This window comes from Malus sylvestris, chromosome 8, assembly GCF_916048215.2.
Source record: "Malus sylvestris chromosome 8, drMalSylv7.2, whole genome shotgun sequence".
Lineage (NCBI taxonomy): Eukaryota > Viridiplantae > Streptophyta > Magnoliopsida > Rosales > Rosaceae > Malus > Malus sylvestris.
Window position 1 is genome coordinate 14,077,930 of NC_062267.1, and position 72,089 is coordinate 14,150,018.

At 37.5% G+C, this 72,089-nt stretch overlaps 3 protein-coding genes and 1 pseudogene across 5 annotated transcripts in view; 1 reads left to right on the forward strand and 3 right to left on the reverse strand.

Moving 5' to 3' along the window:
* LOC126631828 (DEAD-box ATP-dependent RNA helicase 15-like) overlaps window positions 1-2,078 on the reverse strand; it is a 5,305-nt gene extending 3,227 nt beyond the window's left edge. The window contains exons 1-7 of one of the 3 annotated variants that reach the window (XM_050301986.1): window positions 1,991-2,078; window positions 1,866-1,907; window positions 1,651-1,763; window positions 1,336-1,436; window positions 771-943; window positions 435-666; window positions 216-334 (exon numbers count right to left, since the gene is read on the reverse strand). In XM_050301986.1, coding sequence (XP_050157943.1) covers window positions 216-334; window positions 435-666; window positions 771-943; window positions 1,336-1,436; window positions 1,651-1,763; window positions 1,866-1,907; window positions 1,991-2,056 — 846 coding nt within the window. In that variant the 5' untranslated portion in view covers window positions 2,057-2,078. Of the gene's footprint in view, window positions 1-215; window positions 335-434; window positions 667-770; window positions 944-1,335; window positions 1,437-1,650; window positions 1,767-1,865 lie in introns of all 3 variants that reach the window. The other 2 variants (XM_050301985.1, XM_050301987.1) reach the window with 2 other exon arrangements.
* Window positions 2,079-31,727: 29,649 nt separating this feature from the next.
* LOC126631390 (uncharacterized) lies at window positions 31,728-33,181 on the reverse strand. The gene is made up of 3 exons (XM_050301534.1): window positions 33,175-33,181; window positions 32,790-33,133; window positions 31,728-32,611 (listed from the first exon to the last, which is right to left on the reverse strand). The coding sequence occupies exons 1-3, from the start codon at window positions 33,179-33,181 to the stop codon at window positions 32,102-32,104; spliced, it is 861 nt and encodes a 286-aa protein (XP_050157491.1). The 3' UTR covers window positions 31,728-32,101.
* Window positions 33,182-53,913: 20,732 nt separating this feature from the next.
* Window positions 53,914-55,360, reverse strand: LOC126631017 (ethylene-responsive transcription factor SHINE 2-like). The gene is made up of 2 exons (XM_050301174.1): window positions 55,101-55,360; window positions 53,914-54,888 (listed from the first exon to the last, which is right to left on the reverse strand). Exons 1-2 carry the CDS (start codon window positions 55,178-55,180, stop codon window positions 54,312-54,314), a joined length of 657 nt encoding a protein of 218 aa, XP_050157131.1. The 5' UTR covers window positions 55,181-55,360; the 3' UTR covers window positions 53,914-54,311.
* A 960-nt stretch (window positions 55,361-56,320) lies between these two features.
* LOC126631391 (phospholipase D alpha 1-like) overlaps window positions 56,321-72,089 on the forward strand; it is a 23,512-nt pseudogene continuing 7,743 nt past the window's right edge.

Sequence of the window (72,089 nt, forward strand, 5' to 3'; positions counted from 1 at the left end):
CTTACTTTTGCTTTTATATTCCAGATGAACACCCTTGTCAAGCCGCAAATTCCAAATAAACGGCTGACTGTCGTGGTATCCATATAAACAAGATGCCAACGGTAAGTACGTCATGCAACCACCGGATTCGACTTAATTACAAAATCTCTCGGAGAATGTGGGATTATGAAAAAAGAGACTTCAAAATTGAAGTAGATTCGGCCATGGGACATTACATCTTGCATAAATTTCTTGCAAACCGGGCGGATGTCTTTGCTGAGTGTTGCGGAAAACATCATCACTTGCTTATCATGAGGCGTCATCTTGAAGATCTCCTGCACATCTCTCCGCATGTCTGCATTGAGTAGAAGCAAATATTAAGATGTGGGTTCACTAATGAGAGATACATGAAAAACAAAGCACAACCATAAATTCATAATAGGTAAAATCCATACCAAGTGATTCAAGCATCTTGTCACATTCATCAAGAATAAAATGCCTCACGTTTTTCAACGACAGGTCTTTATCTCTTGCCAGTGCTAGTATTCTTCCAGGAGTTCCGACAACAATGTGCGGGCATTCGTTTTTCAGTAAATCTTTGTGAAGTTTGATACTGACACCACCATAGAAGACAGCAACCTTGAGATCAGGCAGGTACGTACTGAACCTCTCAAATTCATGACAAATCTACACAGAATTCAATAGCTCATTAGTATATATAAACATGAATAGAAGCCAAAAGTTCAATGACACATTACTATCATAAGAAAAAATTCAGATCCCAAATGCACCTGGTATGCTAATTCTCTAGTATGGCAAAGGACAAGTGCAGATACTTGGCCTGCAACAGGGTCAATCTGTTGTAAAGTTGATAGAACAAACACAGCAGTTTTTCCCATCCCAGATTTAGCCTGACATATAACATCCATCCCCAGGATAGCTTGAGGAATACATTCATGTTGCACTGATGACCAAAGAAAACCGCATCGAAGGAACCATTGGTAAGTAAAACATAACGTCTCCAATCTTTTTATGAAAGTCTAAACTCTAATAGTTCTCTGAATTCAAGATTATGATAGTAGGACAAATTACCTGGAAAAAATACATCAAACTGAATTAGAACTAAGCACAGAACGGAAAGAAAAGATCTACTGAACTAGTGTATAGCAATTCAAGATGTTCAAAAATTCACCGACAAAGAAATAGATTGATAAAAATAACATAATGGAAATTCACATATACTTGTATGACCAAAACATAATCATAAATTTCACTGATAAAATAAAAAAATCTACATAACATGGTTTGACTTCCGCAAGAAAATAACAATCAAAAAGTTTAAGTTCAAGAGCTTGCCTTCAGAAGGATGCTCAAATCCAGAGTCGACAATAGCACGAAGAAGTTCAGGCTTCAAAAGGAAATCTCTGAACCCTGAACTGTGAATTCCAACATAACCCCTGCACAAAAGCAATAACAAACGTAACAAATTAGACCTAAATAATGTTAAATTGCAATCAGAATACTACTTTGTAGTCTGAATTACAGCAACCATATGCAAACAACAGGTAATACGCAATTCGCAGAAGGAAAAGGTTGAATTTTTAATTCCGATAATACCAAACAACGAACTAAAAGAAAATAGGAAAGCAAATCCATAGAATAAAAACTCACTTTTTGGGGGCTTCTCCGTTGACTTTAGCTGCGGAGTCGGGTGCCTTCTCCTCCTCTTCTTCGTAATCGACGAGCTCCTCGTCGTAGACGTCGTCCCTAGTTTCGCCCATGTTCTGCTGAGAGATAGGGACCTCCAATTAGGGGTTTTCGAAGCTCAAGTCGCAAATTAGGGCTTTGAAATTTGAATCGGAGCAATTAGGGTTTTGGAGTTATACCTGAGGTCGAATTAAGAGTGAAAGTATGGATTTTTGAAGATTCTGCAACTGAAAATGTTAGTTGAAAACGCGAATTTTGAAATTTTTGTAGTTAGAGAGAGACGAGAGAGAGAGAGGGACGAGACCTCGACGAAAGAGGAGAGCAGGAGAGAGTGTGAGAGATAGGGTTGCAGTAACCGGGAGGCGGACATATATACGTAACCACGCCCCGAAATTGCCCTTCGTGTCTGTCAATAATTGCAACAAGATTTTCTCAAAAAGAATCTTCTTTTGCTACTGTTATCTTCTTTATTTGCAAGTGAGATAAGGCTGGGCAAACGGATCCTGGACCCGCGGGTCGGGACGGGTACAGGATGGGTACAGGTCTGTTCTTAATTTTGTAAAAACAGATCGGGGTGGGGCGGGCCGGGCAATTGAAGTTTTCGATTCGGGCCGGTTCCAAAAGTATAGGAACCGCGGGTACCTGGACCAGCCCGTTTGTGTTACAATGGACGGACGAGATTTAAGATATCATCCCTAGCCAATCTCAACCGTTGCTTTCAACCCTAGCCAATTCCACCTCCCGAGTTCCAGAAGCACCTTCAGACTTTCAGGGCTGGTTTGGTATTGCTGTGCTTTGAAAAAAAACTGCTGTGAGAATAAGCGGCTGTGCTGTGAGAATAAGTGGCTGTGAAAACAATCAGCAGAGTGTTTGGTAAACTTTTTTGTAAAAGTGCTTTTGAAAAAAAAAAGCAGTCTGATAGTGGGTCTTTTCATTAAAGGAGCACTGTAGCTCCATGTGCTTTGAAAAAAAGCCAGTTTTCCAAAGCTACAAATAGCAGCTTCAGCTTTTTCCTTTGATTTCAGCTTATTCTCACAGCAGCTTCCAAAATAAGCTCTTTTTTTTCAGTTTACCAAACACCTAAAACCCTCACAGCTTTTTTTCATAAGTGCTTTTTTTTTAAGCACCTCACTCCCAAACCACCCCTCAGTCTCTCGGATTCTCAGACTCTCCCTCGACTTGCAGTGCTCACCGCCGTCGGGACCAACACAACAGCACCACCAACTCTGCCGTCGCGAAAGGGAGGTTCCTCAGCATCGAAGCCATCCAGACCGTGCAGGCATTGAAGAGGGCGCAGAAAGATCAGAGCATTTTGGGCCAAGTTTTCGATTCCAAGTTCCGGCGGTTGTTGAAGCTTGATATGATGGCTGTCCTCCGCGACCTCCTCCGCCAGAACGAGTGCATCTTGGCCCTCAAGGTTTGCTCTTGCAGTCTTACTTTCAGTTCATGTTTGTTTTCGATTCGTTTTTCCATGAATTTACCTTGAATGTCGAATTGGGTAGTCTTCAATTTCAACCAGTTGCATAATTTTGATGCAAAAAAGCTATCTTTTTGTTTTTGTTTTCTTTAATTTTGATCATATTTACATAGAATCCCAATAAACCAGTCCGACTTTGTGTTCCAAAACTCATTTTCTCTCCCTACTTTCCAGCTTTGTGATCAGTATAATGGTTTGCATGCTAGAAATGGTGTGATTGCTTTAGTTCCCTATGGTGTGATTGCTTTAATTTTGATCATATTTACATAGAAATGCTAGAACTGGTGTGATTGCTTTAGAAATGGTGTCATATTCACATAAGACTTATGCTGCACAGTTTGGTTAGCTAGACGGATTTGATAACAGTAGCAGAGCAAGTGCTGGACAAACTAAAAGTAAGGGTGCAACAGTCGGATGCTCGAACTGAGAATTAGAGAACTGGAAGATCGTTCAAACGTATTGAAGACCATGGCTAAGGCGAAGGAAGTGCCTGCTATTACTAATGTCTGTAAGTGTTTGCATTGTGTAGATCAGTCTACGAAAAATATTCCTCTTTTGATTTTTTTCAGATGGAGTGTTTTCTTTAAGAAATTATTTAAGATGGCACATAAAAGCTTAACTGCTAAGAACCCTCTTACGATTTTTAGATGGAGTGTTTTCTTTAAGAAATTATTTCAGATGGAGTGTTTTTTTTCAGATGGATTTTTAGGCCTTTTTTTTTTAAGTATCTATGTGTTTTTAAGTTTATTTGGTTTTGTGTGTAAGAATGTTTATGACTCTCTTACGATTGCAGAGCTAAGATGAAATAAGTCTATACTGAAATTGAATAAGAGAAGAATAGGAAGCCTTGCAATTGTTGCTGTAATTTGAGTTTGAGATGTTTCATTTCTGTGTAGAATTTTGAATAACATGGTTAGAAATTGGAATTATGTAAATTTTATTGTTTCTGAATTACGACTTAGTTTTTTAATAACACGGGTGGTTTTTGAATTTCAGATGATTTCTTTCTGTAATTTGAGATGATTTCTCTTACGATTTCATTGTTGCTGTAATTTGAGTTTGAGATGATTCATTTCTGTATTACGACTTAGTTTTTTAATAACACGGGTGGTTTTTGAATAACAGTTTTACAACTTGGTTTTCTGAAATGCCAATTACAGCACTGGAATATGTGCAGTTTTTTCAAACTGCAATCTGTGCAGCAAACATTTTTAAACAGCAACAAAAAAAAAAAAGGACCCGTGTACCCGGACCGAACCGGCCCGTTTCAACCGGGCCGGGTAAGGTCCGGTTCTTATTTTCAGAATTGTAATGCCCGGCCCGGCCCGCCCCGTCTCCTTTAATTTCGGGTCCGGTCCGGTCCCTTCAAAAATGGGCCCGGCCCGGCCCGTGCCCAGCCCTAAAGTGAGAGATATTAGATTATATTCTTATCAAATATGAATTTGAATCATCATTATTAAGCTAGCCCACCTTCATCCCCTTTAGTATAGATAATTTCAGATGTTAAAAAAAATCTTCTATTTCAAACATATTTTTCTTTATTTCTCTCGTGGGAGGAATTTTCTTGTACACTTACAAGTGGTAGAGTTGGTAGTTGCATTTTTTTTTTTTAATTATGTGCAGGAGAAAAAAAAAATTTACAAGACTCACATGAGATGAATATTACCCTCTATTAAAATTATTGTGATTCTTAAACTAAACACAAAAATAAAAAAGTATGTAATGCACCTATTACAATCCGTAATACATAATTGAAAAATCCAAGTTTTAGATTGATTTGAGAGAAATTGATCTAATACTAATTTGTTTTTATCTTTAATAATGATTTATGATTTTCTCGATCCAAACAAGTAAATAGCTGAGGAGTTTAGATAGAGGCCAATAATGTCATTGTACGAAGACTTGACCTTAAACCATGTACCACCACTTCCGGAACCCCTATTGGGCTTTTTACTTGTCAGTTGTAACCTATCTCTAAAATTGCACCCAATTTCCAGCCTTTCAAGCCAATAACTCCAAACGATCCCTTCAAGATGAGACCCTCTTGTCCTAGTTTCCACTTTGTTGGATGATCTCCGTGTCGACAGCTTTTAGCTTCCAGCCACATCATCCTCAACTCAAATAAGGATTCTTGAATTAGTTGATGCCCCTGAGTTACGCCACTTACATGATTGCATTCTTTTCCCTCAAAAGGGTGAAACGAAGCTTCGCAGACACTTCACTTTGGTAACGTATCCCATGTCCGATATTTTTGAGATATGATATTTGTTGGATACTTTCGAATACTCGTCGTTTACGTATTATGGTCAATGGATACACTTTGATTTGATAGATATACGTATCCCACATTTAGGATCCTTTTCCACTTTTAAATAAGAAATTAAAAGGAAAAAATTACTAAGAGACGAAACTTTAATTGATATCTTATGAATATGAAGAGCTAACATCTAATTGAAACTATGGATACAACTCTCACACTTCTTCTATATATAAAGGGAATTAGATTTATGAACTTGAGTTTGGATGATGAAATCAAATTCTTGTGTTACCAAAATATGTTCTAAATTATATATTTTTATCTTGTGGACCAGGAATGCCCGACTTATCAATTTATCCGGTAAACTACTTGGGGCTTATGTAGCCCATGCTGAATTAATCATATTATGGGCCGGAGTAATGAACCTATTTGAAGTGGCTCATTTCGTACCAAAGAAGCCTATGTATGAACAAGGATTAACTTTACTTCCTCACCTAGCTACTCTAGGTTGGGGGTAGGCCTTGGGCTTTGGCAGTATTTATCATGCACTTCTAGGACCCGAGACTCTTGAAGAATCTTTTCCATTCTTTAGTTATGTATGGAAAGAAATAAAATGACTACAATTTTGGGTATTCACTTAATCTTGTTAGGTATAGGTGTTTTTTTTCTAGTATTCAAGGCTCTTTATTTTGGGGGTGTATATGATACCTGGGCTCTAAGCGGGGGAGATGTGAGAAAAATTACCAACTTCACCCTTAGCCCAAGTATTGTATTTGGTTATTTACTAAAATCCCTCTTTGGCCGAGAAGGGTGGATCATTAGTGTAGACAATTTGGAAGATATAATTGGTGGGCATGTATGGTTAGGTTCCATTTGTATACTTGGTGGAATCTAGCATATCTTAACCAAACCCTTTGCATGGGCTCGCTGTGTTTCTCACGTTTTCAATAAAACCTTCTTATAAAAGGATTTTAACAATATTTTCAATGATGTTAGTAGATGGTATTCGAACTGTTCTTTTTTTATTCATGTTAGCATTTCGTATAGAGGATATTATGTCAGCAATAATGTCTTTACTCATGATAAACTAAGGGGGCGTTTGTTTACCCTTCTTAGCCTTCACTGGATTGGATTGTAGTCTTGTGTTTGGTGGCTTGCTGGACTAACATTAATGGCACTAGGTGGGACTCACTTTCACAAACGGCTTCACTAGCCGGTCTTAGCGAGAGACCCCAACACCTACGGGTTTAGCTAAGACCTTCCATCATCCTTTCTCGCCTTCGTCCACTCTCGCTACATCCTTTATCGCCTTTGTCTGCTTCACTGCCCTAGGTTTATCGACCTCGATTTTCTACGGCATGGGCTTCAATGAAAGCTGGAACTTGGAAGATAAAAATTTTTTTACGACTGGGTTCATCCATCTTAGTCTCCAATTTTTTACGACATAGACCTCGACCTCGATTTCGACAACTGTTTCATCCATCTTTGTCTTCAATTTTCGACGGCATCGACCTCAACCTCAATTTTCGATGGTTGGGTTCATCCATCTCGTCTTCCTCCACCCACCCCTTGTCGTCTGCAACTCCAATCCCTGCCCACGCCTATACCTAGCCCCACCCACCCATGTTGTTTGCAACTTCGATCCCCACCCATGGAAGAACAAGTGAAGTTGGATGGGAAAAGAGGCAAAGGGAAGAGAGAGAGGGATTTGAAAGGAAAAACTAAGGGAAGAGAGAGAATGAGCTGAACAGGAAAACTCACCATGGCTGCCATTGAATTGGCGATGCTAAGCTTAAGAAGGAAGGGTTGGGGTTTTTTGGGGGAAGGCAAGTCTCCATTTGTTGTGATTTTAATTCGAATAGTCTGTGCAACATAGGGAGCAAATGAGCGAATAAACTTGGATACACAGAGGAAAAGGGAGAAAGACGGCAGGGGAAAAAAAAAGAGGTTAGCTAGAAAGAATAATTCTAGAAAATAAGAAAAAGATAAATTAATAATAGAATATTAATAAATATATATTAAGTAAATAATAAAATATTATAGATATAGATTAAATAATATAATATTAGAATCCTACTTCTTTGTCCGATACTGCACCAAACGCTTCACTAAATCAGTCCAATTTAGTCTAGTCTAAGCCAGTCCAGCTTAGTCCTTAAAGTTAGTCCAGTCCGAGATAGTCCGATGCAACAAACGCACCCTAAGATTTTTGTTTCCCCTGAATTTTGATATAATCAACATGCTCTTTTTCTTTTTCTTTTTTTTTTTGAATTTTTTAATATTTATGAATTATTAAAGATATATATGTGATAAATAAACAATTTACTAATTAATTATATCAATTTCATCAAATACTATATTAAGGTCTTCCCTATAATACTTCAAGTGCTAATGAAACTATTTTAGTGAAATTTAACTGTCTTAATTCCTGGGCGATCGCGCTGAAAATTCGGGTTCCTTTTGGATTTCCTTCTTGATCAATAACAACCGTAGCTTTGTCATCATATCGTATTATCACACTGTTGTCGCGTTTGAGTTCTTTACAAGTACGTACAATGACAGCTCGAACCACTTCTGATCTTTCTAGAGGTGTATTTGGTACTACTTCCTTGACTACATCAACAATAATATCACCAATATGAGCATATCGTCGATTACTAGCTCCTATGATTTGAATACACATCAATTCTCGGGGCCACAAAGTTCCATTACTATTAATGGGTAGCTCCGCGATTTCTTATGGGCACAGGCATCCCAGGTAATTCCGTGTTATGGTTCTTCATTATCTATATACGACCTTTTTTTCCTAGGTGCTTATTTTGTGTAGGCTTTTAGTTTAATGTTTATATTCAGCGGGCATGGTTATTGGCAAGAACTTATTGAATCCATCGTTTGGGCCCATAATAAATTAAAAGTTGCTCCTGCTACTCAGTCCAAAGCCTTGAGTATTGTCCAAGAATGTGCTATAGGAGTAACTCATTACCTTCTGGGTGGAATTGCCACAACATGGGCGTTCTTCTTAGCAAGAATTATTGTAGTAGGATAATAGCTAGGAGGATTTGAAAGGCATTATGGCATTAAGATTTCCAAGGTTTAGCCAAGGCTTAGCTTAGGGCCCCACTACTCGTTGTATTTGGTTTGGTATTGCTATCGCACATGACTTTGAGAGTCATGATGATATTACTAAGGAACGTCTTTATCAGAGTATTTTTGCTTCTCATTTCAGGCAATTGGCAATAATTTTTCTGTGGATCAAATCGGGGGATCGAATTGATTATAGAAACGTGAGTTTAATTAGTCAATTTATTAGTGAACAAGGAAAAATATTATTTAGACGGGTAATTGAATGAAATAATATAAAATAAATGTAGATAACAAGTAATAGACCCCAAAGTCAATGATATTACGGGTAATTTAGACATCCAAAAATACCAATTTTGCCAAGTCATACTTAGTTATGGATATTGCTTAGTTGGAGCCTAGTCATTGGGTTTTTATTAGAAAATTTTACAATTGTAGGTTTTCGTTAATGAAAATTAAATTCAAAGGGGCATACTCATATTTTCAATAAATGGAATCATTATCTCTTGTTATGGTCCTTTATCACAAATCAAACCTTAAAAATCAAACCCATCATTTCCTTTTACTTATAAAAATAAAAAATTTGCCTCACACTCTAATCTGATTTGCTTCACGGTACAATGCAGAGATTCGAGAGCTATTCCTATCTCATTCTCGAAATTTCTAATTTCATATTTTTTTTCATTCCAAATTCCAAATTCATTCAACTTTAAAAAAAAATTACAAATTTATTGAATAAGAACAATAAGATTTGTAAATCTCTACTATTGCCTATAATTTTTATCCGTTTCTACTCTATTCTACCTCTTACTTTAGTGTTAGGATTTTTAATTTTTTTTTTCTTGATTCTCCCTGTTGAGTTTAATAATTCTTTCAATAGTATATATAACAGGATTATCATGCTATTGTTTCAAAATGTGAAAACTTGTCGAGGATAAATATGATTACATTGGATACATATTACAATATTTTGGTTAGTGATTTTATAGATACTACCCTTTTTTCTTTTACACTTTGCAAGGCTCCTCCTCACAAGAATTCCTGGCTCCACCACTTGTTATGGTTGTACTATTAAGGATGCTGGTCATGAGCTTCTTTAGTTTACCGTTGTTCCTAGTTGAAGATGGTATGATGTGGACTCCAAAATTTTATATTTGCATACTCATACAATATCTCTAGCAACATGAAATGCATTTACAATTGTTTTGTATTCTAGCAACTTGAGTTGTCAATGTGAAGTTTACTGGAAAATGGATTTCATTTTTTTTTTTCCACAAGATAACTATTCTGTTACTTAATCCGTTCATATAAAGGTTATATAAATAAAATGTGCAGAATTATGACGTATTGCCTAAAAGTTTATATAAAGGTTATATAAATAAATTGTATTCTTTTGTTCGATTTTACACTATTTTATTTCGGTCCCAAAGTTTTTCATGGATATTTCTTACTGTCATTATGTTTATACCACAGCATATTATAAATTTCGTTGTGAAAAACATGGTGAATGAGAACCTAGGGGTTATATGCAATTCACATGTGGTTCATGCTGACCATAGTGATTATGGGGCCATGGGTGAGAACTACCTTTAACTAGCTGAGTGTGCAGCATTTGCGGTCGATTTTCCGAAAACTGGAAAGACTCTTGCCTTGCCAGCACATCTAAAGCCAAAGATGTAACCAGATTTCATGGGGAAAGTGGAACACCAGACGTATAAGTCAACTAAAGTTTTGGGGCGACTATGTCGCCACATTAGAGATGCTTATGACGAAGAAGTGGCAACCTCTTCGGAGCTGAATTATGCTCCCGGTGACCTCCCATATGATATGGATCTGGAGATTCCTGGAGCTACTGAATTTTATAGCTGGTGCTTGGGAGAAAAAGTGCTCTTATGATGGCCAGCCGAAGGGTCTAATGGGGCAATACAAAGTTAAGAGAGACGAAGAGATTGTTATTGAGCATGTTTGGTCCATCCCCAAATCCAACAGCAAGAAGCAAGGGGAGCTGGAGTTGTTGAAGCAATCTTAGGCCTCGTTTGGCAGCTCAAATTGTACTGATTATTTCAAATGAGAGAGCACGCGAGAGACAAAGGGAGCGCGATGCGAGGACGGAGAGAGCGAGAGTCGACCAAACAATACCGCATTGTTGGAGTGAACAGTAATCGGGTATTTACCGTATAAAATAGGTGGGGCTGGATTATTTAATTTGGTGACTATTTAATACAAAAAAACAAACACCAAACACTTGGGTTCGTATTATTAGTTCTATCCGGTGAGTTATACGGCGTACCAAACTGTTAAGCATGTTAAACAGATAAGATCTCACAAAGAAGACAACTTGTAGAAGAAGATACATAGAGAAAAGAGAGGGAAAAATTGTATTTAATCTTCGTATATTACTTAATGAGAAAGTTATTACATGTAGGAGTATTTATAGTTCCTCTCACAATCTTAACAAACTATGCAACAGAACATGTAATCTTATTACAAGTGTCAACATCTCAACCATTCATTCTATTCATTTCATATATTCTAACATCCCCCCTCAATGTCATGTTTGGATAAACCTAACATGAGATTAAAACAATGTGTACAAAACAAAGGAGCACTTAAGCCCTTTGTTAGAATATTAGCATATTGTTCCCTAGAATTCACAAACTGCACAAGGAGCTTCTTCTTAGCAATTCTTTCTCGAACAAAGTGAACATCCACTTCTATGTGTTTTGTTCGCTGATGTTACACTGGATTGAGAGACAATGCAATGGTAGAAAGATTGTCACAAAACAATGTGGGAGAAACTGATATGGGAACTTACAAAAAAGATAGTAGTTGTTGGATCCAATCCAATTTTGCAGCAGTTGTGGACAATGCCATGTACTCGGCTTCTGTTGATGATCTGGAGACAGTTTGTTGTTTCTTTGAACTCCAGGATATTGGATTTGATCCCAGAAAGACCACAAAGCCAGTGGTAGAACGTCTATCATTCGGATCCCCAGCCCAATATGCATCACTATATGCAGCAAGATTCAAATCACCCTTAGAGTAAGACATACCAACCTTCATTGTCCCTTTTAAGTATCGTAAGATACGCTTGATTGCAATAAAATGAAAGATCATGGGTTCTTGCATGAATTGACACACCTAATGCACAAAAAATGCAATATCAGGTCGTGTAAAAGTGAGATACTGAAGAGCACCTATCACACTTCTGTATAAAGTTGGATTGTTGTATAATTCTCCATCATTCTTAAGCAACCTGTTATGTGGTAGACATGGAGTATCACATGACTTTGAATCAAGCATCTCAGTTTTCTGCAACAAATCCTGTATGTATTTTGTTTAAGATAAGAAAAAAACCATGAGAAGTCCTTGCAATCTGAATTCCTAGAAAGTAATGCAAATCACCAAGGTCATTGAGATCAAATTTAGAAGTGAGAGAGTCAATAACTTGTTGAATAGCATCAGGACTGCTGCTTGTGATGATAATATCATCCATATATAGGAGCAATATCACAATATTAGAACCTGCTGTCTTGACAAATAATGAGGAGTTAGAGTATGTATCTTTGAACCCTATAGATGGAAAGAAAGCAGTAAATCTCTCATTCCAAGCTCGAGGAGCTTGCTTAAGACCATACAAGGATTTGTGTAGTTTACAAACCATTTCAGGATGATTTGGATCAAGGAATCCTGGAGGTTGGGCCATATAAACTTCCTCTTGAAGAATGTCATGTAAAAAGGCATTTTGCCATATAAACTTCCTCTTGAAGAATGTCATGTAAAAAGGCATTTTTTTACATGCCTTAAAGGCCAATCAAACTCAGCAGCTAAGGACAGAATGAGTCTCATTATTGCTGGTTTCACCACTGGGTTGAAAGTTTCTCCATAATCCAAGCCAGGTTCTTGACTAAAACCTTGTGCCACATGTCTAGCTTTATGTCTAGCTATAGATCCATCTGCATGCTTCTTTATCTTAAAAATCCATTTTCAACCAACCAAGTTCTTGTGTGCTGGTACAGGCACTAAACTGCATGTTCCTTGTTTAGATAAAGCACTTAATTCTTCCTTCATAGCATTCATCCAAACAGGAACCTTAAGTGTAACTTATAAGTGGATGGTTTAGTAAGATTCAAATCAATACCTCTAGAGTCTTCCACAGTAGTGAGGAGGATCTTCTTCTTAACAATGCCACTCTTACTCCTTGTTTGCATTGGGTGCAAATTCAAGGATGGTACTGAAGAAATTAATTGAAGACTTTCAGGTCTAAAGTTAAGGTCTATAAGGATGTGGGAAGATAAGTGTGCATCATTAGAGACATTTGGAGGAGAAGGAAATGGATCTGAGGCAAGGTTTAAAGGATTAGAGTTTGGGATAGGTGATGTAGGAGAAGGAGAACCAATTTCAGCAAGTAAAAGTATGGGAAACTCTTGATGTGTAGAGACAGGGGTACTTGGTATTGAGGAAACAAGTTCATTGTCAAAATTAACAAATGGCTAAGGTAAAGAAATGGAAGATTGTGTATGTGTCATATCAGTTTGTTTAGCTGCTATCAATAAAGATATATATATATATATATATATATATATATATATATGGAAACTCTTCATTGAACATCACATGTCTTGATATATAAAACTTGTGATTTGTGACTGCATAGTATATATAACCCTTATACTTGGATGCATAGCCTAAGAAGACACATTTCGTGGTTTTAGGTTGCAATTTGGAACTGTTGTAGGGTTTAAGTAAAGGAAAACATGCATATCCAAAGATATTTAAGTGAGATATCAAAGGAATTGCATCAAATAGAATTTCAAAAAGAGATTGGTTCTATAACACAGGGGATGACATATTATTAATCAAATAATTTGTAGTTTGAATAGCAAATGACCAGAATTGAGATGGTAATTGAGATGATTGCAACAAAGTTACTGTGGTTTCAACAAGGTGCCTATGTTTTCGTTATGCTAATCCATTCTGTTCAGGGGCGTAGGGACATGAAATTTTGATGTATAATACCCTTGATTTTGAGAAAGGATTGAAACCTATTGCTCACATATTCCCCACCCCCATCACTTTGTAATGTTTTAAGTGATGCAGAAAATTGAGTAAGTATAAAAGAATGAAAAGCACAAAAGATATAAAAAATATCTGATTTATTCATTAATGGAAAGATCTAACAGTATTGTGTACACTCATCAATGAAAGTGACATAGTATTTAAAACCATCTAACGAAACACAAGGTGCTGGTCCCCATATATCATTATGCAGTACATCAAAAGGTTTTGTAGCTTTATTGACACTTCTAGAATGGCAGTTTACAAAACTTGCCTTCTAAGCAGCTTTGACACATCACAGGTAAATTGTCATGACTACAGGGTATATTTTCTTTTTTATGTATTAAATAAACAATAGGATTTGATGGATGACCTAGTCGGCTATGCCAAATAGTAGAGTTAACTAGCTGACCAAGCAAAGCTGAGGGTTGAAGTTGAAATGAGTTGACAGTAGATAAGGATTTAATTGGGTAGAGACCATTACTGCACACTCCTTTGTATAGCATCCTCCCTATGGCATTGTCCTGAATCCAGAAATTGAAAGCATCAAAGATCAGTCAACAATTATTATCTAAACAGATTATATGAACAGATAATAGATTTTGAGATAACTTGGGAACATATAGAACTGAATTGAGTTTAAGTGGTTGCAATGGAGTTCTTATAACAGTGTTACCAATGTGAGAAATGTTCAGACCTTCACCATTTGCAGTATGTACCATCTCATTCGAAGGATAAAGAGTGGCCAAAGAGAGATTACCAAACTCAGATGTCATATGATTATTGGCACCCGAGTCAGTCAACCACACTTAAGTATTAGAGTGATGAGAGGATATGCTAGGAACACTCTGTGAAGACTGAGAAAGAACAGTGTTCATTGCTTGCATAGGATATTGAGAGGATGATTGACCAACATGCATTGGGAATTGCTACTGAAACTATGGTTGAAACTGAGGTACTTTGTCTTTGTGAAAACAGTACTAAGTAGTATGATTTGATTTGCCACAAATGAAACACTTAGGTTTATCTCGAGGGACATTATTGCAATATGGAGCATTATGACCATATTGATGGCATAACTGACATGAAAGATAAGGGCCAGGATATCCACCATATGCAGGCATAGGAAATTGACCATGAAGACCAGGAGTAGGAACCGACAAAACATGAGTTTGAGTAGGCATATTTGGTCTAGAGTAGGCGTACTTATTACCCTGATAAAGCTTGCCCTTTCCTTTGTTTTTGTTATTATTATAAAGCTTGAAAGCATAGCTGGATTAACCAGAATTGTTCCCTTGGTAATTCCTAGAATTAGTCCCTTGATAGCTGCCAGAATTATTCCCTTGATAAGTGTACCATGGTAATGATTACCCTGATAATTGTTGCCTTGATAGTTGGTGCCCTAAGATGAACTTGCTTGAAAAGAAGGACCTTTATCATTGGCATCAACCAACATAGCAGACATGAATGGTATAGTAAAATTAGTTTCAAGAATAGCCTCATCAGCAAGCAATTATGCTCGAAACTCTTTGAGAGAAATAACATTTTCTCGTCCTCGAATTACGCATCTGAAAGTGTTATACTTAGATTGTAAGCCATTGAGTGCTAAGATAACAATATCTTCATCCTTAAATTTCACTCCTACAACAGATAAGTAGTCTCTTGATTCTTTAATTTTCTGAAGGTACTGTGATACAATGCTAGTACCTTTCTTGATGTTCTGTGAATCAGACTTCAACTGAAACACACTAGTCTTGGATACAGTCGAGAAATGTTCCTTCAACCTTGTCCACAAATCTTTAGAACAAGAACTACCAATTACACACGAAACAGCAATAAGGGACAAAGTACTAGTAATCAATTGCATAATAACCCTATCATACATTTTCCACACTTTATACTCATCAGTTTCAAGATTGCACGGAGAATTATCAGATTTGACATTAGAATTCGCAGAAACAGATGGTGAAAACGAGTAAGACATGGGTTTGAGCCATTAACAAAGCCCATAATTCCATATCCTTCCAACAATAATTCCATTTGAAAATGTCAATTCAAGTAATTTGCTTCATCCAATTTCACATTCACATATGAAGAAACAGAAGAAATTAAAGCAGTAATTAAAGACTGTAAAATCTAAAGTTGCGATGCAGTTACCATTTTTGTAGAAGAAAAAGAATTCTTGACTGGAGCAATCAAACAAACATCTGGTGTGCAGCAAAGAAACTGATGAAGAAGACGAAGGGTGGTCAGTCGTAGAACCACATAAACCCTAATTCTTGAAGATCGCAGAAGAAATCAGAAAGTCGCCAGAGAAATAACAACTCAAAGGAACTAAAAGGATCAAACAACTTCAATGAGGGAAGCTCCTCGATTGGGGACTTGCAAGATCTAAGCTATTGAGTAATCACGAAACTTCTAAGTACCGAAGTGTGGTATCATTTTCACTTGACTTATCTGTCTCATATGTAGATGTGGCATCTTATCTGGAAATACTTTTCTTCCATCCAAGGGTGGTATCTTTAACCGATGAAGATGCACAAGGTAATGTATCAATTTCACTTGAAGCTTACTTATAGTTTCGGGCTTGGTCAAGTGCAATACAAACCCTATAGTAGGAGTCTCCCAAGTCGCTAGGAGATTTGCCGAATGAGGTAACATACAAGGAAAACAATCAGACTTCCAAGTAAGCAACCTGGATCGGAGGTTCGACTTCGGCTTCCGGTTGATTGTTTTCATTCTCCTTGTGTCGTAAACAGCAACAAAGATAAGGAGAAGCAAATGGAGAAGAGATGATATGAGATACTTTTGCTTTTGAAGAAGTAACTTTCCACAGGCTTATTCTTGAACTGAGCTGGAGGGTTTTCTGGTTTCCTCCAGAGTATAAGGCCGACTCAAGAATTTGAGGGTCAAAATAAGTCCATCAAATCTAGAGTACGTTCGACCCTGATGATATAGGATACTTTTGTTGTTGACAAAGTATTGGATGTATCGACACGTGTTCTGTTATGCTTGTCTCCACATGTTTCCTTGTATCCTTCTCACATGCCTTATATGTTCCTCAGGCAGATGTGGTATCTTTTCTGGAAGCATAAGATGTTGAAGATGAGTACTCGAGAGCAATGCCAGGTAAATAGTCAGGCAAGGGGTTTCAGGCAGTCAGTTCCTAACTAGAAGCTTGATTCCAAGTGCTGATTGATTGCTTTCTTTCTCCTTGTCATGCAGGTAAGAACAAGGCCAAAGGAAAAGACAAGGAAAAAGCATGATATGAGATACTCTTGCTTTTAACCCTGATAATATGAGATACTCTTGCTCTGGTGTGGCTTGTTTGCAGAGGTATTATCGGGAGGAAAAAAAGTTGAGTATTTCGAAAGACTCTGCTGAGAGTGCCCTCTCGGATGTGAAGAAAAGTTGAACATTTTTTTTTATTTGCAGGTCTGCCTGGCTGTGGAAGATGAAGGTCGACATATATAGGAATTGTCCCAACATCGAGTGGTAACGCTGTTCCTTTACCCTTCTCGGTCATAGCAATGTAGTGGGAGCTGTAAGATTCACATGTTTTAACTTTGTCAGAGCACTTTGAAAAAGTGGTATGTGGTATCTAGAAAGCTGATGTTGCGTGTGAAGATTGCAGACAAGCTTTATCCAAGGAAATCTAGCTCTCGAAGTTCGGAGAGCGGTGCCTCTTTGGTTTTTGAACAAGCAATCCTGTCGAGGATCTGGCTCTCGAGATTCGAAGAACGATGCCTCTTCAATTTTTGAGAAAGCAACCATGTTGGGAGTCTGGCTCTTGAGATTCATAGATTGGTGCCTCTTCGATTTTTGAGCAAGTAATCCTGTTGGGAGTATGGCTCACAAGATTCGGAGAGATGTGCCTCTTCAATTTTTGAGCAAGTAATCTTGTTAGGAGTCTGGCTCTAGAGATTCGGAGGGCGGTGCCTCTTCGATTTTTGAGCAAATAATCCTGTTAGGAGTCTGATTCTCGAGATTCGGGGAACGGTGGCTCTTCGATTTTTGAGCAAGTAATCCGGTTGGGAGTGTTTTCTCGATGTGAGTAAAGGTTGGGGATTTTTGCCAGTCTGCCTTGCCACAGAGCACGGAGGTTGACACACACATGGACTTTCCAGTTATCAAGCAGTGGTGTTGTTCCTTTACCCTCGTGGGTAATGGTAGGGTAGCTGAATCTTCAAAATTTATGTGTCTAAACTTTGTCAGAGATCTTTGACAAAGTTATCTGTGGAACCTGAGGAGCTGCTATTGCATGTGGAAAATGGTGCCTCTTCGATTTTTAAACCAACGACCATGTTACCCTTTCTTTTATAAGGGCACCAATTGTATGCAAGAAGTACATTCAGAGAATTATTGCTTGTAGGAATTTTCCCCTGACTTCAGAGATTTATTGCACCTCATTTCTCCTTCATCATTTCTGAGAATGTCTGGCCCATCCGACCGTCGTTTTGACTTGAACTTTGGTGAAGAGGCAGCCGTGCCTTCTCAAGACAACATATGGCGCCCATCATTCTTATCCCCTACTGGTCCTCTTACCGTTGGGGACTCTGTGATGAAGAACGATATGACCGCTGTGGTGGTGGCCAGGAACCTTTTCACTCCCAAAGATAACATACCACTTCCCAAAGATAGTGTGAAGCTTTTGAGAATTTGTAGTTGTCCTCTATTGATGAAGCTTTGTTGAATTTCTAATTTTTTTTTTGGGAAACTAGAAATTTGAAAATGTGGGAGAGACAACATATACAAATTTTGCTTCCACACTGTTGAGCAAGAGATTGTGATGCAAGCCACACTTTGTAGTAGTCAAAGGTTTGGATGAACCATATAAATTGAATTTGCTTCAAAGGTTTGAGAATTGTAGTTGTCTTCCATTGATGAAGTTCTTGTTGGCACCATAAATTGGTTTTGCTTCATACTATCTTGATCAAGAGTGTGTGAAGCTTTTGAGAATTATGGTTGCCCTCCATTGATAAAGCTCTTGTTGGCACCATAAATTGGTTTTGCTTCACACTTTCTTGATCAAGAGTGTGTGAAGCTTTTGAGAATTTTGGTTGAACTCCTTTGATGAAGCTTTTGTTGGCACCAAAAATTGGTTTTGCTTCACACTGTCTTGATTAAGAGTGTGTGAAGCTTTTGAGAATTGTGATTGCCCTCCATTGATGAAGCTCTTGTTGGCACAATAAATTGGTTTTGCTTTACACTGTCTTGATCAAGAGTGTGTGAAGCTTTTGAGAATTGTTAGCTTGCAATAATACTTTGTTAGTGACTATAACTCTTGTTGGGCATAAGTGCTCCCCTAGTTGAGTTGTCAAGCTTGAGGGTTTTATATTATTTGTGAATGCTAGGAGTTCACATGTACAAGTTGTATCACTCATCTTCTGGTAGGTGGAATGAATGGTGAGTTGCTTTCATCACTTGGTTGGTGGTACGAAGGTGTGTTCCTTCATCACCTTTCATCACATTTCATCACCTGGTTGGTGGCACGAGGATGAGTTCCTTCTTCACGTGGTTGGTGGCATGAATGGCAAGTTGCTAAATGATATTAGAGTAAGGGTTGTACATTTCATCACCTGGTTGGTGGCATGAATGAGAGTAGGGGTGAAGGAAGATTTTGTGCAAACATGTTCATTTAAGCAACATCTATAAGCATGCAATTAACAATTAAAGGCGGAATCATGCTTGCATGCACTTAAAAACAAAACATTAACCAAGAAATTCAAAGCCTAGTAGATTGGTGAACCATTAATCAACTCAAAACAAAGTGAGTTGAGATTTATACCTTTGTAGATTCCTCTTTGCTTAAGCAAAGGCTAATCACCCAAAGAGAGGGCCTTCATTCCTTGCATCTTAAATCTATGGATTTGGATGGATGAAAAGGTTTCTCCAAGTTCCCAAAATTGAGAACCTCTAAGTCTCTTCACCAAGGTTAGATTGGAGAAGAAATGAGTGACCTTGGAGTAGTGGGATTGCTAGATGCACCCTCCAAGGGGCCGGCCTCTTTAGAGAGAAATGGAGAGACATGTTCTCTCCAATTTTCTCCAAAACAAACCCTAAATGAATTTTGGCTATAAAGTCATATTTATACCTTTATTCATTTGAGTGGCAAACTTGTAAATAAGTCCAAGTTCACTACCCTTAACAATATGGCCGGCCTTAGGGTGTATTTGGGTTGTTTGGGCCTTTGTGAATATTTAGACATTAAGTTGTCATACAACTTAAGTCAATGGGCTTGACGTTCGAAGCCCATTGGGCCTTAAGGTCCAAAAAACTATCCCGAGGTCTTTAACGAACTTATTCGTTTGATTAATTAACATATTAATTAATCTTTGCCATAAATAATTAAACCATTTAATTATTCTTACTCATCTCCATTGTTTCTTCAATCTTCACCTTACACGGTGTACGATCCATTAGGTTCCTTTTAGCGAGGCAGTGGGCGATTAAAACCATTTCACATCGATTGTGAATTGAAACTTACTTTCAATTCTCCCTTTAGTGATTACACATGTTTAGGGCTTCCACAAACCATGAGTGACACCTAGCAGCATATCATGGTTACCCAAGCTAATCAGAAGAGGTGGAGAACCTATTCAGTTTAGGATTACAAATGCAATACGGTCTTTCTCTAATACAATACTCTTGATCACATTGTTTGGTTTGATAGTTTATTTATTCATGTCTACTATCCAATGTGATTCGTGTGCTTATATGATTACCTTGAATGTGATTTGGAACGCTTTCCTAAATCTCATTCATACTTTGGCCAAAAATTCTTAATCATATCATAGAGTATTCTCCCTCAAACGGTTTGAAGGTTAGAGATCCCTTGTTGCGCATTCACTTGCCTCCATGACTAAGTGGCTTAACCCCAACAATGCCGTGGACACCCCGATGGGGTGACTTTGACATAATCAAAGATTAAGGACTTAACCACAAGACAACTGTGATGCCTCAGGTCAAATGACTACTTTGCATTATCCCAACCATGAGTTCTCATGTGACATGAATATGAGAACTCTTCGTTGATCGTGTTCAGTGAACTCATTCTCTATTGAGCACCTACGTACTTGTCTTGATGTCACACACACCATTGACTCGAGACTAGTCACTCTCCCTGAGAGAAGACACAGTACGTACTGATCTTAACGGACTGTCAATGCCCAATTGGCAATCCTATGATCAGGAACGTTTAGGATGTGTCTACGAAAGAATGGTCTCATGAATCTAACTTCTTTAGATTGCATTCTCCCAATCACATATTCCTTGGACTTATCGTTTAAGCATATAACATTTATATGAGATGACTCAAACAATAATATTTGCCCTTGATATTAAACTAGATTAGTTTAACATGTGAAATGTCCGTAAAGTATCATCATATGATTGGTTTTAGGGCACATTTCCAACAAGGGGTTGTACATTTCATCACCTGGTTGGTGGCATGAAGATGAGTTCCTTCTTCACCTGGTTAGTGGCATGAGTGGCAAGTTGCCAAATGATATTAAAGTACGGGTTGTACATTTCATCACTTGGTTGGTGGCATGAAGGAGTGTATGGGTTGTACATTTCATCACCTAGTTGGTGGCATGAATGGCAAGTTGCCAAATGATATTAGAGTACGGGTTGTACATTTCATCACCTGGTTGGTGGCATAAAGGAGAGTACGGGTTGTACATTTCATCACTTGGTTGGTGGCATGAAGATGAGTTCCTTCTTCACCTGATTGGTGGCATGAGTGGCAAGTTACCAAATGATATTAGAGTACGGGTTGTACATTTCATCACTTGGTTGGTGGCATGAAGAATGGTATGGGTTGTACATTTCATCACCTGGTTGGTGGCATGAAGATGAGTTCCTTCTTCACATTTCATCACCTGGTTTATGAGAATAAGGGTAAGGTATCTAGGCACATTATAGCAAGTGTTGAATGACACAAAGTATGTTGAACCCTTTCAAAGCACAGTTGGCTTATGTATGAATGTGTTGGAATGTATGATTAAACGAATATACTGTGAAGCTGTTTGTTTATTTGTATAGTCTTGTTGACATATACTTAGACTTTGTTTCATGTTGGAAGCATTCATGTTGAAGCTTTGAACCCGAGTGTTTCATTGTTAGGAATGTAAGAGCATTAGGACCGAGTTGTCTAAATCACATTTTTATTGCATTCATGCCAAATAATCTTCATTATATAGGATGCCGAACGGCTGAAGCTTAACACTTATACAATGTGAGTTTACTTGTAATAGTACTTCAAGTGATCAGCGTTCCATGGATGGCCAAGGGTCTTGCCATCGAAGCTTTTAAGCTTGTAGGAGCCAGGGCGACTGATGCCAACAACTTCAAACGGTCTATCCCAGTTTGGACAAAGTGTTCTTTCACTCGGGACTCTGTCGCAGAGTAATCTTTTCTTCAATACCTAGTCACCAACTTTGAAAGAACGAGGCTTGACCCTTGAGTCATAGCAGTTGGAGATGCGCTGCTTGTAGGCAACATTCCTCAAGTGAGCCTGGTTTCTGTGTTCCTCGACTAGATCTAAGTTAAGGGTAAGTTGTTTGTCATTTTCGCTTTGCACGTAGTTCTGGACTCGGAACGTTGCTTGCTCAAGCTCAACTGGGACAACTGCCTCTGTACCAAAGGCAAGTGAGAATGGGGTTTCTCCTGTTGGTGTCCGATACAAAGTGCGGTATGATCAAGGAACTTGGGGTACAAATTCTGGCCAACAACCTTTATCCTTGTCCAAGCTGGTTTTCAAAGTTCGCTTGATTATTTTGTTGATGGCTTCAACTTGTCCATTAGACTAGGGATGAGCTGCGGAGGCAAAACATAAGTTGATGTTGAACTTAGAGTAGAACATCCTAAACTTATTTTTGTCGAACTGTCGCCCGTTGTCAGTGATTATCGCATTGGGAATGCCGAATCTGCAAAGGATGTTCTTCCATACGAAGTCTTTTATTTTTACCTCAGTAATGGTTGCCAAGGGTTCTACTTCAGACTACTTTATGACGTAGTCAACTGCGACGATTGCATAGTGAACCTTGCCCTTCCCCGCAAGCATTAGGCCGATTAAATCAAGTCCCCATTGGGTGAAAGGCCAAGGGCTGATCATAGGAGTAAGCAGCTCGGGAGGAGAGTGAGGAATAGTTGCGTAGCGTTAACACTTATCACATAAGCGGGATATTCTGATGGCATCTTGGTGGAGTGTTGGCCAGTAATATCCTTGGTGAAAAGCCTTCTGTGCTAGGGATCGAGATCTAGCATGATCTTCGTAGACTCCTTCATGTATTTCCTGAAGGATAGTTTCCGCCTCTGCGGGCGTAAGGTATCTTAGGGATGATAGGTTAAAACCCCGCTTGTAGAGTTGGTCATTAATGATCAAGTAACGGGTAGCCTTGTATCGAAACTGCTTAGCTTGGACTTCGTTATTTGGAAGGATGCCATGAGCAAGGAATCTATAAATTGGGGTAATCCAACTATCCCTCTGTTGTTAGTTGCACACTTCCGCAGCCATGGTGCTTGGTGCTGCCAATAATTCGACCTGTATTTTTCTCCCAATCTTGTCTTCCACTGCTGAGGTAAGACGAGTCAAAGCATCTGCATGACTGTTTACCACTTGAGGAATTTGGGTGATCTGGTAGTGGAAGTGCTTGAGCAACAATTGTGTTTGTGCCAAATATGCTGCCATGAAGTTATCCTTAGCGTCAAAGTTGTTGGTGACCTGGTTAACCACCAATTGGGAGTCACTGAAGATATCAATTTGTTTAACCCCAAGGTGTTTGGCCAAATGTAAGCCTGCTAGGAGGGCTTCATATTCGACCTCATTATTCTACACCTTGAATTTGAAACGAAGAGCATACTCCATCACCACTTTGTCAAGGGTCGTAAGGACTAGTCCTGCTCCACAACCCTGTTGGTTGGATGAGCCATCAACATATAGACTCCATGTTGGGGCTGTTTGTTCTATTTTCTGAGCTTCTGAGGGTAATGAAACCACTTCTTTAGGCGTATAAACAATGTCAACATGATATGTGAGATCGGCGATGAAGTATGCCACTTCTTAGCCCTTCTCAGCTGGCTTTGGTTGATAGGAGATATCAAACTCACCCAATGCTATCGCCCATTTGATCATTCGCCCGGAAGTGTCAGGACTTTGGAGTATCTATCGAAGAGGATGATTGGTTAGCACGATGATGAAGTGTGCTTGGAAGTAAGGGTGAAGTTTTCGAGCAAACATGACCAATGCTAGAGCTAATTTCTCAATGTTGGAGTATCGTGTCTCCGCATCTTGTAAGGCCTTGCTAGCATAGTAGGCAGGTCGTTCGACATTACCATTATTTCGAATGAGAACGGAACTTATTGCTGAAGTCGATATCGATATATAGATAATGAGAGTGTCACCAACCTCAGGTTTGGAGAGAAAAATGGCTTTACTCATATAGTCCTTGAGGTTGTTGAATGCCTCAGCACATTCATCAGTCCATGTAATGTACTTCTTACTTCCCTTAAGTGTTTTGAAGAAAGTAGAACATTTGTCGGTGGCCTTAGAGATGAACCTAGTTAAGGCTGCCACCTTGCCAGTAAGGCTTTGGATGTCTTTTGAAGTTACCAGTTCCTTCATGTCGAGGATTGCTTTGATCTTCTCGGGATTAGCCTCAATGCCTCGTCGGCTTATCATAAAGCCTAAGAATTTGCCAAAGCCTACGCCGAAGGCACATTTGTTGGGGTTCAACCTCATTCGATACCTCTTCAGAATCGTAAAAGTTTCAGATAGTTTAATGATGTGTTGGTTAGCATGTTTGCTCTTGACTAACATATCATCAACGTAAACTTCCATTCTCTTCCCAATTTGTTCGGCGAACATTGAATTGACCAGTCTCTGATAAGTCGTTCCTGCATTATTTAGGTCGAAGGGCATGACTTTATAGCAATATAGTCCCTTGTCAGTAGTGAAGGCTGTGTGTTCTTGGTTCGGAGGGTTCATAAGGATTTGGTTGTATCCTGAGTAAGCATCCATGAAGCTCAAGAGTTCACACCCTGTCGTAGAGTCTATAAATCTGTCTATGAGCGGAAGAGGAAAGCTATCCTTCGGGCATCCTTTGTTTAGGTCGGTGTAATCGACACACATTCTCCACAAGACCTTTTGGAGCAAGAGACTTTCCTTGGTCGAATTCTTCTTAACAAGGACAACATTTGCTACCCACGTTGGATAATTGACTTCGCGGACGAAGCCTATGCCTTTGAGTTTTTCAACTTCTACCTTCATTGCCTCTTACCGTTCAGTGTCATAGGATCTTCGCTTCTGTCTCATTGGCTTGGTCTTGGGGTCAATACTTAAGCGATGATAGATGATATTAGGAGAGATACTTGGCATGTCCTCGTATGACTAGGCGAAGACCTCAGTGTTCTCTTGCAAAAAAAGATATCAATGCCAACCGAATGGGTGGTGATAAGGTGGTGCCAATCTTTACCATGCGATCCGGATAATCTTTTGAGATAGAGACCTTCTCCAACTCTTCAGCGGGTTGTGCTTGCTGAGTGAAAAAGTTATCTCGAGAATCGTCGGGTTGACTGTTGCCACCGTGAAGATCCAAGTTGGCTTCGTCTGGGCTGGTTTTTATGACTTGGTCATGTATAGAAAGGGTTTCCTTGGGCACATGCAGGTGTTGTTGCTTGACTGAAGTGTTGTAACATGATCGTACACTAAGTTGATCTCCTCTGATGTAACCATTACCATAGGGGGTTGGAAATTTCATCAACAACATATGTGTGGATACCATGGCCTTGAGATCATTGATGCATGTGCGTCCGAAAATGACATTGTATGCCGTTAGGCAATCAATCACCAAGAAGTTAGTGGTAATGGTAGCTATGTAAGGGCATGTACCAATGGTGAAAGGTAAGTGTTGTTGGAAATGTGTTCTAAAACCAATCATATGATGATACTTTACGGACATTTCACATGTTAAACTAATCTAGTTTAATATCAAGGGCAAAGATTATTGTTTAAGTCGTCTCATATAAATGTTATAAGCGTAAACGATAAGTCCAAGGAATATGTAATTAGGAGAATGTGATTTAAACAAGTTAGATTACTGAGACCATTCTCTTTCGTATACATATCCTAAACGTTCCTGATTATAGGATTGCCAATTGGGCATTGACAGTCCGTTAAGATCAGTACATGCTATGTCTTCTCTTAGTGAGAGTGACTAGTCTCGAGTCATTGGTGTGATTGACACCAAGACAAGCATGTAGGTGCTTAATAACGAATGAGTCCACTGAACACGATCAACGAGGAGTTCTCATACTCATGTCACATGAGAACTCATGGTTAGGATAATGCAAAGTAGTCATTTGACCTGAGGCATCATAGTTGTCTTGTGGTTAAGTCCTTGATCTTTGATTATGTCAAAGTCACTCTATCAGGAGGGTGTCCACGGCATAGTTGGGGTTAAGCCACTTAGCCATGGAGGCAAGTGAATGCGCAACAAGGGATCTCTAACCTTCAAACTGTTTGAGGGAGAATACTCTATGATATGATTAAGAATCTCTGGCCAGAGTATGAATGAGATTTAGGAAGTCATTCCAAATCACATTCAAGGTAATCATATAAGTAAATGAATCACATTGGATAGTAGACATGATTAAACTATCAAACCAAACAATGTGGTCAATAATATTGTATTAGAGAAAGACTGTATTGCATTGTAATCCTAAACTGAATAGGTTATCCAGCTCTTCTGATTAGCTTGGGTAACCCTGACATACTGCTAGGTGTCACTCATGGTTTGTGGAAGCCCTAAACATGTATAATCACTAAAGGGAGAATTGAAAGTAAGTTTCAATTCACAATCGATTTGAAAATGTTCTAATCGCCCACTGCCTCGCTAAAAGGAACCTAATGGATCGTACACTGTGTAAGGCAGAGATTGAAGAAACAATGGAGATGAGTAAGAATAATTAAATGGTTTAATTATTTATGGCAAGGATTAATTAATATGTTAATTAATCAAACGAATCAAGTTCGTTAAAAGACCACGGGTTAGTTTTGGGCCTCAAGGCCCAATGGGCTTCGAACGTCAAGCCTATTGACTTAAGTTGTATGACAACTTAATGACAAATAATTCACAAAGGCCTTAAAAGCCCAATGAAACCCTATGGCCGGCCATTTAGTTAAAGGAGTGGGTTTTGGACTTAATTACAAGTTTGCCACTCAAATAAATGTAGGTATAAATATGACTTTATAGCCAAAATTCATTAAGGGTTTTCTTTAGAGAATTGGAGAGAACATATCTCTCTCTTTTCTCTCTAAGAGGCTGGCCCCCTTGGAGGGATTAGCTAGTAATCTTTCTCCTCCAAGGTCACTCATCTCTTCTTCACATCTTACCTTGGTGTGGAGACTTAGAGGTTCTCTATTTTGAGAACTTGGAGAAACATATTCTTCCATCCAAATCCATGGATCTAAGAAGCAAGGAATGAAGGCCCTCTCCTTGGGTGATTAGCCTTTGCTTATGCAAAGAGGAATCTACAAAGGTATAAATTTCTCAACTCACTTTGATTTGAGTTGAGTCTTGGTTCACCAATCTACTAGGCTTTGAATTTCATGGTTAATGTTTTGTTTTTAAGTACATACAAGCATGATTCCGCCTTTTAATTGTTAATTGCATGCTATAGATGTTGCTTAAATGAACATGTTTTTCACAAAATTTCCTTCAAGTGTATGCTCCCCAAAGGTTGCACGATATCACCGGAGAAGCTTATTAGAGGGGAAATCGAGCGACCGAGCAAGTGTTCAGCTACATTAAGTGCCCTGAAAGCTTCAGCAAACATGATATTGACCGAAGCCCCTGTGTCTACCAGGATTCGTCGTACTTCAAAGTTGGCTATGTGAGCTTCCACGATCAGTGGGTCGTTGTGAGGGTAGATGATACCTCTTTTTTCCTCAAGGTAGAAACATATTGGATCCCATTTAGGCTTTTGATACTTACCTCCCCTGATGTCTTCCACGTGAAACACGTGGTGTCCAGACCTTAAAGCTCGTTCATTATTTTTCATAGCCATGTTGGAAGATTTAGATATAGGTGTGCCACCACTTATGGAATATATCACATTCACCTGGCATTGGTTACGGTTACCCCTTGGAGGGTGAAGGGGGAATTGATCAATTTTTCCTTCACGTGCCAAAGCTTCAATATGATCACGAAGGGTGATACACTTCTCGCTGTCATGGCTGTTATGCTCATGGTAGTAGCAAAACGTGCCCATGTTCTTCGTGGGCTTGTAATCTGGGTGCCTCGGTTTTGGCTTCGGTATCAGATGTGCTATGCTGGGGTAAATGGCCACGCATGTGGCGTTCAAAGGTGTGTATGCCTCATACCTCGGGGTAGGGGTTGTCCTGACACGTGTTTGACCTACTGTGTTGACTGCCTGGGGTCGGGGATTATCATGGCGATACCCTTGGTTATCGCGGTAGTGTCCTTTACTCTTTTTACTACAATGAGACTGGTGAGGATGGAAATCTTTCCTTTTGCCCTGAGATTGATATGTCTGTTGACTTGACAAAGAATTAAGTAAGGCAGAGGGAGGCATCGCTGCCATTTGGAAGGTCGAGGTCTTCTCATTTGGTTGAATCTGGCTTCCACTCCCTACTTGCTGATAAATGGTGGTGTGGGGGGATTCCCTTGATATGTCCTTGCCACGGCCGAGGCATGGTTGTAAGCTTGTGCCATCATCTCAGGGTAAGTCTTCCAAGTGTTGTCGCTGATCATGTACTTGGAGAAACAATAACGTAGGCCTACCGTGAAGGCCTTAAGGGCGGTCTTGTCATTTGCCTCAGTGCAGTGAGAATACTTATAGCTGAAACGACCAGCATACTCTCGTAGTGACTCGTTCGGCTTCTGGCGAATAGTGTACAAGTCATCTGTAGAATGCAAACGATCAGTCTGGAAGATGTGTTAAGAGACAAACAGTTTCCTCAGTTCCTCAAATAAGTTTACCATCTCAGGTGAAAGACGGCAATACCAGTTTAGAGCTCCGCCAAAGAGGGTGGAGGGGAAAAGAAGACATCGCTCTTTGTCGGTGTGCATCCAATATGCCATGGTGGACTCAAAGAGGTTAAGGTGTTCAATTGGGTCATCCATTCCAGTATAGAGTTGTAAACCAAGCTTTTGTTTTGTCTTTGCTTGAAGGGGGTGTCGAGGATCCTCCTTGTAAGAGGGCCAGGCCTGGGTTGTTTCTAATCAGGTATCTCGGCCTGACGTTTGACCTTCAACTTGTTTACTTCCTCAAGGAGCTGTAGAACAAGGGGGTCCTGAGTGGAGTCATGTGCCACTGGGATTTTCTTTCGTAAGTCTCCATCACCTCTTGGAAGTAGGAAAGTTTGAGCAAGGGTGTGTGATTTTTCCTTGGACTCGCCGTACTGAATTTTAGGGCGAGTCTATCGGAATACCTCAAAGTCTCCTGTACCTTCATGTTCTTCTGGGACTTGTTGTTCCTTTCTTAGATTGGCAGCTGGCATGGGTCGTAGGAGGGGATCGAGTCTTTCAAAAACCCTTGGGTCATTGATCTTTGAGCATATGTGGAGGGGATTCTCTCGACGTTACTTTAGGAAGTCTCGGCAGTCACGATAAACGGCTTTCGATCCTTCCAACCCTTATGCAAGGAAGTGTCTTCCTCCACTTCTCCTGCTTCGGGTCGAAGCAGCTGGGTTGAGGGAAGTCTCATGTTGATCAATGTTTTGATGATTAGCTCGCTCCTTATCAGGGATACCCATGTCGAAGGAAGCTGACCCTCTGTGTTGGGGGGCACCCAGATGATGGCTGATGTCTACAGGGGCAATGAGCTCGCATGTTTGAGTATGCCTAGTTTCGTGGAGCGTCTCAAAGAGCTTTTCATATTGCTCCTAGAGGACCTCATTCTTCATTGCTATCTTGTTGTTCTGAGCTTCTAGCTCATTGATTTTAGCTTGAAGAGCAATCCTTTTTCCTTCATTCTTTCGTTGCTTCACACTAGGTACAAGAGGGGTGTCATTCTGTGTGATGTGGCTTCCTTCGCTCCCCATGTTGGAGAGGGATGCCTGGTCAAAAGAGAGTGTACAAATGGTGGAAACCAGCTTAACAAAGCTGAAGAGAGGGGGAATAAGTGTCGTTCCCACACACGGCGCCAAATGTTGATGCATAAAATCAGTGAAAATTTTGGTACAACAGAAAGTGTTAAGTTTGTGACCTTCGCCAGATTGCTCCGGTCACTAATATGGATAAGTATGTAAATGGATAGAGATAGGGAAGCAAACACAAGATGTACATGGTTCACCCAGATTGGCTATGTCCACGGAGTAGAGGAGTTCTCATTAATTGTGAAGGGTTTACACAAGTACATAGGTTCAAGCTCTCCTTTAGTGAGTACAATTGAATGATTTAGTACAAATGACATTAGGAAATATTGTGAGAGAATGATCTCTATTTATAGAAGAGAGTTTCTAGTTTCATTCTGACATTGACACGTGTCGTGTTGTGTTTGGTTTCTGATGTTAACACGTGTTGCACTATGATTGGCTTCTAATGTCGACATGTGTCGCACTGTGATTGGCCTCCTGGTTGGAGGGAAACTCTTCTGGGTCCTTGACTGTATAACGTTAACCAGTGCTCAGTAGTTTCGGAATTGGTCAAGTATGGTATAAACAGAAATAACAAAAGAATTCTAATAATAATAATCATAAAGAAATTCACAACATCAATTATATATGAGATTAATATAAACAAAGAGAGAGAAAGTTAGAAATACTAACAAACTTATATATTGAGGCTTGCATAAATGCAATGTCCTAAAGACAGAATATGCCCCTACTGTTATGCTTGTAGTTCAGTAGGCGTCTATCTCTCAGGATTCAACAATCTATAATTCAAAGTCAAAGCACTTTAATCTTTGGACTCTGACGAACTTTATATATTCCGTACTCTCAAGACATGACTCGGAAGACAAACAAAAAGTGAGAGAAATAGAGTGGGGAAACCTTATTTCTCAAAAGTAAGAATTAACTCTTTTTTTCTATTCTTAATGATAATGGTTTCATGAGTTTATATAGAACCCACATGCTTCTTGTTAAAGAGATGTAACTTTTCATCTATAAGTATACATCATTTGACAAGGGAATGCACCTAAATAACATAACATTTCTAAGAAATATGGTTAACACTATTTTTCATTCAATTAGTAAAATTATATATTACAATATTTTATACTATAATATATAATTTCCAACAATCCCCCACATGAATGAAAAATCAAGAAGAATTTGTAAGTATAGGCAGACAAGAGATGCATCGGGAGATGTGTCTTTTGGACTTGAACCTACCTTAGTGAATAGTTGACCACTGATTAAGAATAGTCTGCTCTATTCCTCTTATTTATAAGATATCACTATCATTAAGTATAAATATACACCTTAAAACTTTTGCAGACAGCACACTTCTTCCATCATAGGAATGAGGTATATAGTATGTTAACTTCTTTGAATCATGCCTAACCAGTTTGCCTATTGAACTTAGACCATGGGATCTCCAATAAACTAAGTTAGGTTTCCGCCCGGCTGATTCATTAGTTATGTTGGCTTTAGCCTCATTCACCTCGATGATGAGCTTACTCTCTAATCAATCCTTTAATATTGGATCCACGAGGTTAACTTTCACTATGTTGTTATGAAATTATATTTCATACAAGAGAAGTTGTTTGAAATGTCAAGTCCTCAAAATTATATTAGGACTTAATTACTAAGTAATTTGCTAACACTTGGGTAAATTCCCCCCCCCCATTTAAGGTATTTGTAAGAAGGTCTCTAACCTTGCCATACCTTAAACAATTACTTATTACAAGAGATGACATCTTGAATGTCATTCAATTAGCAAATTGCTTCTAACAAACCCCAAGTGTTCTTTCATATTGTGGTTGTTTTCATGCTATCACTCAATTGATCATTTTTCGTACTTTAAGTAGGAAGCAATAAAGACTATGGCCTCGTTTGGTAGCTCGGACTGCACTGACTATTTCTGTCGGATAGGATAAATAGCCACCGGATAGTACTGACTAAATTAGTCGGGCGTTTGTTGCAGTATCGGATTAATGACCGTATTATTTATACTGTGTTTGGTACTGAACCGGATAGGACAAGAGAAAAAAAAAATTAACAAATCTTTCTTTGTTTGTTGAACTTTTCTCATATTTATACATATTGAAAACCACACAAATTTTCAAATAACAAAGAAAAATAGTAAATTCCATACATCAAATTCAAAAAAATTTCCAATAACATAAAAGAAGGTTCACAAAAAACAACTACAATCGTTACATTATATAATCCAACCACATATTCAAGTTCATAAAATATACAAATGCAAGTTGGTTTCAGTAAGAAACAGTTTGTCCAAATAGCCAAAACATATGCATGCTGCTTTTAACAAAATATATGCATGCTGCAGCTTTTAACAAAAGATATGCATTCTGCTTTTAACAAAATATATTGTTGTTGGTTTGAAATGTCAATTGCGGTTACTTTGTCCAAGTAACATGAGTACGAAAGCTTTTTTCATTGCACCATCCAAAGACAAGAATGTCCTCTCATTCTGTGGCTTTTCGAAAAGAATATTTAGTGCCTTGATTTGATCCTCAATAGACAAATCCATCTTTGACAATTCTGAAGCAATCTCAAGTTTTGGATCCACTCCTTTCCCAAAAGCAGCTTGTAAAACTTCACCCAACTTATCCACTGATTTAGAAAGCATTTCTTTAAATGCCACAGCAAGATCATTATCATTAGCAGCTCTCTTCCTTTTCCGGGTACTTGAACTGCTTGACCGTTGAGCAACAGAAGGATAACTAGTCTCCACCTCATCTTCATCTTCATCTTCATTAATGTGTTCAGGCTCATTCATCATCAGAGTAGGAGTTGCAGCTCCTACTCCAGTTGCTCGGTCTTTCCCAAAAATAACATTCAATCTGTCATACAATGGAAACGATTTTCCTAGCCAGCCCTGTACTTCTTTGTTAACCTGCAATGCGAAAACAAATCACATTATCCATAAAATACAAATAATCTTATTTTGTTCCAGAATGGGGCTAGAGGATATGGTTTGGTAGACACAATCATACTATTAAATTGTATGTAAAGGAACATGTTAAGTAATCAAATATGTAAAGTTAAATTCTAGTATTATGTTACAGAATTACCTTCACATAGGACTGCCATACTTCATTGCTATCAACCTCAATACACTTTCGTACATCATTCCATGCAAAACCAGTTTTATTAACCATGTCATAAACTATTGCATAATCTTTTTTCCACCTCCTCATTTTGGACTCAATATGTGGAATTGCCTTTATATTGGCATTAGGACATTTCAAATTAATAGCAGTTTCAAATTGAGCCATTGTTCCGGGTTTGAAACAACCGTTATCACATCGCAAATTCTTAACAACTGCATCCTCAAGTATGGACAGCAATGCATATTCTTCATATTGTTTCCAAACCCTTCTACTTCCTTTTGGTTGACTACTTTGTTCACTTTCCACTCCTATAATTACATACACAATAAGATAGCATATAATCAACAGTGCATATAATTAATAGTAAGTGATAAAAACCATAAGTAAATCATCACACTTTTTAAATAAATACATAACCAGGTCACACTTTGTTAAGTATCATAACCGAATACATAAGAAATCACTATTTGTTCAAATAACAAACCATAACCAAATGACAACATGCATATGTAAGAAAATTTAATCAAATCACACTTGTGCACGCCACTCATTGTACATATTCATGGCCAAAGTGTTTCTACATGCAGTCCATTCTTATGTAGGTTGAACAGTCTCAATCATATCTTCATCATCATCACTACTTTCAGATTCGTCCAAGTTTAGGATTTCATTTTCTATTGGATCAGCTGACATATGCCTTCTAATAAGATTATGTAATAGGCAGCAGACTGTCATAATTCTAAGTTGTGTTTTAATTGAGAAAAATGATGGACCTCTTAAGATGCTCCAACGCATCTTAAGTAGTCCAAAACATCTCACAATGACATTTCTAGCTTGAGCATGTTTCATATTGAAATAATCTTCATGATTAATCGAGAGTCTTCTATTTCTCCACTCCGAGAGATGGTAACGCATTCCCCTATACGGTGCAAGGTATCCTGGACCATTTGTATACCCACCATCCACAAGGTAGTAACACCCTAACACATAAAAAAATGTATATTACTATATATAAGAAAAATGAGGATTCAAATTACTAATATAAACAAAAAATCTATTGTTACCCGTGGGAACTTTTAATCCCGATGGTCTACTTATCGCATCTCGAAGTACTCTAGAATCAGAGGCCGACCCTTCCCAACCTGGGTACACAAATATAAAATTCATGTCCAGATTACAAACTCCCAACATATTGGTCACAATCTCTCCCTTCCTCAATCGGTATCTTGGTTTATCTCGCTCAAGGACATGAACGTTAATGTAAGTCCCATCCAATGCCCCCAAGCAATTCTAAAAAAAATCATTAACATTAGTAAGCTCAATATATTTAATTACATTAATTTTAGAAGTAATTTTTATAAAATATGAAGAATACCTCAAACCAACTCCATTTAGGATCTGGGTAGGCATTAGGAATGGGTTCTGGCACTTTCAAAAGTCTACCTTGTAGCCTTAACACTCCATGTAGAATGGAATTGAAATACCTACTTATGGTCTCCCCCGATCAACAAAACCTACTCCCAATTGTACGCTTCTTGACATGATGTGCAAGTATATGCAAAAACATGCAAACTTGTTCTTCCATTGTCACTACACCATCCAATTTTACTCTACAGTCGTCACGAAGCATCTGACATAAATAATGGAATGTTCTTCTATCCATTCTAATTTGGTTCACACACTGAACATCATCATATCCTATTATGCTATCTAAATAGGCTGACCCTACCATTCTCCTAACAAATGTGCAATTTCTAAGTGCAAGTTGCCGATTCCGCCTTCTAGCTGAATTATGATTCATCATAAACCACATCATCAACCAAGTCACAATATTCAAGTACCACAACTTAACAATGAAGCATGCCACAATCTTTCTTTCATCCATGTCTAGTGCAAATATAAAATAACATTATTAGATAGTGGCAAAATATTAAGTAATTGGAGCATGAATGCATAATAACACTGAAAACGGAAGGAAACATGTTAATAAGTCCTGCCAAAAAATATGGTTGGAGCAAATATGGTCAACTAGGACATGGGGATTTTGAGGATCACCTTGTTCCTCACAAGCTAGAAGCCTTGAGTGACAAATTTATTTGTGAGGTGATCTCTTAGCTTTTAGACTCTAATATAATGCTTTATTGATTCGTATAAAGATACAAGCAACTTTGGTACTAGTTTTGAGTTAAGTTTCCTACCTTGTGTTTTGTTAATTTGATATTATTTTTTTTCCCATTCCTTTTTGGCATCTGTGGTTGTCACGTATGGTATCAGAGCTCTTATGACATGTGAAATCTATCTTCTCTACATCCGTATTATTTGTTAACTTGCAAACCACATGGGATTGATCTGTCTTTGTTGGTCCATTCCCTAACTGCTTAAGCCTTTGTCTGATAATCAATTAAATTCTATATTATTTGATCATACTGCATGGAGCTTACAGAACAAATATACAATGGAGAGTAATGAAATGGTTTGGGCAGCAAAGAAGTCTAGTCTATGATGGCACTTTGTACGACCTCAAAGCATTATATATTCATCACCTCATGTTGCATCAAAATTGACACAAATTAAGCCGAAACATCAGAAGAGCAGCAACTCTCCCTTTCTTCTCTATTTCTCACTCACACTCTTTTCTCTAAAAGGCAATTACTTTACAAAGTGGAATAAATGCCAATCAACAATTCAACAACCGTAGTCCGAAATTATTCACACATATATATATCCAGATAAAAAGTAAAATTCACATAAAAATTAAAAAATGGATAAAAGCTGAGAGGGAGTGATGCAAAAACTGAGAAGAACAGCAATTGGGATCTAATTTTCGGGCCATAGACGGTGATGGGGAGTGAGAAACAGAGAACAAGAGTGAAGAGAAATTGGCTTACCCAATTATCCGTATGGTTGTGTTGCGGCTGCGAGACAGTGAGTGAAACGGGAGCTGCGCCAGAGACAGTTTTGTTTAGGTAAGTGAACCTGCACACTCCCACTCTACCCAATCATTAATTCTAATTAAAGTTAAACACTAACAACAAACCCTAAATTCGACCCCAATAGCAAACCCTAAAATTCAAAAATTCTAATTAAAACAAAAAATTACATAATCAATTGCATAATTAGAGAGAAAATAATAACTAGATTCAATCAATTGCAAGAAAAATAGGAGGAGGGGGAAGAATAGAGGGAGGGGCGGAATCCCAGAAGAAGAAAATTGAAAAAACGAATTATGATTCAAACGAAGAAGAAGACTGTGAGAAGACAAACTTGGGATGAGAGCAAGATGGCGTCTGGAGAGGAAGACAGAGCGCCTGGAGAGGAAGAGAGAGTGCCTGGAGCGGAAGAATTCGTCTGGAGAGGAAGCGGAAGACTGCGTCGGGAGAGAAGAGAGCTCGACTAATTATACCGTGAAATTGGATGGTATAAGCAAGCGGGTACACACCGTGTAAAAAAGGTGGGCCTGGATTATTTAATCCGGTGCCTATTTAATCCAAACTGTCACCAAACATCGTACACCGTATTATTAGTACTATCCGGTCCCTTATACGGTGTGCCAAACAGGGCCTATATCTTCTTATAATTAGGGCCTTAATGCCTCACTAGTAGTTTTTGGAAAAGCACCTAATGGCTTTCATCCTTTAGCTTATAAGATTTCAAAATTACCACGGGTCTCAAACCCCCACACAAGAATGTTATCTCCCTTTTTACCTCAGCCCCCACAATTCAATCGTCATCTTTCCAAGACAATTTTAATTAATTCATCTCAAATGAATTCTGGATTTCTCAAGTAACTTGTACTCTTGACCTATAGCGACACTCGATTTTTAGTTGCCATGAAATAACCTATCTTGAAAGAAGCATTCGGCCATAATCATTCTTGGCACTACAAGGTTACATCTCTATGGTTTATGGAACTGCGTTCTAGTGCCTTCTGCCAAGTGGTGCATCCTTTTAACAACCTTAAACATCATATGGTGATAGAGGAAATACATTAAAAAACCTCCAAGCCCTCATGCCTATTCGATTTTACTAGTGTTGTATCTTTCTCATGATCAATAACCTGGACAAATGCAAGCACTATATGCTTCTCAAATATTCTTGTACAAATTCAAGTATTTACGTATACGCCATGCTTATCCTTACCTGAAATGTACTGGAAACAAGTGGCATAGTATCAATCAAACTAAAATTTAAACTTCTGAACTTGCCACCGCAAGTACAATACTGCTTGGCAACAGATACATCAATTCCACCACCAGATGCCTTTTCATGGAATTTTGTGTTGTAAAAACATCACCCTGGTATATCAAGCCTAGATATGGCTTCGTCAAATCATATGCAATGTTTTGCATCTTCCTTATCAAGACATGATTTGTCTGGGCATGAAGCCATTCCATCTTCCATTTTAAATAATGGGATTCTATGCATCAATTCAGATTCATTCCTTTTTGAAAAAAAAACAAAAGGAACTGATCATTTCATAAACTGGTATATCACTGTAATTGTTCTACATTTCCAGATAAACCAAAATTTTTAATAAGCCATTTCACTCGGCCTTAACCGTCACCTCTTTTATAATAGAAGAGTCAACACCAAACATGGTTTTTGAATGGTATTTCATAAGTGCTATTGCAATGCATTCATCGAAGTCAAATGATATGCTTTATATGTGTACTGTCAAACAATAACCATACAAATGTGTCTATACCAAACAATTGGTTTGTATTATTGTGGTATTCTCTCCTTCCGTGAGAGACATTCTCTCATTCTGTGAGAGTTTCTTCCCTCCTTTCGGTGATGGTCTTCATCTTGTCCACCTTCTCAGGCACTAACTCTGGCTTTGGCTGGAGTCGGTTGCCACTTTTCCTTTTCTTCTTCTGTTTTCTCCTCTTTTCCCCTTCTCTGCCGTGTCATCTTTCTTCTGTTCTTCTTCTTATTCTTATAATTCTTCTTCTTTTCTTTTTGTTTCTCCATGCTTCTCCCTTTTTTCCCCTCCAGCCTGTTCTGTTCTTCATCTCCTGTCAGTATACCTCTCCCCATCTATTCCTCAGTCCGATCTTCAGCCATAGTTCCTTTTGAGTTCGTGTATAGAGCTAGGGTGTTTTTCTTGGCTTGGGTGTTTCCCACACCACCATGTTCTCCTTGTTGTCTGCCATTTTCGGCAGTGTTGCTTATGGGTTTCCACGAGCTTCTTACTGGTAGTTGGCTAATACCTCTTTGGTGCCAACTATCTCATGTTAATGGCTGTGATTTGGTTGCTGTTCGGGGTTGGCAGTGGTGTATGAGGCGGCAATACTCGGTGGTGGCTGATGTATCCAGAGGCTGGCTTGGATTTTTGCCGGTGGTGGAGATTTCTGCAGAAGCTTCTCGGTTGGCTATTGTGTGTTTTTTTTAGCTTTACAGTTGTGAGGCCTCTTTCTATTTTTCTGTTGGTTTCGGCCTTTTTTGGTTGTGTATATTTGTAAGTTGGGTATTTGGTTTGCTTGTAATTTTAGGCTTGCTGTTTAATAAAAGTTGAGGGAGTTTTGGCTATAGTTTTGCTACAGTAAAACATTTTCCAAAAAAAAAAAAAAACAATTGGTTTGTATTAAGCATTAAATAACTCAGATTTCATGAAAATCTTTAAAATAAAATCATACAAAGAATATTATGTATATCGTGTCTATATCATGTATATCGCATACAAGATTATAGAACCAAACATGCAATTGTTTTGCAGTACTATCTTCTAATTATCATCAACAATTCCCACAACTCACTATATATACAACCAACAACTCATCATCTAGCCCAATGATCAAATTAAATCTTTCTATGTAAATTGGAAAGATTCATGTCTCAGATTCATCATTAGATGTAGTGATCCTTCCTTCTTGAAGAGGCTAGGGTTTATGTCAAATGCAACGTATTCTATTTCCAATATCTAGCAACTGTTTTATGAGAATTGTCATATTTTTTAATTATTGCATAAAGATTTTTTTTTATTTTTTTTAATTTTTTTTTGTCTTTAGATTGATGGAACAATAATAGAAAATATGGAAAAACACAAGAAATCCAATAATAATGATCATAAAGAAATTCATAACTGTTGTAGGCCTATTTGATTGAACAATCTAAGGTTTAGAGACAGAGGGGGCCAGCAATATTGAGGGAGAAGAGAGAGTGATTTAATTATGAGGTGTGTTTGATTCACCTCATTGTGCATTTATTTATAGTAGTAGGATAGGTAAAAATCTTTCCCTTTAGGATTACAACTTTTAATAGGTAATCTACTCCAAATAGGAATATAAGATGCATTCCCATATCTATTAGGATTTACACAATCAAATTCCTATTTTAAATATGACTGCAACACTCCCCCTTAAGTGTGTAAATACTTAACAAACCATCTCATCAGATCTTTAGCAGATAAGGTAGAATAGTTGATAAAGTCATCGGCACAACAGGTGAACACGAGTCTCAAATTTAAGTGAAGTATGCATTTGTAGTAAAACTCACAAAACCTCGCTATGGTAAAACCCAAGGCATAAGGAAAACTCATAGACTAAGGAGAAAAGTGAGAAGTATGCATAATGTCATTAAACAAACGTCAAATAGGACGAAAGTAGTGAACTCAACGGAGTATGATTATCCCATGATGGGTGCCTCATTAAAACCTCATTAGGTAGTAAAAACCTAGTGGGAAAAAATGCTCCTAATCGTAGGAAAAATAGTACATTAAGATCATGTGAGTATGCTTCTGGATACTCCCCCTGAGTTAGACATAACTTTTAAATAAGAGAACTATAAGTGATTCAACTCAGATAATTTAGGCATACCGATTCTTTGGATGAGCTTTTGAAAAGTAGATTTGGGTAATGACTTGGTGAAGAGATCAGCCAGGTTGTCCTGGGAACAGATTTGCTTGACTTCAATGTTCTGATGCTGTTGCTGTTGGTGTGAGTAAAAGAACTTTGGCACTATGTGCTTGGTGTTGTATCCCTTGATGTATCCATTCTTCAACTGCTCGATACATACCGTATTGTTTTCAAAGATCGTCGTAGGAAGATCAACAACTGATGTAAGACCACTAGTGCTTCGAATATATCCCATAACTTCTTTCATCCAAAAAGACTCACGCGATGCTTCATGCAGGGCATGAATCTTAGCATGGTTAGACGAAGTCGCAACTAGTGTTTGCTTGGTAGACCTCCAAGATATAGTGGTGTCTCCAACGATAAAGACATAGCTCGTTTGAGAACGTGCTCTATGTGGGTCCGACAGATATCCAGCATCTGCGTAACCAACAAGGCGAGAATCAATACGAGAACCATAAGAGGCAGCAACACTCGGAGTTTTGTAGGTATAAAACAAGCCAAAATCTGTTGTACCCTTGAGGTAGCAGAAAATGTCTTTAACACTATACCAGTGCTTGCGTGTGGGCGCATTGCTGTATCTTGCCAAAAGATTCACAGCGAATGAGATGTTAGGTCTAGTGCACCGAGCCAATTACAATAAATCCCTAATTGCATTTAGGTAAGGAACTTCGAGTTCCAAAATCTCTTCCTCGTCCTCATTTAGACGGAAGGGATCTCGTTTAACATCTAGAATTCGAACGACCATGGGTGTACTCGAATGCTTCGCTTTATCCTCATTAAAATGACGCAACACCTTTTAGGTGTAGTTTTCCCAAGATCCTTCATCTCAAATTCCAATTTCAAGTGCGCAGCAATTTCCTCAAGCTCTGTGGAAGTCCTAATGAGGTTCATGTCATCGACATAAACTGCAACGATTCCAAATCCGGAATGTGACTTCTTTATGAACATGCATGGGCATAATTCGTTGTTCACATAACCCTGACTTGTCAAATATTCACTCAAACGGTTATACCACATTCACTCGGATTGTTTCGATCCGCAGAGTGACCTATTCAACCTAATTGAGAGAGTGTTCCATGGTCTAGACCTATTTGAACCAGTCAATGGAAGTCCTTCTGGAACTTTCATGTAAATTTCCGTATCTAGATCCCTATAGAGATACGCGGTTACCACGTCCATAAGCTGCATATTCAGTTTTTCGGAAACCACCAAATTAATTAGGTAGTGTAACGTTATAACGTCCATTATGGGGGAATATGTCTTCTTGTAATCAATCCCAGGGTGCTGAGAGAAGCCTTGCGCTACGATGCGTGCTTTGTATCGCACTATTTCATTCTTTTCTTTACGCTTCCTTACGAAAACCCATTTGTAGCCAACAGGCTTCCCTTGCGGTCGTGTATGAACGATAGGTCCAAATACCTTACCTTTTGTAAGTGAATTGAGTTCGACCTGGATTGCTTGTTTCCAGTTTGACCAATCGGTTCTACGTTGGCATTCATCGAAGAAACGTGGTTCAATGTTATCATTAAGCATAATGTCAGTAGCTACTAAGTACACGAATATATCATCGACAATCAACTTATTCCTATTCTAAACCTCATCCAGTACTGCGTAATGGATCGAAATCTCACGATTCACGGGAGTCCGGCATTTTCATCTGAAACATCACCGTAATCTAGAATAACCTCATGCGTTGGAACAGATGAGTGAGCGATGGTCAGATTCAAACTAGGGTTACTAGTTTGTGCCATTTTTCTCTTCAGGGGTTGTGAATCCTTTGAACCAAGCAGTCTGCCACGCTTCAGGGTTGGAGCAAATGATTGGCTAGCTGCCAATGTACCTTGCTGCGTAGAGGGTGCGGCCTCCCCACCTTCAGGGACAGTCTGGCCTTCCCAGGTTGGTTGTTGACATACACGGGGTACATCTATCATTGCAGGTGTGTTTGCAGTGAGTATATGTGATCTTGTCACCTTTGCTAGATCATTAAAAGCATCTGGCATGCTTTAAGCAATGCTCTGAAGATCCATAATTCGTCGCACCTCAGTTTCAGACTGGGCAGTGCGAGGATCTAAATGAGACATAGTGGGAGTATACCACGACAATTCGCGGCGTTCTACAAGAATGTTAGCATACTTATCTCCCCCTAACGACGAGAAGACTGTCTCATCAAAGTGACAATCCGCAAAACGTGTGGTAAAAAGATCTCCTGTCAAGGGTTCTAAGTAGTGAACAATTGATGGTGAATCATAACCAACATAGTTTCCCATTTTTCTCTAAGGACCCATTTTGGTACATAGCGGATGTGCTATTGGCACATAAATGGCACACCCAAACACCCATAAATGCGAGACGTCAGGCTCATATCCAGTGACCAACTATAATGGTGAATGTGGTTGAGTAGCAGTGGGCCTCAGGCAGACCAACATAGCTGCGTGGAATTGCATAGCCCCAGGCAGATACCAGCAGTTTGGTTCTCATAACCAAAGTCCAAGCTATCAATTAAATGCGCTTTATGAAATCTTCTGCCAGGCCGTTTTGGGTGTAAACATGGGGCATAAGATGTTCCACATCAATCCCTACTGACATGCAATAATCGACAAAAGTCTGTGACGTAAACTCTCCAGTGTTATCCAGTCGAATCAACTTAATCAGATAATCAGGGTGGTGAGCCCTTAGCTTAATGATTTGAGCTAGGAGTTTAGCAAACACAGCGTTGCATGTGGACAATAAGAAAACATGTGACCATCTTGTCGATGCATCAACCAACACCATAAAGTATCTAAATGGTTTGCAGGTTGGTTGAATAAGTCTACAAATGTCCTCTTGAATCCTCTAAAGAAACTTAGGGGGATCGTGAATAATCTTTGTATATGAGGGTTGAGTATTCAACTTCCCTAAAGAATATGCTTTGCATGGCGGGAGTCCAACATAGGGATGTAACTTATGCCCATGTGAATATTTAAGGATACGGCGCATCATGTCATGTCCAGGATATCCTAAATGATCATGCCAAAGCAACAAAGTGTCCTAGAACTCAGGCATAAGGCCTGCCACACTGTGGGCTTCTATGCTGCAAATGGTTGTGATGTACAACCCACTCAGTATACGTTCTAACTTCTCGTGAATACGCTTATGGCCATATTCGTATAAAGTGATACAAAGAAATTCAGAACCATTATCTTCAGTGGTTTCAATATGATATTGATTATCTCGAATATCTCTAAAACTCAGCAACGTTCTTCAGGAATGTGGAGAATGGAGTGCCTCCTTAATGGTCAAGATTGAACCATTAGACAACATGATACGTGTCTTTCCGTATCCTTCAATCAGGTTGGATGAGCCTGAGAGAGTTGTCAAAAGAGCTTTCTTGGGTATTAAGTTAGTAAAATAGTGTCGTTCATGCAAGATGGTGTGCGTGGTTACACTATCTGCCAAACAACTAGCTTCCCCACTAGACACACCTAGAAAGAAATTGATTGAATTGGTCACATGTATAAATATAAGTCCATTCATTCAATTAAGCAATTTGAGAAAATAATGTCTATTCAAAGAACAATCCATAATTCAAAACAAACCAAAACCAAATAAATTATTCCAAATACTTAGAAATATTGTTTAAAAATTAAACCATAAACCTAGCAAAATAAGGGGTAGGTTTGGCCACTAGGGGTAAACACCCTAAAAACATGTCTAATTTATTCATCCATAAGTGCTGACGCCTTCTAAAAATCTGATATCTCCATTGATGTAGTTGCATTTTCTGGATGATCAACATGTGCAAAGTTAGACTCACGACGGGAATGATACTTGGCAATAGCCTTAGGGGAAGTTCGGCATACGTGTGACCAATAATCTTTTGATCCACAATGATAGCACATGTCCAGTTCAGTAGAAGTGGGCTGAATGGGAGCTTTGCCCTTGTTCTTAAAGTTTGGGACCTTAAGGGCAAGTGGTGGATGTTGCTGGTCCATAATTCTTCCCTTAGGTGCGGCACTCTATTGACCTTGGGCTCATGGTTGGGCTTGCCGCCCATTGCCACGGCCACGGCCACGGCGATTCTTTCGTCGTTTATGGCTGCTAGAATAGGTCACATGCGCTTCAGGTGCGGCATTCGAGCTAATGGGTCGAGCTTGATGATTCTTCATCAAAAGCTGGTTTTGCTTTTCAACGAGAAGTAAAACAGAGATCAAATCCGAAAACTTGGTGAATTTCTGTGCCCTATATTGTTGTTGTAGGACAATATTAGTGGCATGGAAGGTCGAATAGGTCTTCTCCAGGATATCTGATTCAGTGAGTTCCACTTTGTAGAATTTCAACAATGAACGGATTCTACAAACTTCAGAGTTATATTCATTCACGAACTTAAAATCCTGGAAGAGAATATGTTGCTAGTCGTTTTGCTTTAGGCAAGTATATGTCTTTCTGATGATCGAAACGGTCAGCTAGAACAAGACAGATGGTGCGTGGGTCCTCCTCAGTAAGATACTCAGTCTGTAGTGCATCATGGATGTGTCTTCAAATGAAGATCATTGCAGTAGCATTCTGAGCTTCGTCAACAGGTTTGTCGGCGATAGGTGCCTCGATGGTGGCTTTAATGCCCTTTGCAGTTAGATGGAGCTTCACGTCTTGAACCCACTTCAGATAGTTTCTTCCAGAGACTTCTAGAGCAGAGAAATCAAGCTTGTTTATGTTCGACATGTCCCTAAAATAGAGGGAAAAAACGTGAGTAGTCATATGGTAAGCCATAGACATATATTGTAGAACATACAGGTTCTATAAACATGTATTGGTTTAATTTATGCATGAAAACTACAGGTTTCATGTGGTATGTTTTGAATGAAAACTGCAGGTTTCAAAGGCATTAAATTTGAAACTCCAGGTTCAATTTAGTTTTATGAACAATTAGTTCATAATGAGAGGTTCCTGCAAGAAACACATAATGCAATATACTAATTTGAATATAGTGGATTTGAGGTTCTTCGGGAACTCAAGTGTGAGAGCTTCGTTACTACGAAAGTATGTGACGGTTTAAAGTATAAAAAGAAATTATTGAATCGTTAATCTCCAAAAGTGATATTCAGATCAATAATTTTGGATTCATTATCAGATTAATGGACTACATGTCACTTTTAATTAATTTAATAAATCGAGCCATACGGGGTCGATTGTAGAAGCTAAATAATATTAAAATAATATTATGGGTAAAAAATATACCCCCAAAAATAATTTGGGCTCAAGTTGGGTGCCTTGGGTAAAAAGGCATGGCCCAAAAAGGCTCGGGGTATGATTTTCAAGTCACGAGGTGAGGGGGAACGGCCCAGCCATTAAGGCTAGCATGTTGGACCAAGGGGGTAGGCATAGGAGCAAGGTCTAACAAGAGCTAGCCTGTAGGTGTGGCGCGGGAAGCCTAGCCGCAAGGGCTGGCTGCATGTGATTTGGGCCGGAGCATCTAAAAAGCCCAGCAACCATAAAGGTTATAGCATAAAGGTCATGGGTTGAGACAAAAGGGCAGGGTTGCAGGCTCGTGTGCCATAGAACTAAGCCAAGGCTTGGTGCTGTCCGAGGTAGCAACAAACCCAAATAGGGCTGCGTAAGTGGTCCATCTCATTAATGCAATCCATGGTGATGCCGTGGTGTTGTCATGGCACTGGTGCCGCAAAATCCCAAGTTCCAATCCATTTTTTTTTCCAAAATCCTCTAGGGTTTAGGAAACCCATATTTGCTTCTAATTTATTTTATATAATTTGACTCACAAATTCCACATAACAATTTAATTGTGCGATGCATGAAACAAATATATATATATATATATTGATAAATATATGAACATATACAATATATATATATATATAAGCGATGCATGAAACAAATATATATATATATATATATATATCGAAAGGAAAATATAAACATAGAGGGGTTCATGCATCATGGGGAATATTTTCATGCTTCGTGGACGTTTCAAAAATCTTCTTTTATTTTAAGCATACCTGATTAGCAGAAAACGAATAAGCCTTTGAATTTGGTGGATGATAGCCCTCAGCTTCTGGCAAGAGTGTGCTGATAATGTGTTGTAGGCCTATTTGATTGAACGATCTAAGTTTTAGATAGAGAGAGGGGGCCGACAATATTGAGGGAGAAGAGATAATGATTTAATTGTGAGGTGTGTTTGATTCACCCCATTGTGCCTTTATTTATAGTAGTAGGATAAGTAAAAACCTTTCCCTTTAGGATTACAACATTTAATAGGTAATCTACTCCTAATAGGAATATAAGATACATTGTCATATCTACTATGATTTACACAATCACATTCCTATTCTAAATATGACTGCAACAACAACGTCAATTATTTATGAGATTAATATAAACAACTAGAGAGAAAGTTACAAATATTAACAAACTTAGAGATTGAGGCTTGCGTCCTACAGACAGAATTTCGCCCATACTCTTGTGCTTGTAGTTCAATAGATGTCTATCTCCCAGGATTCAATAATCTATAATCCAAAGTCAAAGCACTTCAATCTTCGGACTCTGATAAACTTTATATATTCAGTACTCTCAAGACACCGCTCAGAAGACAAATGAAGAATGAGAGAAATAAAGTGGGGAAACCTTATTTCTCAAGAGTAAGAATTAACTCTTTTTTTTGTTCTATTCTTAATGATAATGGTTTCATGAGTTTATATTGAAACCAAGTACTTCTTGTTAAAGAGATGTAACTTTTCATCTATAAGTATACGTCATTTGACAATGGAATGCACCTAAATAACATAACATTTCTAAGAAATATAGTTAACATTATTTTTCACTCAATTATTAAAATTATTACTACAATATTTTATACTATAACATATAATTTCCAACATACTCTCCGAAGCCTATCAACTCTTTGTCTAAGTACCTAGATGATCGAATGTGACAAGCATTTGAAGACCTTAAGAGCAGTTCCACCCTAGCCTAATAGGCTGGCACCCAGCTTGAAAAATGGACCAGCCTCCCCTTTTTTAGCTCCACCCCAGCCTAATAGGCTGGCACCTAGCCCAAGCCAGGCCATAGGCCAGCCCAAAATCGATAGACCTATGGGACGGCCCATCTGACATCATGCTGACACTAGTGTGACATCGAAGGGCATTTTAAATTTTTTTTGCACCAAGCGCATGGTAAGCACACTCGACTGGGTGCCCGTCGCCAACAAGAAATCAGATGCAGGGCCCGCATGCGCAAGTGCACTCACCGATCTGGTAGGGAGGCCACGTGGCCCGTCCTAAGCCGTTGGATTTCCAATGGTTAAAAAATTTTAAATTTGACATCAAACGGCTATTGACGTGGCTTGATCTGGACCGTCCGATCCAGAGATCAACGGTCCACATTCCCCCCCCCCCGCGCACCCCTCCCAAAAAAGGCACAACGGTCAAAATTATGACTGTTGGCCACGTGTCAATGTATAGGCTGTTGGATTTGAGTCTTTTTCAAATCCAACGGTACAGATTAATTAACTAAATTAAAATTTATAAAAAATGATTAAAAATTGTTAAAAAATACAATAAAAATTTTAAAAATTTATGTATTTTTTTTTCTATAAATACCTAACCATCATCTTCCACCCTACACCACATTTCAATATTTTCAACACTTTCTACCAAAGTTTTCATATAATTTTTGAGAGAAAAAATGAGTACGTGGAAACTCATCGAAGATGTTACGTTGTGTGAATGTTGGGTTCACACTACTCATGCCCGATTACAGGTAATAAGATGGATATGCGAGAAATGTGGAGTAAAATTACGAAAACGTTTTGCAAAGTACATGGAAAAGATGCCAGAAGTAGTCAAGGTCTTCAAGGTCATTGGAAAAACCTCAACACATCCTTTACTTGTTGGAAAAACGTTATCTTTCATGCTTCTGGTAATCTGCGTAGTGGGACAAGTTTAGCAGATCAAGTGACAATATTTTTATTTATTTATATGTATTCCACCCGCATCAATATTTTAATTTATTTATTTGTGCTATACTCGCATTTTATAATATTGTCTTATCCCACATTTATAGACACTACAAGCACAAGCATTCTACAATGCGAAGAACCACAACAAATCATTCAGTAAATGGAGTAAATGGGAGTGTTGGCAAATTGTCAAAGATTGCCCCAGATACAGAATTGTGGCAACCGGTCCAGAAGTTGTCATGCACGACATGGGTCCACACAGTTCACCAGAAGCAAACATGGCTGAATAAGAAGGCGACACATTTGAAGAGACGGAAGGGACGCCTGAAGAAGTGCTGGAGACCCAACCGACTAGTCAGTCCCTTAGGCCTCAGGGTAAAAAGGCATTAAAGAAAAAATGTAGTTCTTCCAATCATAACTACACTAAATATATGGATGAATTTGCTCGCCAATGTGAACTGAACATGGCGTGGGAAGCGGCTAGAGATAAGGAAAAAGATGCTGCTTTGGCAGCAATATTAGCAGCTATTGATAGACATAATGCTACAGCTGAGAGACAAAGAGAAATACTTAATCGAGAAAACAAGATGATTAGAGAAGCACTTAATCGAGAAAACGAGATGCTTCGAGAATAAATGATGGCTCAAGCAGATCGTGACACTATGAACAAGCCTCTAGTATGACTGTCTTTGAATTCAAAATAATTTTGGACATCGGAAGAAAGGGACGTGGTGCGGATGAGGCATGCAAGAGATGCAGAAACAAGTCGAGGGGGTTCTAGCAATGAAAATCCTAGCACCACATATCCTAGCTCCACAAACTTTGTATAATTTCGTATTTATTTGTAGTACTTTATTTAATTTCGTCTTAATTTTTAGTACTTTATGTAATTTCGTCTTTATTTTTAGTACTTTATGTAATTTCTTATTTATTTTTATTAATAGATGTAATTTCTTATTTATTGGTAGTACTTTATGTAATTTCTTATTTATTATTAGTATTTTGTGTAATTTCTTATTTATTATTAGTACTTTATGTAATTTCTTATTTATTTTTAAAACTTTATATAATTTCTTATTTATTTTCAAAACTTTATGTAATTTCTTATTTATTTTTAAAACTTTATTTAAACACATCAAATAAGATTACATAAACTCACCAAATAGTACGTTCGGATAATGATACGTTGCGTGACGAGATTGGTTAAAAATCCTATCCGAAATTAAAACTATTTTATTTATTTATTATTTTATAAAAAAAATAATAATATTTTAAATGGGCTGGGTGCCAGCGCATTTTGTAGAGATGAAGATCGTTTGTGTTAGCGCATTTTTTAGACCTTGTGCTAGCTCATTTTTTAAGAGTGTAGATGGATTTGGCCTATTATTGTTCATTGGAGTATATCATTGTTTACTGAATGAATTAAATGAGCTAAATGCTAACGCATTTTTTTAGAGGTGGATTTGCTCTAAGAGCTGTCTCTTGTGGCATCTGAGACACTTGAGAGTTGTCCCCTCTCCGTCGTCAAACATCACGGCAACAAGGCCATTCTGCCAATTTTATTAGCTCAAGTTTTAATCTCGTCTTAGATTTCTCCTTTAAATGTGACTTATTTAAAGGTTTCAATTTTCTCATTTGTTTGACGGATTTTCAATATTGTTTTCCTTGAGGACTCAAATAAAGGACTTCATTTCGCTTTCTGACATTTCTGTCATTTGCCAGAAACTAATTAATATCTCATAATTTAATTATATTCAAAATAAAGCCAAACAACTCAAATTTAGCTGTCTTTCCTGTAATTATCAAGCTAATCCATCACAGTATTCTAACAGAGTATTCACAATATTCTAACATAATTTTACTCTCCATTCAATGTAAATAAAATAGGAGCAATATTTCTTGAATTTTGGTGCAATTGGAACTTTGGTCCTTGATATTAAAATCCATGAGTTTTGATCTTTGAACTTGTCACAAAGTGAAGTAATAATCCCTTCGAGTAACACCGTTAGAAATTTTATCCAAAACAAAGAGTTTCTAGGGGGGGGAATGGATGGAAATTTTAACAACATTAGTGAAAATGACCATTGTTCTACATCATAATAATTTTAGAACCGAATACTCACATAATTTAAGTTTAGGGATCAAAGCTCCGATTGGGCTAAAGTCAGAGATTATTGCTCCAATTATCTCTTCGATTTGTACTCTAAAAAATGGATTAATACAGAGGTACATTATTTTCATTTCAAAACTTGACGGGGATCTACAACAACAATGATGTGTGTGGGGCATGGTCTAAAATATCGATATTATCCCAATATTTCCATCGAAATTTCCGTTTTTTTGGACTACCGATATTTCCGATATCATCGATATTTTAGACCTTGATAGGAACTCTATGTGATACTAAGTCACTCATATATCTTACCATGCAATGTATAAAGTGTAAAATATTGTACTAATTTATTATATATAAATGATTATGGTGTGTTTAAACTTCTTTCATTAATTACTACATATTTTCTACACTCACAATGTTTGTCAGCTCGCTATATAATGTACTTAAATCAGTTAAATTCATCATGCAATACATTTTCTTCCAATTTTTTGTGAAAAACTAATAGATAATTGACTAAATAAACATCCTGTAAAGTTTCAATAAAAATTCCAAGTTTTTCTTACAATTTATGTGGTTTTTATTCAATTTTTATCGATATCAATAATATCTTGATATTTTCATTGAAATTTCTGTATTTTTAGACTATCAATATTTTCGATATTATCGATATTTTAGACATTGGTGTGGGGTTAGAATGTTGCCATGCCACAATCAAAACTCACTCGTACGCGTGTCCGTGACTGACGCTAGCAAAATTAAAGTAAACTTCCTCGGCGTCAACTTTGCATTTGATAATCACATGGCACTGAAAGTACTTCATAAATTTGATGATAGCCAAAATACATATAGATAAAAAGCTTAGTCACTGCTTGATGTATGGAGCATTGATGACCATTGATCACCCCCACCGACCAAGGGCAGTCCCTTCAGGACCAGGTCATGTTCGTGTAATCCATGTGGTCTTAATTCTTTCTAATTCACACCACATGATGTGTTCTGTAGCTGCCTTGAAAAATCCACATGTACTTCTTTTCACCTCTTGAATTATTGGTAGTTAATTATATTGAAGAAATTCTCATTTTGATATTCACGACAAGAGTTGGATTCTCATCTTTTTTCAGTCTGAAAGAGTAGGAATTTATAGAACTTGGGTTTCTTTTCTTTCATTTGAATTATGAAACTCCGCACTCATATACATTCGTCATTCAGAACATCTTTTTGCACTCGTGTTTTTTATGTCTCCTTCCTCGTAAGTACAACTTTTCACCCAAGGGAACTAAAACTACCGAATCTCGGGTTTGATTGAATAAATGGAATCACATTAGAAATCTAGGTTCATGCTGATTCCACTGATGTTGAAACAGAAGCATGATGGGCATGTCAAAACTGCTTAAACAGATGTTATATTCAATATAATTAAGTAGAATTAATATAACTCTTTTGTGTTAGACATGCGGCATGTACACATTTTTTAAGATAGAACGATAGCCGTTTTGTTAGAGCATTAAATAAAAGGAAAACTAATTAATATAACTTAAAAACTTTGAGTTTTAATGATAAGGACAAAATAAAGGGAAAAATGAATAGTACCATGATTGACTTTTTAATGTAAAAATGTGATTTTTTGTTAAAGTGAATAGTACTTTTTCGTTAAAATTCCCTTAAATAAATGATGAAACTTCAAAGAGGACATCCTTAATTAAATTTAAGGTGTTCTTAAATAAAAAAAGACTCAAAAACAAAAAATAAGACTAACTCGGGGATTCTTAAAGCCACCATATTGGCGGATTTATGAAGTGTTGCAGCATGTAGTTATTTCTTTGGGAGTCATAGTATCTTATGATATATTTATTTGTATGAAATATGAATGCAGGAACCATATTCCAACATCTCCAAAATATAAATACTTGCATATCCCTTTGTTCAACTTCATAGAGAAATATAATGTATGGTTTGTTTAGTTGAAATATATTAATATTAAAATCTTTTTTAACATTGTTTTTGTAGGTTGATTAACAAAAACTAAATATTAATATAAGAAAACTTTTAAATAGGGTAACTTTGAATGCGGTCCCTATTTTTTAACGTTATTTGACTGAAACCTTGTTGGTTTTTAGTTTTTTATTGAAATCCCTGAAATTAATGCAATATGCATTTCTGTGTAGGTTATATAATTTTAAATTAAAATTTGATATTTGTAGTTACTTATATTAATGAGATTTTAAATAAAATTCAAGATTTGTGGGATTAAAAATATTAAAAAGATCTTAATGACGTGATCTGTCATTAAGATAAATTATATTTAAATAAAACCCATGATGTGTCATTACTTATATTATTGACATTTTACATACACGAAATTGGTAATTTTTAAATGGTACATTTTACGTACAAAAAGTTGGTACCTTTCATACAAAAAAGGTGGTACGTTTTATATAAAAAAAAAATGAGTACATTTCGTATAAAAAAATGGGTACATTTTATATAAAAAAAAACATTTGGTACATTTTAAATTAAAAATAAATAAATAGGTTTCACATTAGAAAATGGATACATTTTACATAAAAAGGTACTTACAAAAAAACAATTTGGTACATATAACAAATTGATACATTTTAAAAGACAAATGGGTACATTATTAGTAAATTATTGGTGCAAATAAAAGGTTAAAAAATGAGTACAAATAAAAGTTTGAAAAAATATGTACACAAAAAGAAATTAATATATGTATACAAACTAAAACTAAAAAGAAAATTGGTACAATTTCAAAAAAGGGTTGCAAATTAAAATGGGTACAAAGTAAAAATAAAAATATATGATACAAAATTAAGCCATAAATATATATTAAATGTAATGTTTCCAACACTAAATGAATATATTTAGAAATAAAATTTAATTATCTTGACGTGTAAACTATTTTATTATTGAAATAATTAATGACGATTATTAAAACCGAAAGAGCTTGATGAAAAATTGAAAAAGAATAAGGTTTCAATCAATGAAGTTAAAAAAAAAAATGGGAACTTAATTTCTCCTTTTAAATATCTTATTTTTGGAAATTAAACGTCAAACACTTTTGCCAACCCTAATTCTGATTCATTGCTTTGGGAAAAAAAAAAAACTCTGATTCATCGCTCACACTGCGACAATCAAGACGTAATGGCCAAACAAAAAAAATAAAAAATAAAAAAAACAATCATATGTGTTATATACCAAAATTAGATTTAACCTATATATGGAAAATATCGGTTCATATGTGTCATTGTACTCTGTTTTTCTACTTCTGCATTTGTCTGTAAGTACGACCCCTGTGTTCCTTCTTTCTTGAGTTTTGTGATAATGCAAGATTCGTTTATTTATGAGCATATAATGCGATGAATAAGTAACATTTTCCTTTTAATAACAAAAGACATCTGTTCTTGACATACAGAACCACGTTGATGCTTTGTTTATGATAATATACTTTAGACTATCTCTAAAGGAAATTTTAAATTTTAAACATGAAATTTAAATTTGACAACTTATGTGACACTTTAATATCTTTTATAGTTTTATTCTTCAACTCATATGTCAAATTTAAATATTAAACAAAAATTCATACTTATTTTCTTTACATTGGTAATGAAAGAAAATGAATTAAAAAGTATAAAAATATTTAAACATTGCATTGGTAAAAGAAAGTAATTAAAAGGCAAGGCTTTAAACCAATTTCAAAACTTAATAAAAAGCATTTAATAATTGATCAATATTTTTTTTGAAGCTATTGTCAAATTTGACAGGAAGGAAAGAGATGTCATTTTTTATTAAGCTATATCAGATTTGGCTTTTCGATTAGAAAATATTAATACTATCTCTTTTTACCCCTATTGCTTATTTGAATTTGAATATTTTGACAGCTTATTTAAGGGAGGTGATACTATTAGTTCGTCCCAATTGCTTTAGGAAAAGTAGTGTAGCGTGGGTGGTCGGTTTGATGACTGCGACGCCCTGGTGTGTAGGCTTGCTCGCCTACTGGCCAAGCAACTTTTAGTTCCCCAAAGTTTGTAACTTCTTTTGAGTACTACAGTATATTTTTTAAAAACATTTTCCTTTTGATCACGGAGAGAGAACAATCTTTATTTTGGAGATTATAGTTATTAAGTTATAACAGTATAAATTAACCAAATCTGCAGAAAGAGGTGAGCTTAATTAATATTATCTACATTTTTACATTTTCAAGACAAGTATTGCTACTACCAACCACGCAGATTTGACAAATATCTACTGAAATCTTTCTACGATTCTTTTTCAACAATCACAACACCACAGTGAGGACGTGGCGTTTTATGATTTGATTAACTACTATACGTAACTGCAAATTGAGCACTCAGTCTTAACTGCTTCCCTACTTCAAGGACTAATAACACTAGGAATTCAAGCTGGTTGACTGGTTGGTTATACCTATCGAAATTCTACGATACTTCGAAGCATTTTTATATTCTGAAGTTTTTAAACGTTAGATCTTGTTTATTATATTTTTTTATCAAGAGTTTAACGGTTAAAAAATCCAGAGTATAGAATTCCCTTTAAATATTGTTTCCTTCTTGAACATTACCTGTGGGTGGAGGCGTTGGATAATTCCAATTCAGCAACTCTTCTATCATCTGCATTGCAAGTTTATCCTCTTCATCCGGTTCTACCACACTCACTCCACCCTCAGTCAACCCCACCATTGACGATGAACTCGACGACGATGACAAGGACGACATCAATTCCTCTTGATTATCATGATTAGAACCCTGCTTCTTCTTCTTCCCAAGCTCAATCGTCATGACCCAATTGGAGCTCGCCCGCGATCCGGCCGGGCGCTTCTGCCAGACCCCAATGTGGGAATTGTCATTGTCGAGTCGAAGGCAAGTCAGGGAGGGCGATTGGCCTTTGCAGCATTTTCTGAGCTTGGCCCTGAGTAGCTCGGAAAGTGCTTTTGGAGACCATGGGGTGTCTTGGTCAGTGGGGGATTTCGTGTCTTGGTCGGAATTGTTGTTGTTCAATATCGGAAAATTGGTCTTGGCATTCTGTCCGTTCATCAAAATTGCTGCTTGGTCATATGCTCTTGCTGCTGCCTCTGCTGTCTCAAATGTCCCTAGCCACACCCTCCTCTTACTAAATCATCAACAACAGAAAAGACAATAGAGAAAGTAAGACAGATTTCCATAACACGTTGCTCGAGCAGTGCAGTCAGTCTGATATGTTATGTTATTAGATTCTGCTTGTCAGACAATCTGATATGCTATGCTACCAGATTGTTACGACAACGATGAAATGGGGGTGGATGAAGTATTAAATGGAAGAATGTGAGAGTGTGGTGGACTTACAGTAATGGGTGGCGAATTTCTGACACCCAAGAGCCCCACTGTCGCTGCCTGACTCCTCTGAACTTCCTTGATTGTACCATGTTTTTTTAGAAGGAAATAACCAGAGAGAGAGAATTTGAGAGATGGAATTTTAGAGAGAGATGAGGGAAGAGTATAGGCATTTACAAGAACTGTCGGTAGCTTGCTTGGTCTGAAAGCCTTTTGTAGTACAGAGAGAGAGAGAGAGAGAGAGAGTGCAATAAATTATTCACCTGCACAGCCATTATAAACACCCTCAGGTTCTTGACAACTGGAACAAAAGAAAATGAGCATCATGTTATGATCCTTTCTCCATCTCCCCACCAAAAAGAAATTGCACTTATTATTACTTACCAACAGAAAAAAAAAAAAAAATCTTCTTTTACCCTAATCAAATTAGGGTTTGCTAATCCAATGTTGGTGAAGAAGCTGTTGTGAGAAATGCCATTGTTTCATGTTATTCTTCTTAGGTTTTGCTGTGATCTTGAATATAATCAATTAGGGTTACTTAATCCAACGATAAATAATATTGAACTTTTTGGAAAACTCTTGCACATAAGTGTATGTAGCGTCCCTCTCACAGTAGGAGTATTATATGCACTTTCATGTGCGATAATCTTTTCGTTTATATATTGCATAATTTATGAAGATTTTTCTTATTCCTTGGATGCTTTAAAGGTTGGTTAGTTGATTTAGTAAGACTTTTGAGGATTGGTTACTTACTCTAGTATAAGACCAGGATTTCTATATAAATCATGCTAATAGAATAGTTTACTAATTCAATTCCAAAACAGACCCAATTTAGTATAATATTCTATAGAATTCTCTATGCATGCAAAATCGGTGTATACAATGCCTTCTCTCTTATAAATGAGTGGGGCATTATATACACACACATATATATATATATATATGCGCTTTTTCGTGTATACATGAGGCATACTACAGACTTTTGTTCCTTTTGCTTTTTTCCTCAGATGGGCATTATGTGTTTGGTTAGGGGTTGACTCAAAAGACTCTTGTGGATTGATTAGTTACTCTTCTAGGACCACAAGGGTCTCTACATTATTGACCTTTTTGCGTCCAAATTTATTGTTTGGCGTTGAATTTTCGACCTAGTTATTATCAATATATCATGTAGCATGGCTTGAATTATTGATCACCTTTTCTATGTTTGCCTTACACTATCTTCTGGACCTATAATGCCAGTGAGTAAATTGCAACAAAATAAATGAAAGGATGTTGTTGTGAAGTTAGCTCGTGATCTAAGAGTTGGAATAGGTTTCTGGAAGTTTTAGACGTGTAACCAGTTTTTGGGCAACCTATCTAACCAAGGCAGCAAGCACCAACTCGAGAGGTAAGCAAGTGTAGAAAGTAGGATTGATCGCCCTGGCTACCGGTCGGATCGAGGCAGAAACTTCATGCGTGTTTCTTGGTGCTGGGCGATGGGTCGTGATAGCTACACGATCCATCAGATTCATGGTTTCCGGATTTTTGGGCTACTTTTTTCAGTCTTGTTTTGGGAGGGTTTCGGCTTTCTTAGAAGGATTCCTATATTGTAATCTAAGATAGGACTTTAGGTATACCAATATGTATAGGACTTTAGGGTTTTATTCTTTGTACAAGAAATACAAGAGTGAAACACTTTAAGAAATCGTGAGAGCTTGTGAGATACCAAGAACTAAGGTTTGGTTGGTTGTGAGCTATCATAGTCCATCGAAAACAATATATTGTTAGCGCACTTGCGTAACAAAGGCAGCATCCTGGATATAACTACTTTTCCAATATCTTCTTTTTATCGTTATGTTGGAGGAAATTGAACCATGAACCTATCTTAATTCAACCACAATACATCATTCTCCTTTGCAATTGACTAACTACCATTGACTTTCTTTTTAATCTTTCCTCTTTCCTCAAAACATCAATATATTGAATTTGTCCCATTATAAATTTGCTGATACATTTACATCGACACTCAAGTGCTAAGTAATTACTAATTTGAAACGACATTAACCACTAGTATAGCAGGCTTAAAATAATGTATTACATTGGCATCTTCTACAATCAATTAATACATTGACTTGGTTTGTGCATAAAATTAAAGCACATTGGTCTACATAATCTTCACCAAATGACTTGGAAGATTCACAATAGGCACCTTGGAAGCAAAGTATATATATATATATATATATATATATATATATATATATATTCCTTAAAAGTTTGTTAAATTTAATGTTGCTTTAACTCTTCCTTGAAGCTATATAGTATTCCTTTACATATATGTATATATATGCTTTATCTCCATTTTGTTGCAGTCCAACAATTCTCAAATGGTTTTAGTGAGAGAAGTTAACAACGGTGCCACGTTTGCTTCATGGGATGCTTTATGCAACGATATATGAAGTTGATAGGCTGGATAATGGATGTGGGTTCAACTTATTGTTCAATGTACCTTGTTTTTTTCAGCAAGATTGAACTGAAACCTTTTAATTTTATGCATCATTTATTTGAGCCAGTTAAATTTGGCTGTCAATTCTTTTTGTTGATGTTGTTGTAATGCATATAAAGTGGTCATGCTTTTTGGGAAAATAAAGTATAAACTGACCAAGGAAAATTGCGTCTTCTTTTCTACTTTTTTCGATTTTTTCCCTCAAAAATCATGTAAAAGGGGTAATTCCAAAAGTGATAACCTAATGAATAAATGATATGGTTGTAAGTAATTTTGTTGTTGTTGGTATGATATAGTTGTAAAGTTAAGTTGTATAATGAAGTGGCACAATAAAACCCAAATGACTTTTCAAAGCACTTCTTTAGAATTAGAACAATAGTATGCAAAATCTGATTACAAGGGCGATGGTGGCTCAATTGAGTCTTGTCTAATGATTAAAGTTTTGATTTGGAGTCTTCTTCTAATGAGAAATTCTTCAAATAAAAGTTATATGAGAAACATTTCAGTATTATTGACACATCCCGACCCGGAATACCCACTTGGGCTCCGAATCAAGTTGTGTTCGCCGACACCAGGTGATGCGAATTTTAACTTAACACACAAATTAAACCCTCTTGTTGTCAAATTGTAGTAAAAATGCAACTAGGGATCGTTCTAAACCAGGGATTAGGAGGGCTTGCTAAAACCTCTAAACTGACTTAAAAACATACAAACAAAGTTAAAAACACTAAACTAGACTAAAAGAACTTAAAACAAACTCAAAGGACTCAAAACAAGCTAAAAACGCTCAAATCTGCCTAAAAACACAAACTGGGCAGATTTAGACTCTAACACACTTTTGTGACACCTAAAAACACAAATCAAAACAGATTTTGACTAATAAAACACTTTAAAGTAAAGGGGGTTTTGATTTTGACGAATTTGAAAACAAAACAAGTAAATTAAAGAACTAATGAAATCTGCACGAATTTGAGTAAATTGAATGGATGGAAGGCTAGCTAGGAGGTTTTTCTCCACACATGACATACTTGCACATAAACCAATTTTCAGTTGTTCTTTCGATCAATCATGAAACTCAACACCCCAGGTTAATTAAGTCTGCTTAAATTAACCTTCAAGTTCTCCTTAAGTTATTGAATTGGATGGGAAAGCGCATACAACAATTCAAGCATTCTTCAAAAGTTCTTTACGTGAACAGCACAATAAAGATACAATCAAAGATCATTAAGCATTATGAAAACTATAAGTATTGACGAGGCACTCGTTACTATGATGAGCATGAAACTCCTGCTAAGAATTTATTTAACGCGATCATTTATAAGCGATCTCCACTACTTGTGAATATAAGTTTGTAACTATTAGGTGAAACTCCCTTATACTCTAGCATCATATTCATGCATGCAAACTAAGTGTGCACTCTTAATAAACATGCACGAATAAGTTATGAATCAAGCAGTTAAACAAATTGAATTCACAACTGAAGGTAATCAAATCATATTGCAAGCATGAACATGGTTTCGAATTTCCCCCTAGCTAAGGGGGGTTTAGTTCCTCATACTCACAAAGCAAAGATAAACAAATTTAGACATTGAAAACAAAAGAATGAAAACACCTAAAAACGCTCCAACAATCCAACTTGAATGGCAAGCACGTCCAAGGGTCCTCCTTCTTCTCTTTGTTGCGGCACAAGGTGTGGTTTGATGGATGAGTAGTAAATTATGGTGGTGGATGGATATAGGTGAGTTATGGTGAAGGGTGGATGGGTGGATTGTGTTCTCTCGGCCAAGGAATGAAAGTGTAAGTGTATGGAGTTGTGAGATGTGAATGTAGTGTCTTTTGATGGATCTTTTTTCCTCCCCCTTGTTATGGTGAAGGGTGGATGTATTTATAGGCTAGGGAGAGGACCACCATCTAATTAAGGTGGTAGTGGTGTATGTTGTGGTAATGAGTGGATGTAATGGGTGTAGTGGGTGAGTGTTTGGTAATGAGTGGATGTAATGGGTGTAGTGGATGGATGTTTGGTAATGAGTGGATGTAATAGGTGTAGTGGCTGGATGTTTGGTAATGAGTGGATGTAATGGGTGTAGTGGGTGGATGTTTGGTAATGAGTGGATGTAATGGGTGTAGTGGATGGATGTTTGGTAATGAGTGGATGTAATGGGTGTAGTGGGTGGATGTTTGGTAATGAGTGGATGTAATGGGTGGATGTAATGGGTGTAGTGGATGGATGTTTGGTAATAAGTGGATGTAATGGGTGTAGTGGATGGATGTTTGGAGTTGTAGGTCAACACACTTGCACACACACATGCTGATTTCTAGCCTTCAAATCTTCAAAAACGTCAATCCTCATGTCTCCATGCTTGCACTATCCAATCTTGGCCCAAAAATGCTCCAAAATGCTCCAAATAGCACTTTGTTGCTAACTTTGTTATTTGAACCTACAAACACACGAAAATAGCTTATAATACATAATTGACTAAGAAATAACAACATAAATGCACAAGAACAAGCTAACTAAGTCACATAAATATGCTCCTATCACCAGGAGAGTGACAAAGCCACAAAGTGTAGTGATGTGTAAAATGTGAGTAAGTTTAAACCTAAGAGGGCCTAAGTATAAGAGTGCGCTGGTGATCGCGGGAATGAACCCATTTCACATGTGATGTCAGAGCATAAGTAAAGTACAGTAAAGTAGAATGAGAATTATACCATCGAAGGTAATCACTTATACCAAGATTTGCCAAGAATTCTCGTCGACACGAAAGCTCAGCTACTAAAACCTAAGGGGGCGAAAAACAGAGGTGAGTGGGCCTAAAAATAAAGTTTTATAAAAACCTTTTTGAAAACATTATAACCCCTCACCGTAAAACAAGTATAGTTTTCAAAATATACATACTGCGTATAGTATGAAAATACTTACCGTAGCCTGCAATAACTCAAGAATTCAATACAACACAAAATTCATAAATAGCCATATAACTTCCAGTAATCACAATATCTCGCACAGTAAACATATCACATCGAGTGTTCATCGACATATGCTGACACACGAGTTCATGCAGAGGTATCCTGACATGAACATGACTAGGTGTAATAATGATTTCCACTCTAGTATTATAATCACGTGAAGACTAGCGCTATGAGCATCACATATGAGTCCTAATTACCTATAGCAATCTAGGACAGGACTCACACCTACAATGAATCCAAAGTGAGCGTACGGTGCGATGTGAAGATTGGCCTTGGCCGGGGCGAGTACTAACACCAGTGCAGTACACGATGAGCAAGTAACGTAAATATGATCATGCCATAGTAAATCGATAATTCGATAATTCTAATCAATGCAATGCTATCAATAATCATAAATACTATTAAAGCATCGATACTAATAGGCATACATGTGCATCCCATGGGACATAGTATAATTGCATGAATTTCGTCAATACGATAATTTTATATACGTTACCCTAATCTAAGTAGTGTAACATAGAAAATTCTTTATCAAGTATATAAATGGAAACTAAAAAATATAATATATATATATATATAAGAAAAGACCCACTCACAGATACTTACGAGGTCGTAGCCGTTCAGACTAAAGAACTCGAAGTCTCTGATAGTAATCGTATCTAAACATAATATTAGGGCCTATTAGTAAAACTCAACTAAAACACTAAATCTGAGAAAATAGAGTGTGGATTCGAAATCAGAGCATCGAATTACGCTAAGTGTTGTCCCGGGAAAATTTTGTAAAAAGTCAACGAAAGAGTGAACGGTCAACCCTAAAAAGTCAACCAAGATGCTCCGGTGGTCAACTACGCTAAAAATTTGGAATTTCACTAAATGGATATCAAAAACAGACTCGGGACGTCGAAATTAGCCTAGGAAGATTTTTGGAAAAAAAATTGAAAAAGTCAACATAAGGAATATTCCAAGAAATATTCCAAAGAATATTCTAGGAATGTTCTTGATCCACATTGGAATTGGGCAGAGCCGGATCCGAACGGGATCGCGAATCTGGTTCTGTTTTTTTCCCTCAGGTCGGCCGCACCCAAAGAAGGAGAAAGCCAAAAATTGAGAAATTTAGACGAGAAACTTCCCCGACTCCGTTTAGCTTCAAATCTCAATTAAAACTAGCAACCCAATATATCAAATTCAAGCCCAAGGAACAAGGAATCGAAATATACCATTGGGTTCCTCGGTCGTGGCCAGAGTTGTTCGGAAAATGGCTCGAAAGCTGCCAGATCTCCGCCGAAATCTGGGGTGTCTTCCCCATAATGGTTATGTACCAAAACTCGTATCAAAACCCTTAAGAAAGCTAGAAACATAGACTAAAACATAATCCAAGAATTTTTAGGCTATCCTTAAAGCTTACTCTCGTTGGAAGTTTGTTAACTCGCCGGAAAACATGGCGGCATTCCCCTTTGCATTTCTATGCAGTGTGCACGAAGTCCAAAGAATGAGAAATCTAAGGGAGAGAATGTAGTCCGTTGTTTTGTGGTTCAAGCTCGTTGAAACGACGATGATGATGGCTCGGTTTCTAGGTTTCACCCATAAGAGAATAGAGATAAAACTAAGATAGATTTATGAGTTAAGAAAGATGAGAGGGCGGAAGAGTGTTCGAGAGAAAATGGAGTAGTGTGAGGTGGTGCTCTGGGTTGTGATGCTCGTCGGAGTCGACGAAAGTGGCGGTGGTGCTATGCTTCACAAAGGATGGGAGAAGTCCGAGAGAGAGAGAGAGAGCTATTCGGGAGAGAGAGGGAGAGATAGTTTTAAAATAATAAACTTAGTAAGAGGGAGTGAGGTGGCAACAAGAGTGTGGTCCAAGAGTTAAAAAAAACGAGAGTTTGAAAGAGAGAGGGACCGAAATTTCTAGAGAGAGAAGACACGGGACAGGGCATGAGTGGGGTGTGGGCCCCATGTGGCTTACAAAACAAGTCATAAAATATCTCTAAACATGAAATTATCAAATCACCCTTCACGTTCGTAAATCTGTAAAATCTCCATTGTAGCTCCAATTATATTCCGCTTGTGCCTACGCATTCGTATCGTCATGTACTTTGCAAATACGCTAAAAGAATATTTGGTATGTCTCACTATGCACTAGTAAACAAAAGTCAACAATCTCACCTCTAGGGCATTTTCGTCAAAAATTAGGGATGGATTGTCACATCTACCCACCTTAAAAAAAATTTCGTCCTCGAAATTTGAAATAAGTTGCTATACATAAAATACTCAAAGACAGATACAAAGTACATAAAGAAGAAGTCAAGATAGAGTGGTTGCATAGAAGAAAATGTCATTCTGTCGTGATCGGATTGCAATGATTCCTCTTTCATGCCTCCAAACTCAAACTTTCCTCCTCCTTCAATACAATACTAAAATATATAAAATCCTTTATGAAAACATGAAGTCAAAAATAGATATATAGTAACATATCGTCAAAATACGTACATAATATAACGTAGAATTTAAAATAGTTGTATTGAAATCAAAACTGAACATAGAAAAATTTCACCTACACACTTGTAGCATCACGTACTCTAGGGATAAGTGTAGCATCTTTGGGTCATGCCCAACAATAGATAACTAAATAAAAATACTAATGTAGACGGGCATAATTGTCCACTTGCTTAACAAACCCAACGAATAAGTTATCGATATTATAGTCTGCAACCCGCAATACCAACAACTCACTATTGTCTTGATAAGCAAGTAAGAAATTCTTGAGGATGCAATATTACCATCTTGCCCCTTATTGGGAAATGCACATAAATCGTCCAATTGGTGCCTCGATCACGCTCACGTATTACCCTCTCGAGCAACATCATCAACATTACACAATTTCCTATATCGCAATCTTGATCATTCGAATACCTATTTGCAATACTCTTCTGTCCATCATGTATTATGTGTAAAATCTCTATACCACGTCTCAAATAGTGTCATACTCAAAATCGAAAGTGTAACCCCAGTTATACATAACTCTAAAAAAGATAAGTGTAAATCATAATCATGCTAAAACTACGGATTAGACAAACATAACATGTACATTAAGGTCTGGATAGTTCGTTCAAATTGACTGTTAGTCTGAGGGTGAAATGTGGTACTGGACAAAAACTTAGTACTCATAACCTTCAAAAAGGCTTCCCAAGACTTAGAAATGAAATGCGTATCACGGTGAGATACAATAGTGACAAGTACACCATGAAACTCAAACAATGTAGTTAACAATATCTCAGTGAGTAGACTCATTATGAATAGTTTATTAGAAAATTAAGCCGAAAGGGTTAAATGAACACTTAAGAATTTGAGGATTAAAACAAGTCCATCAAATCTAGACTACAAGGTAATTGGGTTAAATGCATATATCTCGCTTCAACTGTAGCTTCTTGAATATTCAATCACCAACGGTAAAGATTCGTTTAATAGGGTATGTATTGGGTGATTCAGGAATTAATGGTCATAACTAAAATTTCAACGTTCGAGCAATTCTTCTAGACGATCTGTTTGCCCCAGAAACAATACAAAGTGCAATAGGGTAGACACGTACCCAAGGTTAATTGGAATGCCTTCCAGAACAAATAGGTGAATATGGAATCACAATCATAATAGATGCTGATCGAAACATCAGAAAAATTTGATAATTTCAAGAATGAGGAATTTTACTAAGTGGTCTAAACCTAGTCTTTCTGGACCAATGAAAAGTAAGCTGACTTGTCAAGTCAGTCTATAATCACCGAAACATTATCATAATCTCCACATGTACAAGATAGCTCATACATGGAGCTTATGGTGATATTTCCCCATCTCCATTTGGATACAGGAAGTGATTATAACCACTCGAACGATTTCTTGATGATTGTAAGTAACTTCATATCAAAACTCGTGAATTCCAACTGAAATGAAATAGGACAGGCTGAAAGTGTTCAAGGGTAGATAATGTCTTTTGCTGCGGTAAACAGTAATTACGTTTACACAACCGGGGTGATACATGATAGTGCAATCGTAAATGTTGATTTGGTTCTCCCACTGCCACAGTTAAAAATCTAGTTCCTTTCAAATGAAGATATAGTTGAAAGGTCTAAGGTTAGTAAAGAGTTTGGACACATTTCTCCAAAGAGAAGTGTCATCCAGTTTTCAAGTAAGGATGATAATTGTTGACTCTAAGTCATGAGTAAGATGGTTCATTTCGTACAGTTCCAAATGCTGGGGAACAAATGCGATACTTCGTTATGCTGCATCTACACAACCAAATCATCTAGATAAAATGTTAATGTGGATTTCCAAATTATCAACGTTGTCGAAAAATGAAGAATAATGCTCGGGAAGAGACAACATATAGGCTGTCATAAATTTCATTCATATCCAACATCCCAAACTAAAATATCTTTCCTCAGTCAACTTGGAAGGAAAATGCTATAGCTGAAAAGTCGCTAATAAACTATTGATAAAATTGACAAGGCCAATGATATCTCGCATTTCACAACACTTTTTGAGAATTTCAACTTTTTTCCGCTACAACCTTTTGGGAAAGAGAAAAGAATATTGTGTACTGAGATCACGTCTCCCAAGAAAACTACCAATTTAATCAAAGTTAACAGTTGAGGAATTTGGTATAAAGCTGATTGTCGGTGTTTAGAAAATTTTCTCTCGTTGCTAGGGTAGGTGAGAAAGTCATCGGTAAGACCACTACAAATTTGACAAGTTATGGAAGAAAACTCGAGTTAAAAAAGTTAGTCGGGTAGACCATCAATTCGAAGCATAAGTATTAACGGTTTTAATCATCACCCGATTGAGTTGCTAAAATCTAGGTACGATCCAAAGGTTTAGTCTTTTTTCTTCCTGACTAGGTTTGAGGTTCCCTAAGACAAAGTGTTTGGTCGAATAAATTCCTAATCGGTAAGATTTTGTAACTAAGTTTTCTCAATGATGTAGGGGTCATTCGAAAATGCACAAGGAAAACTGGTTTAGTACGAGAAAATGGATTGATGGTGTGCTTCATTTCACAATTTGGTGATGTCCCATGTAAAATTTTGAGAAATGACGCCACAGATATTCGTCCTAAAAATGTACCATACTACTTCCTTTCTATACACCACGTACTAAAAGGTCTTCACAATTGTCTCAATGCTCATTTCATTCTTACAACGGGAAAATAACTTGTGCCTCAATATTTATTTGTGGAAGTGATCGAAAAAGTGACTGGTCAAAAAGGTTTTGGTTACCTAAATGGGTAATATGGTTAACACAATCGTGAGTTTACCATCTTAATACAAAGCTTGTTCCTAAGTTTCCACGATTTAAATTTCCTCGGCCCTAGGTAGTCACTGTTAATCAATCTATCAGTTTCGTCACTAATTAACGCACATATGATATTTTGATATTGTTCGCTACCCTCAAACTGTGAACTAGCGTTCTAGCATAAAGGTATCATTCCCAAATACTAGTACTTGTGTCTAGTATCAGAAATCATATCACCTAAATATGGGTTGATAGTTCTTGGATATCGGACAATATCATCAATTAGTAGCACCACCGTATGCTGATTACATATTAGAGCCTGCTTGGGTAGATGGTTTCAGATGATTGGTAAGGAACTTGTCATGTGAGGTGGTTTCATTAATTCTAAGGAAATACTTACTACTTTGGGGATTTCTACTGATCGTAGGTATAACGAAATGACAAGTACAACATCGAAAGGTAATCTGGGAACTAATGTTGGTTGAAATATCCTAAGGCCGGAAAAAGGAATTTTGTCACAGCCCGCCTTAGGATAATTTTATCTATAGTGTGAAAGGACGGTTTACCCTTAAACGTGGGTAGTGGTATGCGTACATGACCTAGGTTTAGGTCTAAGTTATTTTCCTAAGTATGTGGAACTAATTAGAATTAAGTTGTTTTGTTGTTTTGGTTGGTTGGAGTGGACAATTTTGGAGCACACACACACATACACACACTCCAACTCCCTTTCTCTCTCTTATTCCCGTGCACTCTCTCTCTCTCTCTTCCCTCTCGATTTTCTTTTGTTTCCGTCAACTTTCTATGGATGAACGCCAAACTCACATTTCATGCACGGATCGACGTCAAGAAGGTAAGATTCGAACTCCTTGCAAGTCCCTGAGTTCATATATGCCATTTTTAAATTGTGAAACCCTCAAAAACTTGAGAAACCATCACCCCCAATTTGAGTATTGTTCACATGGTCATAATTATGGATGTTTCAGGAGATTTGAAGCTCATAAGAAGCTTTAGAAATCATTACGAAGCTCGGAGAAGAAAAACCAAGCAAATTGGACGTCAGGAAGCAGAGTTTGAAGAGTTTGAAACTTGGCCGAAATTATCGAGCTCTCTCCAGCGAGTTTTCGTGGATTTCAAGCCTTGAAATTGGTAAGGATATGTTCTTCTTGTTATAAGCTTTAAATTGAGACCAAGTTCATGAGTTTTGGTTAAGAAATGACTAAGATACAAGGTTTTAAAGTTTTTCCAGTTTCCGGCGACGGCGACAGTCGCTGGAGTTCGAAGGTAGGGGATCACGGAATATTCCTAATGGCGTTGGTTAGTTTAACGGTTTCTGTTACTATTTAACAGAATATTCCTAACGGGGTTAAGGGATTTCGTTAGGATGCCGGGGCGTGGCGGCGCGTGGGACGTCGGAAACTTTTTCTAAAAATATGGGGATATTCGTGAGGTTGTGTAGATCACATTGGTATATTCAAACATCCCATTTGAGCAATGTATGAGAAGTTATTAGCTAGTTTTGGTTATGTGCTTTAAATTAACGTTTTTATAGTTGTTTCGCACATAAAGGAGACTTATCCTGAGGACGAGCGCAGTCAAGGGGGACTTGGGGGCTACGACCCTTAAACATACCAGTGAGTGGGCTTTTGGTTTTCAGTATATACTTATATACTTGATATTTTTCCCAGAAAATACGTTTAAATGAAAGTATGCCTTGAAATGCCATGCATATAAATTTATGTTCAGTATTTGAATTAGTATATGTTGCATAATATATAATTGTGGTGCTGTGGACGCTCAGGTAAGCCTAGGTGAGTTTATGAATTGTGAATGTGAATAACGGTTGTGATTATTTGAGAAGCATAGAGCTCATAAACCTGCACCCTAGTGTTAGTGATTTAGCCAAAGATATGGTACAAGCCTGTATATAATGTCACATCCCGCACCCTATGCTCACACTGGATCCAATTTAGGTGCACAGTCTTGTCGTACAGACCATTATAGGTGGTTCCAACTCGTAGGTGACTAGTGATTTATCGTACAGCTATCATGAGAGTGTAGTATTGAGCAAAATTATATTACACCTAGTCTTGTCGTACATACCTTTTCAGTGGTTCCGACTCGTGTGCACTGTAGTGTCGTACAGGTCATTTGTAGTGACTCCAGCTAGATTGACTAATAAGCTATGAATTCAGTCGTACAGACTTTTGTAGGGATTCTGGCTAATGTATTATTTTCCATGAATTTATTTTCACCTGAGTTACTTATTATGTTTATATCTTGGCATGGCATACTTATGATTATGAATATGTGTAGCATGATTTGAATTGATATATATAGATATATGTATATGCTTATATTCTTTTTCTGGGAAAAAGTATATATGTTTTACAGCGAGGGGTTAGAGCATTTGATAATGAATTTTTGAAAAGCTTTGTTTTTGTCCACTCACGTTTTCTGTTTTACGCCCTTCCAGGTTTTAGGTAAACTTGCGGTCGGTGGCATTTGAGGATCTCGGTGGTTCTGACAAATTATATATTTAGTAGGACATCTTCTGGTACTGTATAATTAGTACTTGTCCTACTGGGCTGCACCTAGACTTTCTATGCTCTAATTAGGAGTATTTACACTTGTATCTCACTCTTAGCACTTTCTATTTATTAGTGCACATTAATTAGCTTCGGTTTTTATTTATTCGTATATTTCTTATCCTTATCGCTTCCGCACTGTGCAAATGGCTACGTCACCCTCACGTGACGGCAAACACGCCTTGATCTTTGGTTGGGGTGTGTCAAATTTGCTAATAATCTACTTTAGAACGGACTTAAATGGAAGTTGATCTTCCTCCTGAAGATCCGGAATAATCACTAGTGCGTTTAAAAAGATTAGTGCTATCGGGGATTAAAAGTCGTTGTCCCCCAAGCGTTCTTCCGTCGAGTGCTACCACTTTAGCACCACGTTATCGCTTAAGACAGTTCTAGAATCTTGACAAAGTAAACTTCGAAGGAATTCTAATAGATGGTATACTAACGGATGCTGCCAAGGAATTAAAACTATTCTTGGTTTCTTAACTCGAAAGGGTGGGTTGGTAAAGATGATGAGATAATAGTAGTGGAATTGATGAGTAAAGTATTTGGTGGTACACAATTACCGACACAATAGCCTTGCTTTAGGGCCACAACTCGTTTCCAAATCAAGATTTCCCTTGGCAAGGAGGTTCTTTGTTAAAGTCTAGAAGCGGTTGCCAAAATGTTCTTCTAACATGTCAATAAGTCATCCAAATAACCCATAACTTAGGAAAACACCTAACACATTTTTTGATATTCGACGAGGTGGCAAGATTCGACACTTAGGTTTAAGAACCAAGTATGCTTACATCACGTGTGTGATGAACGCAATACCGCCCAAACTTATGCTATGATACCAAACTGACACACCCCGACCTAGAATGCCCACTTGGGCTCCGAATCGAGTTGTGTTGGTCGACAATAGGAGGGTGACGAAGCCATAAAGTGTAGTGATGTGGAATATGTGAGTAAGTTTAAACCTAAAAGTGCCTAAGTATAAGAGTGTGTTGGTGAGCGAGAATGAACCCATTTCATACATGATGTCAAGGTATAAGTAAAGTAAAGTAAAATAGGATGAGAATTATACCATCAAAGGCAACCACCTATACCAAGATTTGACAAGAATCCTCATCGACATGAAAGCTCAGCTACTAAAACCCAGAGGGGCGAAAAACAAGGGTGAGTGGGCCTAAAAATAAAGTTTTACAAAAACCTTTTTGAAACCATTATAACCACTCGCCGTAAAACAAATATAGTTTCCAAAATATACATACTACGTATAGTATGAAAATACTTACCATAGCCTACAATAACTCTATAATTCAATATGTCACAAAATTCGTAAACAACCATATAACTTTCAGTAATCACAATATCTCGCAGAAATAAACATAACACATCAAGTGCTCATCGACATATGTTGACACACGAGTTCATGTAGAAGTATTTTAATATGAACAAGACTGGGTGTAATAATGATTTCTGCTTTAATACTATAATCACATGAAGACTGGCACTATGAGCATCACATATGAGTCCTAATTGCCTATAGCAATCCAGGAAAGGACTCGCACCTACAATGAATCCAAAGTGAGCGTACGGTATGATGTGAACATACATGTGAAAGATTGGCCCTGGCCCGGGCGAGTACTAACACCATTAAAGCACATGATGAGTAGATAACGTAAATATGATCATGCCATAGTGAATTGATAATTCTAATCATTGCAATGCTATTCATAATCATAAACATTATTAAAGCATCCATACTAATACGTATACATGTGCATCCCATGGGACGTAGTATAATTGCATGAATTCCATCAATACGATAATTTTATATACATTACCCTAATCTAAGTGTAACGTAGAAAATTATTTATCAAATATATAAATGAAAACTAACAAATATATATATATATATATATATATATAATATAAAAGAAAAGACTCACTCATAGATACTTGCGAGGTCACAGCCATTCGGACTAAAGAAGTTGGAGTCTCTGATAGTAATCGTACTTAAGCATAATATTGGGGTCCTTTAGTAAAACTCAGCTAAAACACTAAATTTGGGAAAACGGAGTGCAGATTCGGAGTCAGAGTGTCGAATTACGCTAAGAGGTATCACGGGCAAATTTGGTAAAAAGTCAACAAAAAAGTCAACGGTCAACCTTAAAAAGTCAATCGAGACACTCCGGCGGTCAACTACGCTAAAACTTTGGAATTTCAGTAAATAGATATCAAAAACGGACTCGGGACATCGAAATTTGCCTAGGAGGGTTTCCGAAAAAATTTCAAAAAAGTCAGCATAAGGAATATTCTAGGGAATATTCCAGGAATATTTATGATCCACATTGGAATTGGGCTGGATCAGATCCCAGGTTCGGATCCAGATCCGGGTGGCGGATCTGGTTTTTTTTTTCCTTTTTTTTTCTCAAGTCGAGTTGACTAAACCCAACAAAGGAGAAAGCAGGAAATTGGAAAATTTAGCCAGGAAACTTCTCCGGCTTCGTTTAGCTTTAAATCTCAATTAAAACTAGCAACCATGTATGTCAAATTAAAGCCCAAGGAACAAGGAATCGAAATATACCATTGAGTTCCTCGGCCGTGGCTGGAGTTGGCAGAAAAAGAGCTCAAAAGCTAACGAATCTCCGTCAGAATCTAAGGTGTCTTCCTCGCAACGATTCTGTACCAAAACCCGCATCAAAACCCTTAAGAAAGCTAGAAACATATGCTAAAACATGATCCAAGAATTTTTAGGATGTCCTCAAAGCGTACTCTCATTGGAAGTTTGTGAACTAACCGTAAAACATGGTGGCGTTCCCCATTACGTTTTTATGCAGTGTGCACGAAGTCCAGATAATAAGATATCTGAGGGAGATAATGTAGTGCGTTGTTTTGTGGTTCAAGCTCATTGAAACGACGATGATGATGGCTCGGTTTCTTGGTTTCACCAATAGGAGAAGAGAGAGTGAACTAAGATAGATTTAGAGTTGAGAGAGATGAGAGGGCGGAAGAATGTTCGAGAGAAAATGGAGCAATGTGAGGTGGTGATCTGGGTTGTGATGCTTATTGGGATCGACGAAAGTGGTGGTGGTGCTATGCTTCACAGAGGATGGGAGAAGTCCGGGAGAGAGAGCTTTTTGGGAAAGAGAGGGAAAAAGATTTTAAAAATAATAAACTTAGTACGAAGGAATGAGGTGGCAACAAGAGTGTGGTCCAAGAGTTTAAAAAAATGAGAGTTCGAAAGAGAGGGACCAAAATTTCTAGAGAGAGAGGACACGAGACAGGGCATGAGTGAAGTGTGGGCCCCACGTGGCTCACAAAACAAATCACAAAATATCTCTAAACATGAAATTACCAAATCATCCTTCACGTTCGTAAATCTATAAAATCTCCATCGTAGCTCCAAATTCGATTCCTCTTATGGCCACGCATTCGTATCGTTGCATACTATGCAAATAGCTAAAAGAATATTTCGTATGTCTCACTATTCTCTGGTCAACGAAATTCAACAATCTCACCTCTAGGGAATTTTCATCAAATCACTCTTTTTAAAATTTATAAAATCATAAAATTAGGGATGGGTTGTCACAATTATATTTTGATAATCCAACTCTTTATTTTCTATGTCATCATTTATAGGTCATTTTTAAGATGAATTCTTAGATCATTCTTACGCAAATAGATTTGAACTATTAAGACATC

What these genes read in the sequence shown, in the direction of transcription:
- LOC126631017 (XM_050301174.1), bottom strand. Translation starts at nt 55,180, where the DNA reads ATGGTACAATCAAGGAAGTTCAGAGGAGTCAGGCAGCGACAGTGGGGC. An exon ending in GAAATTCGCCACCCATTACT is followed by an intron (nt 54,889 to 55,100) that starts GTAAGTCCACCA and finishes TTGATGATTTAG; the next exon opens with TAAGAGGAGGGTGTGGCTAG.
- LOC126631390 (XM_050301534.1), bottom strand. An exon ending in TATGGCAGTCCTATGTGAAG is followed by an intron (nt 32,612 to 32,789) that starts GTAATTCTGTAA and finishes TTCGCATTGCAG; the next exon opens with GTTAACAAAGAAGTACAGGG.